At 47.4% G+C, this 70,831-nt stretch overlaps 1 protein-coding gene and 1 long non-coding RNA gene across 5 annotated transcripts; one reads left to right on the top strand and one right to left on the bottom strand.

Moving 5' to 3' along the window:
• Nucleotides 1-24,684: 24,684 nt before the first annotated feature.
• Tfap2a (transcription factor AP-2 alpha) lies at nucleotides 24,685-47,468 on the bottom strand. Of its 4 annotated transcripts, none has more exons than XM_028855631.2 (7): nucleotides 47,222-47,468; nucleotides 37,697-38,131; nucleotides 34,483-34,534; nucleotides 32,446-32,677; nucleotides 30,520-30,638; nucleotides 28,441-28,582; nucleotides 24,685-26,733 (listed from the first exon to the last, which is right to left on the bottom strand). In XM_028855631.2, exons 1-7 carry the CDS (start codon nucleotides 47,252-47,254, stop codon nucleotides 26,445-26,447), a joined length of 1,302 nt encoding a protein of 433 aa, XP_028711464.1. In that variant the 5' UTR covers nucleotides 47,255-47,468; the 3' UTR covers nucleotides 24,685-26,444. The 4 variants fall into 4 exon arrangements, with proteins under 4 accessions (XP_028711464.1, XP_028711463.1, XP_028711465.1 ...); XM_028855630.2 differs by lacking the exon at nucleotides 47,222-47,468 and adding an exon at nucleotides 42,821-43,177; XM_028855632.2 differs by lacking the exon at nucleotides 47,222-47,468 and adding an exon at nucleotides 39,394-40,373 and having other exon boundaries at nucleotides 25,047-26,733.
• On the top strand, nucleotides 42,311-43,813 carry LOC114681879. Its single transcript, XR_003732956.2, has 2 exons — nucleotides 42,311-42,931; nucleotides 43,162-43,813. It is a non-coding gene; the product is annotated as an uncharacterized LOC114681879 (long non-coding RNA).
• Nucleotides 47,469-70,831: the final 23,363 nt, after the last annotated feature.

Genomic DNA, 70,831 nt, shown 5'->3' with positions numbered 1-70,831 from the left:
AAATACTTGGTCCCCAGTTCATGGTGCTGTAGAGGAGGTTTGGGAGGTGCATCCTTGCTGGAGGAGGTATGTCACTGGAGGCAGGTTCTGAGAATTTAAAGACTCACACCATTTGGAGTTGATTGTATGTTTCACGCTTGTGGTTTAAGACATGAGCTCTCACCAGTCGTGGTGGAAGCTAGGGAGACAGAGGCATTAGTTTGAGGCCAGCCTGGTCTACATAGTGAGTTCCAGGCCAGTCTGGTCTACATAGTGAATTCCAGGCCAGTCTGGTCTACATAGTGAATTCTAGGCCAGCCTGATCTACACAGTGAGTTCCAGGCCAGTCTGGTCTACACAGTGAGTTCCAGGACAATCTGGTCTACATAGTGGATTCCAGGCCAGCTGGGGCTGTATAGAGAAACCCTGTCTAAATGAAATGAATAAATACACGCATACACACTTAAGAGGTGAGCTCTCAGCCTGTTGCTCCAGCTGCCAGGCCTTCCTGCTGCCTCCCTTCCCTGCCATAATGGTGGTGGGCTCGTTCCTCTGGAACTGTAAGCCCAAATAAACCCTTCCTTCTTTAAGTTGCCTTGGTCAGGGTGTTTTATGACAACAATAGAAAAGTAACTAAAACAAATGGGAAACAAAAGCACCAAGAGACTTTTGGTTGTGTATTGCTCTGTCAATGTTGACTCGTGAGCCACGGCAATGTTTTATATATTCAAAGTCAAGCACTGGCCTGGCAAGATGGCTCAGCAGGTGAAGGTGTCTGACATCAAGCCTCACGGCCTGAGTCTGATCCTGGGAACTGGCCCCTACAAGTTGTTCTCTGACCTTCACACATGGGCTATGCATGATGCCCACAGAGAGATATACAGACAGATAGACAGACAGACAGACAGACAGACACACACACACACACACACACACACACACACACACACACACAAACGAATATAATAAAATAATTAAAACAGAAAACAAAAGCCAAGCACATTGAATTTTAAGTTGTAATAAAGTATTGCTGTCATAAATATTAACCTTGATTACTGGAGACAGAGAACACAAAGATGCGAGGATGATAATCTAGTACCACAAACTGGGTCACTCAAAAGAACAATAATGTGTTGACTTACAGACCAAGGGTCTACCAATCCACAATTAAGGCATTAGCAGGGCGCTGACCCTGTTAAAGCCTCATGACTTGCGGCCAGCACTCCCTGAACTCTGAATACTGCTCTCTTCCCTGTCCCTGTCCTCTTGTGACATGTCGCCTGTCTTTCTGTGTCCAGATGCCTTTTTATGGAGGTTCCTGTTGCTTTAAGGGCCCCTTCTCACTAGTATGACCCCAGATTAAGAACCCACTTTTCACAGCAGATGGCAATATGAGGACTTCACTGCATTTTGGAGGACAGACATAGAACCCATCACAAACAGGGTGGGGAGAAATTTCTCAGAGTTTTAGTTTATACAGTTTAGTATATACATCTATCATGTGCCAAAAGAAGCACAGGACATTTAAAAGTTTAAAAGACTTTGATCACAAATGAATGGAAAGGGTCATTCTCCATTCTGGCTAAATTCTACAACCCTGCTGTGTAAGAATTCTCTGGAAAAGGAGTGGATCCGGTTGGGAGGGGAGATGGGGAGTGATTGGGAGGAGTAGAGGGAGCGTGTCTATTGTTAGTTAGGGTTTCTATTCCTGCGATGAAACACCACAACCAAAGCAACTTGAGGAGGAAAGGGTTTATTTGGCTTATGCTTCTACATCACAGTTCATCATCAAAGGAAGTCAGGACAGGAACTCAAACAAAGCAGGAACCTGGAGGCAGGAGCTGATGCAGAGGCCACGAAGGGGTGCTGCTTACTGGCTTACTATCTCATGGCTTGCTTGGCCTGCTGTTTTATAGAACCCAGAACCACCAGCCCAGGGATGGCATCACCCAAATGGACTGGGCCCTCGTCCATCAATCACTAATTAAGAAAATGCCCTAAGGGTTGCCTATGGCCCAATCTTGTGGAGGCATTTTCTTAACTGAGGCTCCCTTCTCTCTGATGACCCTAGCTGGTATCAGGTTGACAATAAAAAAAAAAAAAAATAGCCAGGACAGAGGGGAAACTCTAATCAGAATGTATGATATAAAAAAAAGAATTTTTTTCTTTCCTTTTCCTTTTAATTTTTCAAGGCAAGATTTCTCTGTGTAGTCCTGACTATCTTGGAACTCAGTCTGTAGACCAGGCTAGCATCGAAATCAGAGACCCACCTGACTCTGCCTTTTGGCGTGCTGGGATTAAAGGCATGGGCCGTCATGTCCAGCGAGAAAAGAATCAATTTTTCAATAAAAGAAGGGGGAAGAATTCTGTCCATATCTGCTTAATTTGGAGTGGGAAGGAATTTCTGTTTGTGCTTTTCTTTCCCAGCATACTAAAAGAAAAGTTTAAAATGTGTACACACACACACACACACACACACACACACACACACACACACACCCATATATCTCCACACCAGGGAAGTGCATGCATGCTTACACTGGCCTTCCGTGGTTCTGCTATTTCCATTACTCTGATGCAGTCACAGGAGAACCCACACCCCACCCCCTCCCAGAGTCCTTATCACATGATTGACCCAGAGCATCCTTCATTTTGGTTTTGTAGTCTTCTCTCACAAATATAGGAAAGGGGCCATAGAAGCATCACCTAGGATCCTTCCTTCTCAGCATTTATTAACTACCCAATAAAGCCTAATTGCTCCACCATTAATTCTGATGACACTCTTTTTTTCCTAGAAAGCCATGGGAAATTTCAGCAGCAAAAAGGCAGCCATCCGCACAGCCGCTGATACTTCAGTGGTGATATCCTGGAGGAATTTGTTTGTTACAATGAAAAAGCAGGGCTGGAGAGATGACTCAGCAGTTAAGAGCACTGGCCCCTCTTCCAGAGGACCCCGGTTCAATTCCCAGCACCCCCATGGCAGCTCATAACTCTCATAACTGCCTGTGACTCCAGTTTCAGGGCATCAGACACCTTCACACAGACATGTGTGCAGGCAAAACATGAATGCTCAAGAAATAAAAATAAATAAATAAATTACAAAGAAAAAGCAGTTAATCCAGGACCTTCAGCCCAGGGATGGCACCACCAACCATGGGCTGGGCGGGCCCCGGGCCCTCCCCCACTGATCACGAATTGAGAAAATGCCTTACAGTTGGATCTCAAGGAGACATTTCCTCAACTGAGGTTCCTTCCTCTGATGACTCTAGCTTGTGTCAACTTGACACACAAAGCCACCCAGTATACATTTGAAATATTTGGAAGTTTAAAATCCAGTGTCCCGGCACAGTGGTTAAGAGGACTTGCTGTCTTGCATGGGGTTGGGGGTTGGGAGTTCAGACCACAACTGCCTATAATTTCAGTTCCAGGGGATCAGACACCCTCTTCTGGCCTCTTTGAGGCGCCAGGTACGCACATGGTGCACATGCATGCATGCTAGCAAAACACTCATACACAGAAAATAAAAATAGTCTTTTTTAAATCCTGTGCCCCTTCTCTCCCCTCTGCCTTTCTCTCTGCCTTTCTCTCTGCCTCTCTCTCTCTCTCTCTCTCTCTCTCTCTCTCTCTCTCTCTCTCTCTCTCTCTCTGAGATCTAGAGTGAAGCAAATGTTAGCAGTCAACTTTTAAACTTTTGAAATGGTGTCATTAAAGGAGTAACAGCCACAATAACATGACTACAATAAAACAGTCAGTACTAATATGGCGTGAATGGGAAGAATTGTTTGTTACATGAGCTGAGGAATGTGGGTCAACCTTCTCATGCCTCCCTTACTGCCTGGTCTGCAGCGTTAACAAACGACTTTTGTGTCCCTGTCTGTGTGACCATGGTATGTAACTGGACAAGCAGTCGCTTCACACGAAGGGTTTCTCTGTCACACGAAGGGTTTCTCTGTCACGGTTTATATCTACCCATGGCCCCTCTGCAGCCCTCTGACCTGTGTGGACTCAAATGTGGGGTGGATACTTTTTTCAGCCTGTGGCCTTGGTTTGGGAAGCCGCTACCTCCCAGCAGGCTTGGCTTTGTACTTGGCTGGCAGGTTTTCTGCTCTCACAGCCTACCAGGTTCATGTCCTCCTTCAGCACTTCTTACAACGCTCAGGCTGCCTTTGTGGGTGGCAGGGCTTTTTATTTTTTCAACTTTAGTGAAGGGGAAACAGGAGTTGTTATCGTTCTTTGTAAATGGGGCCATTTCGGGTACAGTGATTTCTGAGACCACTTTTGCCCCCTCTCCCTCAGGCCACCCTTCTCCCATTACTCAGTAATTATCATTATTTCTGCTCTCTTGATTGTCAGAATCCAGCTTCTAGTACACTTTCCAAATTTGTCTTATGTTCCACCACTTAAGTCTTTATACGGTGAAAAATTCCTTCCAAGCTGTGTCGGAAACTCCCAAATCCTGAGCTCAGCAATTTCTTAGGTTAAGCTTTGGACAAGATGTAGGAAAGGTAATTACAGCTGGTCCAAAGGATAAGAACTCCAAACTAACAGCATAAATTACGGACAGCCCTGGGAGGATGTTTATTGCTGTCTCTGGATATTAAAATCTGATCTCTTAACCTCTGTGTGAATGGAGGGGAACATGGTTGCCAGTTGACCAGCCAGCTGTTTGTCAGTGGTAACAGGAGAATCCATTTGCACAGAGTCCCAACCATCTCCAAGTACCAGCGCTTTATCTAAAACTTTGTTTGCCAGTGGAGAAACTGAGGCCAGAAGTTGGCTACCCGTGCTTCCCCGGAGTTAACGTGTTTCTGAGGAAGCTCCAGGAATACTTGAGAATTGATTTAGCTATTTTATGAGATATTGGGCGGGGGAGGGGGGGAGTGGTCTCTACCAAGACATGGATCTGGACTATTTTTCAGAAGTGCCAGGGATCAAATCCAACACTTCCTAAGCTGATGCTAAGCATGCATTCTACCACTGCACTACAGCTCCTTATCTCCAGCCAGGGGTGGTTTCTTTTTGTTTGTTTGTTTTGTTTTGTTTATTTGTTTTTTTTTTTCGAGACAGGATTTCTCCAGATAGCCCTGGCCATCCTGGAACTCACTGTGTAGACAAGGCTGGCTTCGAACTCAGAGATCCTTCTGCCTCTGCCTCAGAGTGCTAAAATTAAAGGTGTGCACCACACAACATAGGGCGTTTTTTCATTAGTAAAATAATGACAGACTTTTGGAGATATCAGCCAGGCTGGACTAGAATTCATGAAGAACTGCCTGCCTCTGCCCCTTGCTGGGCAGGTGCTTGGATTAAAGGAGTACCCCACCATCCCTCATTCCCCCTCTTTTTTTAGATTTTTTTTTAAATTAAATATTGTGTATGAGTTTTCTCTGTGCATGTATGTGCACCACTTTCATGCCTGGTACCTAAGGAGGTCAAAAGAAGGCATAGGATCCCTTGGAACTGGAGTTGTGGGTGGTGGTTAAGCCACTCATGGGTGTTAGGAATGGAACCCAAGTATTCTATAAGAGTAGCAAATGCTCTTAATCACTGAGTCAGCTCTCCAGACCCACCACTGATGCTTTAAAAAATATGCCTTTTATTTTATGTGTACGAATGTTTTGCCTCCATGTATGTACATTACTGAATACATTTCTGAGCTGGTCAGAAGAGGAAACGGGAGTCTTTGGAGCTGGAGTCATAGATAGTTGTGAGTGGCCATGCAGATGCTGGGAATTGAACTTGGGTCCTCTGGAAGAACAATCCGTGCTCTTAACTGTTGAACAGACTCCCCACCCTCCATCTCCCACCCCATTGCTGCGTTTTAACCAATTGCTCATCTCTTTTTTCCCTTGGGTGCTGGGTTGAACTCATTGCCTCCTCCAAGTATTCCACCAGTGTGCTCTACCCACAGTACTGATAGCCTTAACAGAAGTAACCAGAATTCCTGAGTAAAATTCTTCCAGCTTGCCCAGTGGCCTACCGGCTCTTTATTTCATTATCAACTCCTCCAAGGAGAAGAAAACAAATTCAATTTAAAATTTAACAAGAGAAATTAAATCAGAAGGAATACAATGTTGTTGGGTAGGATTGAGCACGGAGGACCACAAACCATTGTACTAGATGAGATTATTTTGTTCCCCCAAGACAATTTTTGCCCCTTTGAGGGCAACATCATCCCAATTGGGAACACATTCCCTAGCCTAATTCCATATATCAAAATGACTGAGTCCCACTTGATATATATAGCATTACTGTTCTTTTGTTGTAGCCATCCACCAACACACACACACACACACACACACACACACACACACATACACACACACACACCAGCCTAGAAACTTCTAATAAGATTTTTTTTTAATTCCTAGCAATAGAATTCAAGTTTGAGTAAATCCATGAAGAGGTGAAAGAATGAAGTATGGAAACGAATGGTCGTAAACGGTAGATCCGCCTCTTCCTTGACTAAGGAGAATTTCAAACATTAAAGGAACCTCCAGGTGTTGCCCCAGACAAGTAACTAGTATGCAAAGACACTAAAGAGTTTCCAAACCCGCAGGTTTTGCCCGCTTTGTGAAGGCTGACAGGTGCAGGAGGCAGTCACAGAGACTCAGTGTTTGTTTGATGTCTTTGTGGCCATTCCTCTACTAGACACAATACGGTGTGGGAAGTAGTAATTATGTCGTCTCCAAGCAGCATTGCAAATTTCCGCACCAAAAAAAAAATGAACACTTAACCTTTCTCACTGTAATGCCTGGACCGATTGCTAAGAGCACAGGCAACAGCAGGGCTAATGGGCTGGGCAAGGCAGAACAGAGCACCCTGCAATTAAAAGGGAGGATAACCCCAAGGAAGACTGTGGAGGTGGGCAGTGGGCTCACCCACTCCTGCCAAGCCTAAGACCCCACAAGATGCAGCAAAAACTCACCTTATCCAAACAAATACTTCCTCCGTTCAGCCAGCACCTCTTTATACTTTCTTCTCATCAGGTCCTTTACCTCCTGCACCCCAAAGCAACATACCATTTCAGCTATGCTTCTGCAGAGTGGGTTTTGAGAAGTCCGAGCGACACAGAGAAGAAAGAACATGCAAGAATAAGCGTGTGGATTGCCACATATTCACAGAGGGGGTTAGTAGTTCCTAAGTGGACTCCATCTTGTCTTCACCACACTGTGAACACTACAGCTAGGAAAGCTAGGATATGCCTATGGCAGTGAACTTCTCCACACTTGTGTCACAGAGACCTGGGCTCCAAATGAGGCACTGCCAGTCACCCATGGGTGCCTAAGACACTGGGTTTGCCTTCTCTCATTAAGAAGGATAAAAGAAAAGTCGGGGGTGGGGGTAGTAGCTCTGTGGCAGAGCTTGGGTAGCCACAGAGGCATGTGGGACAGTAGAACTTCTCATCAAAGATGCTGAGAGTTTATGCTCTCGAGGCCCTGATTACAGTAACCAGCAAAAGATGATGGGCTGAAATATATGAGCAGAAAGAAGGGAACCGTGAGAGAGACTAGTGAAATACAAATATGTGGAAGTGGAAGGGAAGACTACTTGTGAGGAGAAAAGGAAAAAGAAAGATGGAAGACAGGACTAGTCAGGGAGAGGAGTAAGGAAGGGGCGTGAATAAGACCGAAGTATAATAGTGTGTATGTGTGTGTGTGAGAGAGAGAGAGAGAGAGACAGACAGACAGACAGACAGACAGAGACACACACACACACACACACACACACACAGAGAGAGAGAGAGAGAGAGAGAGAGAGAGAGAGAGAGAGAGAGAGAGAGAGAGAATGCCACAATGTGCTGGATGTAGTGATGCAGGTATTCAGCCTGCACTTAAGAGGCAGAGGCAGGTGGATCTCTGTGAGTTCCAGGCTAGCCTGAGCTACACAGCAAGTTTCAAACCAGATGAGGTCATAGAGTAAAACTGTGCTTGATATATTGTGCACCCCAATAAACTTATCTGGGGGTTAGAGAACAGAACAGCCACTGTATTAAACATAGGTTTAGGCAGTGGTAGCACATGCCTTTAATCCTAGCATTCCAGAGGCAAAGATCTGTCTGGATCTCTGTGAGTTCAAAGACACACTGGAAACAGCCAGGCATGGTGGCACACGCCTTTAATCCCAGGAGTGATGGCAGGAAACAGAAAGGTATATAAGGCGTGAGGACCAGGAACTAGAGTCTCATTAAGCTTTTAGCTTTTAGCAGCAGTTTAGCTGAGATCCATTCAGATGAAGACACAGAAGTTTGAGGAAAAAGGATCAGCTGAGGAATTGGCGAGGTGAGGTTAGTTGTGACTTGTTCTGTTTCTCTGATCTTTCAGGCTTCACCCCATTACCTGGCTCCGGGTTTGCTTTTATTAATAAGACCTTCTAACAATTTGTGCTACAAAAATTCTGTCTCAAAACAAGCAAACAAACAAACAAACAAACAAAAGCTGTAATGAAACCTACCACTTTGTAAGCTAACTTTAAAAGTAAATGAAAATTTAAAAGCCTGAGCAGGAGTTATCTGTGAGTTCAAGGCCAGTTGGGGATATATAGTCAGACCCTGTCTCAAAAATAGATACATACATACATACATACATACATACATACATACCATACAATTATTAGTATTAGTACTTGAATCTAGTTACAGAGAACATTAATATGACTTTTGATTTCTGTAGCTCTCAAAGAGAAAGGGAATCTGGGTGTGGTGAGGAAGACAGAGAGGACCTGCCATTCCAACATTCAGGAGGTAAAGTTAGGAAGATCAGGAGTCCAAGGCCAGTCTCACCTACATATCAAGTTTGGTGGGAGACGGTGTGGCAGGGGAGACCCTGTCTCAACCAAACACAACAGAGAAAGACGGAAGCAGACAGGCAGAGCATCAATGCACAGTTTGTTTATTGTAACCTTAGGACCAAACACATTTGTTGAATACTGAACATACAACGTGCTTAAGACTCACAGTCTCATTTTGGAATGTTGTCAAGATTTATTTAACCTCCTGCCATAGATCCTTTCAATCCTTCACTTTGTCTGCACACACCAAGGTAGGCATAAAAACGCCCAAATAAAGTCTGAGTGTAGACCAGTGGTAGAGCCCGTTCTTAGCATCCCATAGGCCCTGGGTTCAATCCCAGATAGAAAGGAAGGAAGGGAGGAGAGAGACAGGGAGGAGGGCAAGAGGAAGAGAAGAAACTCCCTTGCTCAGTCAGAGCTCACTCCCTTCTGGACCATGAGCTTGGCTGTCCTCTTCCTCTAAGCGGGGTGTCCTCTCCCTCTCCACACAGGGTCTGATGAATCTTGAGTCCATACCAAGCTTTCCATGTCAAAAAGTGTGGAAGCAAGGAGCACTTCCGGAGCTCTGCTTTCTTTCTGATCTGCCGTCTTCCGCATCTCTAGCTGTTGTTGTTGCCGCTGCTGCTGCTGTGCCTGCCAGGTAAGCTGCCTAGTTCCTGTCAAGTGAAGAAGAAGCCCGCCCGCCCGTGGCCAGCCTTGACGGGGTACAATGGGACAATGCTGCCCTGGGACTCAGCCACCTGGTCGGTGGCAACACCATCCTTGCAGCTGCTGGTTTAATTATGGGTGCATGTTAAGCATCACCTTCCTTCTTCTGCCTCCCTTCAGCGGCAATGATGTATGGTTACTTTTTGGTAACTGGATTTCATTAACATTTATGAACTCTCATAAAGTAGTAGAAAAAGCAATTTGTGTGGAAGAATTTTCCACCTCATTAAACAGTGTTCTTTGGTGGGGGGGGGGGGCAGGTCAAGCTGATATTTTGTTGTAATTTTTTTTTCTTTTTGTAGGTCCTTTGTCCTTCTCTTAGCCCCGGGGGAGGGGGGTTGGAAGGAAAGCTGCCCACATACAACTGGGTCTCTGGAACCCTATAGAGGGCATGCTAGAGGGAGGGTAGGAATCCCACACAAGCTGTGGGCTTTTGATACCCTCCAAAGCCTAGGGACATACCCTTTCCTCCTGGGCCTAATCGGACTCTTTTGTGGTAGGGCCTGGCTGAGGGCAGCATGCAGTTGCTATCTGTAGCTGGCTACTACACACACATCTGAGGCCTAAGAGGACTCAAGCTACCTGACCTTGAATAGGGCTCCAACATCTGGGAAGCCAGGCTTCCAGAAGGTGGAGGAGAGACCTTGGCTCTGTCTTTTCAGTATGGAGTTATATGATCCCGTAGTGCTTTGTGCCTACAAAATGCTCCAAATGGGGACAGCAGGTATATTTACTGGAATGTGGATGACACCTCCATTGTGACTGTACCCAAAATGCCTTACCCACTTGTAGGCCTGGGCCCTTATTAACAAGAGCACCAGTAAACCCTGGTCCTGGGGGGGGAGGGGGGCGGCTGAGGGTTTTTTTTTTTCCACTGCTGGTCCAAAGAAATTGGGGGCGTTGCCCAGACTGTGAGGAAACACAGAGACACTCTCCTCTCTAGGTTAGATCTGCCTCCAAATCCCCAGGAGGAAGGAAATATGGCTCAGCAGAACCCCAAGATGTCACTGCCTGAGGGCACTAAGGACTGGGGTGACAGGTGCTGGGAGAAATTAACATACAGAGACTCTAGTTCAGGTCTGTAGTCTAAATGTAAAACAGCAGTTCAAACCCAAGAATCTCTGAATTCCCCATGACAGTAAGCAAAAGCTCTCCCCATCCCACCAAAAAAAGAAGAAAAGGAAAAGAAAAATCGTTACTTGATCCGGGGAGCGTGCCATTCCGATGGACAGCCCTGAAATCAGGTGGTATTAATGGAACCTCTCAAGCCTGCAGGTGACCAGGACAGGCCCACAAGCATCTGCCATGCGTCCTGGGAAGAGGTCTGTATAGACCCCGACTCCAGGCTCTAGCGATCTGCTGAGTCAGCCGCGGGGCGCCCCGGGCTTAGCTGTTTCCAGCAGGGCGACTGTGCTTAGCTGACGGGTGTGTGGACTGGGTGGTGTAATGATTGTTTTGTTTTCTAATATGTAATTACTCTTTGTCGTCGCTATTATGAATCCACAGAGCTTGACTGGAACAGCAAGATGGAATCAAGTTTGGGGTTGGGATCCAATGCGTGGGAAACACCGGCTTCTCCCCATGCCCGGGACAACCTTGAGTCCTCCCAGCACCCCTAGAGCATCAAATAGGGGAGAGTGTGGGGCCACCTCATAGATAAGAGGCCATCAAACCTGATCCCATACCCCACACCCACTATCCCAAAATGACTGTAAGTAGGGAATTCCTATGGATCCTTCCTTCCTTCCTTTTTTTTTTTTTTTTTTTTTTTTTTTTTTTTTTTTTTTTTTTTTCCATTTTTGAGACAGGGTCCCATGTATCACAGACTGGCCCGGAACTTTGTATTAGCCTATGACAACCTTGAACTGGCAATCCTCCTATTCCCATCTCTGGAGTGCTGGGTTTACAGAAATACACCATCATAGTCAGTTTATGTGGCTCTAGGATTCGAACCCATAGTTTCCCGCATGTTGGGCAAGCACTCTAAATCATGCAACTGAGTTCATAACGGGTTCCTTTTCCTTTTCAAAATCTCTCCAGCGTGTTTATAGGGAACAAGGAAGTGGATAGGAAAGAGGGCAGGGAAAGGGAGCGCGGAGGGGGGGGGGCGGGCGATTGATTGAGATGTTCTCAGCTGAATCCTGGGAACTCCTGTTTCTACTTTCTTTAACGCGCCCTGCCTGAGTTAATCCCTAGAGATTGTACAGCTTCAGCAGCACCCGTTAGCCTGCCCTGTCAGCCTCGTTCTCTCCACCCATGGAGGTGAGACCCCTCCTGCCCCGCAAGGTTGCTTCACCCTTAGGTCAGGCAAACACGTGAACAAAGAACAGATTCCACTAGCTTGACTCCCAGGAACCCAGCACTGTAGGGGCCACACTAGCAGAGGCCCCAGGCCCCCAAGGACGACTAGCGCTCCGCTGAGCCTAGTAATACCTCTGGCTTGTGTTGCCTCCGGCCCATCCATGGGTGCCTGGCCGGGATGACCTAGCAGTCAGCCCAGAAGAAGAACTCGCCGACCCCCGGCCGGCCGGCCGGAAACGGGAGGTTCCCGGCCATAGAAAATGATCCATTTTCTCTACCCATTTGTCCCACAGCTCTCAGGGTAACGCTGTCTCCTTGGCGGCCCAGAGAAGGATGTGTTAAAAAAATTCTTCGCTGGGGAGTCTTCCCCGCCCCAAATACTTCATTCTAGGGCTTTCCCGACGCCAACTACTGGTCCCTAACCTCAGCCACCTTCTCTCGTTGAAATATGCACATCGCTCTTCAATAATTCAGATACCTGGGAGATTGGACAACTATAATTTTTTCCAAACACTCCAGCATCCGGGTTGTCATCCATCATGCTTCTGTTTTATTTGAGACTGGCTTTGTGTGCTTAGCTGCCCTTCTCTGTCCCATTTGCATGCGGCTATTTAATGGGCATTTATTTTAGCTTTGAAGATCCGCTTTAAAAACCTAAACCCAGAAAAGGGGGAACGTCGCTTCCCTTGTGGACCGAGTAGATTTGCCTTCGGGGCCCATTGCTTTGAGGAGAAGGGTCCTGCGGGTCCTGATTACGCATGAATTTTGATTCTGAGGAGAGGCACATCATAGAGATGGATCGGCTTCCTCAAGCTCAAGATTTCTTTTTAACCAACCGTGCTCCAGTCGGTATTCGGTGTAGGACACAAGTAATGTGTCCCAAATGCTTAAATAAATCACTGATGGGTGAAATCACTCGTGCTCACTTAAAGTGTAATGTGATTAAAAGATTATGAATTTGAAGCTAATATCTTGTCTCCCAGCTCCTGGACCCAAATCCTGACATCAGGAATTTATCAACAGCAACTGTCTTAAAAATGTCCAGATACAATAGGTTTCTATGGCCGGTGCATTAAAGGAAAGCTCTCAAAAATAAAAATGGTTATGTGTGCGAACATTCATTGTAGTAATCGTGGTTTCCTGAGAAAAGGATGGAAGAGACACGGAGGCTGTGGGGAGAGGGTGCTGCTAGCTTGTGGCATCTTTTATTTAAAAAAAAAAAAAAAAAAAAAAAAAAAAAAAAAAAAAAAAAGGACACGGGGAAGAGGAGGGGGCCCCCGCGGCGGGCGCTACGTCTGCGAGCTGATTACTGGGGCTCTGAAAGCCGCTCCATTCCCCGCACGGTGGGTAAGTCCTTTATCGGGGGAAGCCCCGGCCTCGCCCGCAGCCATCCGTCGCCCGGAGGCGCGCGCTGGGCCGGGGCGCGGGAGCTGCTCGGCGACTCCGTAATGACCCGGGTTCGCCGCAGCTGCGCCCTGACCCTTTGTGATGGCGCCGATAGCGCTCGGATGAAATTATGTCCTTCTCCGGGTGTGAAATTACCATGTTTATTAATTGAGCTAGACATTAGCTCTACCTTTTCTTTCTAAGCCGTGAAAATTTGTGATTCAGAGCAAATGGTTCTCCGACAGACGCGGTGCTCCATGTCCCTCCCCTCCCCTCCCCTCCCCTCCCCTCCCTCCCCTTCCATCCCCTCCCCTCCCCTCCCCTTCCCTCCTCTCCCCTCCCCTCCCCTCCTCTTCTCTGCTCCAGCTCCCTTCCCCCACGTCCCGGGCAGTTCGGGGGAGAGCTTTCTAGATGCGGATACCCATAACCCAAAGAGAGCAAGGCGACAGGCCTGCGAGCGCGTGTGCGTGGGCCGTGAGCACACGGGGACGTTTTCCTCTTCTGCGAGTGTTATCAAAAGTAACAACAACCCCAGAGTCTGAATTACAGCTTCGCCCTCGGAATTCCTGATCAGTAAAACCCAAATCGGCTTCAGGACAAAGAAACATCAATCAGCGACAAAGACAGATTTAGCGTATTAAATCTTTATTAAAGTGAAGTCATTCTTATTGGAATGATGTATTGGGTTGCAGAAAGATTGGATTTTTTCCCCCTGATGCTTGGGATGGAGACGTTGACGGTGGAAAGCCGCCAGCGTTGCGGCCGCCCGGGTTGTTCTGGGTTGCGATTGGGTGCCCGGGACTCTGCAGGGGAGGGGGGTGTCACTAGCCCTTCCCCCCCCACCCCCCCCGCAACAAGACTCTCTCCCCTAGGCTGATGCACCTCACCTCCTGCCAGCCAGCACCTTGATGGCCTGAGAATCAAGTATAGCCCTGCCCTCCCACCCACCTCTCTAGAAACTTTTCCCTTTGGTCTCTGAAATAGGGAAACTGAGGTCCTGAAGGCGTTAGGTTGTTCTTAAGTTTGAGAAATTGAAGTCTCCGGAGGCCTAGAAAAGAGAAAGAATATTCTGGTTTTCTGAAACAAGACCCTGCTCCGCACAACCCAAAGGAAGTCCCTGTGCCTGGAGTCAGCATGCTTGCTCCCAGCGGGCTCTAGGTCGGTCTCCACCATCTTTGCTTGCTTGAGGCAGGATTGGAGGCCAGAGCTGGCTGCCTTCACGCCTGAGGTGGACTCTCAATTAAATTGGCCAGACTGACCTCCTGCTCTGCAGTCTGTGAAAAGCCCAGCCAAGAGAAGGGTTCAGAGGGAAGTCCTCTGGCCGAGAGATGAGCCGCCCAGAGTTTTCTGCGCTGCCTGCTTGAATTCTTATCTCCCCAGGAGCAAACGGAGGGGCTGGGTCTCCAAAACTGCCTGCAGCTTTGCAGAATGGCAGCCTCAACTCCAACAAGATGTATTTGTGTCTCTCTCCACCTTCAGACACGCAGACCTCCACACCGACTGGAAGACTGAAAATGAACTGTTGGAATCAATTTCCTAGGAATACTCAACTTCTTTTTCTATCATATTTCAGCAACGGGCTGAACGTTCTAGCCACTTGATTCAATTTAGTATTTGCATAACCAACCGGAGAAGGTGGCAGACCCGATGAATGGATCTCTTGTTTGTTGTCAGTGTGTATGTGTTGTGGGGTTGGGTTTTTAAACATGGGGGGGGGCGGTCTAGGACTGTGCAGACTTCCCCCCACCCGTCAAGAACAGAGAAGCTGCTGATGACCTGAAGACAGACTATTGACCCCCCCCACCCCACTGTGCGGATTGCCCTTCCTCCCACGTGCCTGCAGAATCCTCCCCGATATTCACTAATAGGACCTTTCGTTCACTCACTTCACCTAGCCCCGATCTTAGGCTGCCTTGGCAAAATGTTTAAGATCACTTGGTGGCAAGTCAGGAGGACAATGCTGTCCCTTACTTTGCACATAGCAAAGAGACAAACAGGCTTTTCTAAAATTGAGGCCGTTTTAATAGGATTCCAGCCAGGGCACTAATTAAATATTTCACAGCTCCCCAACTTAATGTGCGAACACTGAGAATTTTTTCCACCAAATCATACAAATTGGCCTTCTCTAACGCCATCCCCCACCCCACCCACTCCTTCCATACTCCCCCACACACACACACACACACAGTACCACAAACTCCTACCAACCGGTTTTCTGAATGGCATTACAAAGAATTTTGTTAAAGAAAAGCCAGACTAATTGCTGCCAGAAGACTGGGCTCTTGGAGAAGTCTGGTTTCCATAAACCAGATTCAGCAAAGGCTGTGGTTAAACCGAAGCCTATGGAAGGCTCTTAAGGTTTCCTCAGCAAAGGAGGGGAATACAAAGAGACACTAAGTTCAGCCAAAATGCTCAGGGGAGGGGGAGGATGAGGGGGGGAGGCAAGTCAGAAGACTTATCTGAACTCTTGTTTCCTTATAAGTCCCTCCCCTCAGAAGAACACTCTCAAACTTTCTAACTCCATCTTTTTCCCCAAGCCACACCTCACAATGACTCACTGACTTGACTGTCACTCACTGTGACACTCTCTTAGCTAAGGGCTGAGACCTGAGCTAGAGGGTATATAGAAGAGCTACTATTTTTAAGACACCCCGGATTCCTAGTGGTACCTTTTGCCCAGTCAGCCCCTGTACACTACTTTGGGTTAGAACAGAAGGTCCCCTGAAAAACAAGCAGGTGGTGGTTCCCTCTTTTACTCAGACACTGGGAGGCACAGGAGTGCCTGGAGATTGTAAGGGAGGGCCACTCCTGGAATCCTTGCCTCTGGTCCTCCTGAACCCAATCAACAGGACTTGCCTTAAACTAGAGTTAGAAAATAGAAAATAGTATTGTGGGTGGGGGTCATTGAGGTCTTGACCTTTGAGCATTTAAGAAGGTAGAACTCCTCTTTAAAAAAAATGATCTTGTTATTGAGGGGCTGGTTTCATTTTAGCTGTTCCTGACCCAAATTTTCCTCTAGTCTTGTTCTTAAAGCTTTCACAGGTGTGGTCCCAGGGCTGGCTAGACACGCCCCCAAACGCACGGTTTCCTAATTATGGGTCCCCCGCCCAAGCCCACCTCATTCCAGTGAGGGCTTGATCCAAGAAGTTGGACCTACCTGATCATATGTCATGATGAAAAGGGGGAAGAAACTCAAACCAGGCCTGAAAGCAAAGGCCTGTGATCCCAGGACAGGCAGGGGCAGGCAAAGAGCAAGCTTTCAAGGTCATCTTCAGCCCCAGAGGGAGCCACCCTGGGGTGTGTGAGACCTCACCTCAACACCCCAAAAAGAGAAACGCATTCAGTTTCCATCCCATGAACATCAGGGAGCCTTCCAGCGCTGTTTGAACTTTGAAGAATGAGCTTCAGTTTTTTTTTGGGGGGGGCTGTTATCCCTCTGCTCCCTGGTATTTGGAGGAAACACTTTGCCTTTTCTGAAGCATTGTCCTGTTGAACATTTGCCTTCAACTGGCTGTGGAAGGGGAAATGAGAAAAAGGGAGACTCTGTCCTGTTTATTAAGTGTGCTGTCCCCCTCCTCACTGGGCATTCCTAGCCCTTGTCATCCTGACAGTTCATGCTGACCTCCTTCCCAAAATGCTTAGTGTTTCTTCTGAACTCACTGACCATGTAGGTGCAGGGACAAAAGAGGGCCAGGGAGCTAAGCAAATGAACACAAATTTTAAAATCATTCTCCAGACAGTCACCATGGTTGGGATGTCCAGAGAAATCATCCTTTCCTTGCTTGCAGTCACTGACAAAGTTAGTGCAGTCTAGCAAAGGCTAAGCCCCATTTTCTAGGTCCTGCAGGAATCAGCCTCTCCTCACCCACCACCCCCACCTTTCGCTTTCCATCCCAAAGCCTGAACAGTTTAGAGGCTTAAGGAAGCATGTGGAAATTGGCTTAAAACACCTAGGCACTGACTTGACTCAACTGTGCGATCTATTCAGGTGGCCCCAACAGTTTCTTCGGATTTAGGAAATGGGCGAGTGGGGTCGACATTGAATATCCAGGCAACTATGAAGACCTCACCAGAGCAAGTACTTCAGCCTAAGAGTGCCCAAGCAGGAGAACTGCCTGAGAGCTCCAGGGAATTTCCTGACTTAAAGACATGCTGAATTCTAGATCCGCAGGATGAGAGGTGTGCCCATAGAGGTGTGCCCATAGAGGTGTGCCCATAGAGGTGTGCCCATAGAGGTGTACCCATAGAGGTGTGCCCATTAGCACAGCCTCCTTCCTCTCGATTACCATGAAATAAATTGTTACAGAAAGAAACTACCCATGTCATGGAACTCGATGTGGGATGGTCTGGGGCTTGAGATCTGCTCTTTAGCCCACGCTCTCGCTCTCATTTTATATGCTAGCAGCAAAGCTTCCCCTAACAGAACTACAGTGGCTTCTGCCTGTGTATTTGCATAATAATTGCTACACAAAACCAAACCTCATGTTTCCTTTTATATATTTGCTTTTGTATTTTTTTTCTCCAGTATAAAAAATAATTTTTAATCTGCTTCTCGGGTTTTTCCTAGTGCTCTTTTCACTCCATCGCCCCCCACTTCTTTTCTCCAAAAGCTCAGAATACAGTTAAAACACTGAATAATAGAGGGTGCGCAGCGTTCACATTTTCCAAGAGGGTGGGATCATCAGGTAGAAATGGCCACATACAACTTTTATTGGCGCCTGTTACTGGCAACCGAAGAGATATGATATGTACATGGAAACCAGACCCCGGAATTTCTGTCTCAGCTTTCAGAGGCAGAGCCCACCAGGGATGTCCTTCAGGCAGGGCCTCTCCTTACACTCTGCTGGCTTCGCTGAGCTAGCTTCTGCCGGCCTTTTCATCTGGCTGGCCAAACAGTATGCAGAAGCAATTCATTTCTGAGATTTCAAGGGAAAAAATAAACAAATAACTGAGATGAAACACGTTTTCCGCTTTGAATGTGACCTTTGACCTTTTCTTTCCAGTACACCTGACTCCAGGGGCTTAGAAGAGTTCTGCTTTGGGTCTGGCCTGTGATTCTGATTCATTCTCTCTCTCTCTCTCTCTCTCTCTCTCTCTCTCTCTCTCTCTCTCTCTCTCTCTCTCTCCCTCCCTCCCTCCTTCCCTCTCTCCCTCCCTCCCTCCTTCCCTCTCTCCCTCCCTCCCTCCCTCCCTCCCTCCCACTGAACTCTGAAAAGTTGTTGCTATAAACGCAGCTCCCTGCTCAGGGCCAAGGGAGGCCGGCAGAACACTCAGGGTGTTTTGTTAAATGCTCCCGTCGTTCGCACGGGCTGGGACTTGATAAAAGGAGACAGTTTTCTGAAAAGATTTGATTGAAATGGCGTGTGCCAGGGCTGATGGGAGCCAGCGAGGGACAAAGCGCAGAGAATCCATGGACACTCGAGCAATTACGGCTCCACGCTGAAGGTGGATTAGCGCGCTGGAAAGAAGCATATGTTTGGCCCGGGGCGACACTTCCCCCCGGCTGAGCTTAGAGAATGGGAACGCGGAGAGCGGCTGGACCCGGAATATCAACTATCTGAGAAGCCCCCCTCCCCGGCACAGCCCAGCTTGCCTCCCCGCCCCCGTCCCCGAAAAGTCAGAGTGGGTTTTACAAAGAATAGAGAAAAGAGGAAAGAAGTAGGGGGAGAGATGGAGGAGGAGAGAGGAGGAAGGAGGGAGGGAGGGACGGACGGACGGACGGATGGAAGGCGAGGGGGAGGGAGCATCTCAGAGGTGCAAATGGGCCAAATACCGCCTAGGGGCACCACCCAAGCCTTTTTTCTAGGGTCATCCCACTGAGACACTCAGGCTTGGCTGTGGAGACCCAGACCAAGTCGGATGAATGGCATTTCCACACTATTAACTAGTTTAGGCTGGGGTGTTCTCTCACATCGGGATTGGGAGGTGAAATAAATTGTTAAAATAAAGCAGGAGATCTTGATGGCGGCCGCACAAGGCTACAGTATACAGCCAATGGGCTAGGGGCGCTGGACCGGCGGCCGGCGACGCTCTAGGTGTAGGCAAGAGAGGCCTAGGGAGAATTGTGGGGCAGAAATTGGTGCAATGGACGGAGGGCTGGCAGCTCCTAGAAGGCTGTGGGGGAGACAGGATTCCGCTCGGGGAGTGGGCCTGTGTACAGTCCTGGGCTAGGGGTGAGGGAACTTCCGTGCTGTCCAGGGTCTGGAGGAGCCAAAAAGTTTTCCACATCTTGCTGCAGTCATTAATTAGAGTCGATCCTGTGAAGGGGGCCCTTAAAACCCTAACTCCGAACCTTCCAGCTCTCGCTGAACCCCATCCCCGCCTCACCCACGCAGAGAAACCGTGGAGGTGGAGGAGTCGTGAAGGGGTTCCAGTCCGTTCTCAGACCTGCGCTTCCGTTTAGCTGACGCTAACCTGGACGCAGGTAGCAGGCGGCCTCCCAGCTGCACTCTCCTAATTCTAGCTGCCCTCGAAGCCCCAACCTAGCCCCTCCTTAGCCCCTGGGGCACCCCAGGTTGGGCTCGAACCTGCCACCCGCATTGCACCTTCACCTTCGGACCAACAAAATCGAGTTGTGAATTGTTCCCAGTACAAGGAGCTCTAAGCAGGGTGGATCGTGGGGGGGGGGGGATCGGGAGTGACTTTAGCAGGAGTGCTTCTCAATAGGCCTGTCCTGGGAAGGCTGGATAAAACCCCGCCAGGGGGTGCACAAGGCACCGCCCCCTCCCAGGACAATCCCCTTCTGGAGACAAAAAGCGCAGCCTAGACTTGGGGTTCCAAAAAAGACAAGGGGCATCCTGAAATAGGATTTGGTAGCTGACAAAGCAAACGGAAATTTGATCCTAGCATTAACTCAGTGCCTCAGGAAAAAAAAAAAATTATTTTAAGCTGTATTAGCTAAATTTAGTTTGACCGTGTGCGTGTGCGTGTGTGTGTGTGTGTGTGTGTGTGTGTGTGTGTGTGTGTGTATGTGTTCCATATCCCCAGGATATGTTGGAGTTTTAGAGAGTGACGATCTAGAGAGTACCCAGAGAATTATTCCTAGACAAAAACAGTGGCCCAGGCTGGTAAAGCTGAGAACCTGATTGACTGGGAACTTCAGCCCAATGGATGGGATCACTTAAGAGGGTTTGTATTTAAGATTGTTACTGGAACCCAAAAGATGGAGGTTGCCTTTGTCTGTTTTTGGTTCTGGAATGCGGCTGATGGACCTGCGGGCCTCCAGAGCTAGCAAAGTGCTCTACCACTGAGCTACCTCCTCAGCTGCCTAAGGCGACCTTTAGCACGGTTTGAGTCACTTTTAAAAAAAAGAAAAGAAAATCCTTCCTTGCAATTGAAAATATCCCTACTCCTAAGTTAACGTTAGTGTGGAAATGGAAAGTCAACCTGCAAAGCTCTCGTTTAGTAGACTTGCTCTTCCTGTGAAGGAGGGAGAGGGAGCAAGTCCTGCTCAGGGTATGGAAACCTCTTCTCCTCCCACCTTCTGGTCGTCCAGTTTACCCCAGTTTACCCCAGCACTGGCAACATTGCTGTTTTGTTCAGAAAGAAACGTGCTCTGTGAAACTAAGTTGTGGCTGCTCCCTTCCTGCCATGGAAGACAAAAGAAAAGTACAACCTTGCATACGAATAACACATAAGTTCTGGTTTGTTTGTTTTTTTGAGCCCCCCAACTCATCCTATAACCCCATTCCTTCCTCTTTTTATACACAGCAGACTTTTTGTCTTAAACATGGGAACTTTCCACATAGCTGAATTACAGTTTTCTGGCTCAGCATAGTCCTTTATCCCCACTGTATAGACAACTCTGCAGTCCAGTTATTTCTTTGGAGAGAGAATGGTTTGGTTGGGAATATATCTGGTCTATGTCCACACATCAATGTTTCATTTAATTGTACTGCTCACTCGTTTATAAGTTGTCTGTCTTGACTTAGCTCATCCCTACTTTCAGAGAGGCCGTTAACTCAATTTTGATCATTAATAACACCTTTACTTCTGACTCATGGCTAGCTTGGTCTTTGGGGTTATTAAAGATGAGCTTCTCCTAGAAGGAATACTCAAGAGGAATATACTTTCAGTTTCTAGTCTTGGGTGTGTTGAAGGGAGGACAGTGTCATTAAGAATAACAGGAAGCTGAGGTGACATATTTGTTCAGTTCAGCTGTTCAGCCAAGTTGAGTATAGAAAAGAATGGTTCATTGAAAGTTACAAGGACAGATATTCCAATGCATCCTAAGACAGGACGCAGAGGTGTGAGAGGTGCTGTCACTGCTCAGATTTTATTCTTCCAGGGTGGAGTGATTGACCTTTTCTGGGAGTTGACTTTTGTGTTCATGGATTTTCTCTTCTCTCTCCCTCCTTTCTTTTTCCCCTGCCTTGCTCTTCCCATCCAGCAGTTAGCAGTAAGGAAACATGGATCTGTTTCTTCAAGTCTCCACTTGGGATGATCAAATAAATAAGAGCAAATTTCAACCGTCTTGTCTTGGTCGCAGCCATCTCTGCACCTGTATGTAACTCAAGGGATGGAAATGCTGGTTATTTATGTTGTTACTTCTGCCTCTCGGATCTCTAGTGAGTTGACCTGGTTTTTATAGCCCTTTTACAAACCCGGCAATGAAGGTTCTTCCCCACTCAGCCTTCCCTCCACCCCATCACTGAGTGGCTTAAAAGATCTGTAACTGGGCTGAAGCAGCTGTTGGCTTCATGCCCTCTTCTAACTTGATTATTCTTTGGACACGTTAGGCAAGCATTAGTGATTGATAATGACGCTAATTAACCCCTTTCCTTTCCAAAGAGTAAACGGCTGCCAGCAGGATGCTGCAAACAATAAATATAAAACACTGCATACATCAATATCTGCTTAAAGCACAACTTCATCTGGGCACATGCAACTGGACTGCTTTGCTTAACAGTTCCTATTTATTCACGCATTTCTCAAAAGCCCGAGGGTGGGAGGCAGGGGAAGAGCTAGAGTTAAGAAGGTAGCCTGTGACTTTAAGACCACAAAATGTTGTGTACCTGTCCAGCAAAGTAAAACTCTAATAGGAACCATGCAGGTCATTTTTTTTTTTTAAATTTCAAGTCTATACTTTAAAAATGAAATAATTCAGCTTTGTTTTTAACCTATTTAAACTTAAAACATGGCTAATGACCACATGATTTTTTTTCCTTTATGAGGAAACTCTCCTGCCTTACATAGAATTACTGTGAACACCCTTTGGGTTGAAGGAACTGGGAAGCATTGTTTATTAGAGTAGATAAAATTTGAATTTTAAGCAGGATTTGAGGGAATCCAGGTAAATTGGATTTGATTGTGCAGTCTAACATAACCTGAGTTGTAAAGAAACGTACATTAAATTTGGAATTTTGATAAATGAATATTCCTAGCAAGTGAATAAAATGTATTCAATTAACTAAAACCCTGTGCACTTCTGAACTGAAGTGGAATCGACTGTAATTGATTTATCTGAAACCAGAGGTTAAGGACTGAATTAGCTAAGTACAACTGGGTATTTCAGCCACTGACTTCTCAAATGTCAAATCCCTTCTATTTTAAATATTATTTCAGCTGCGGGGCATTGCGGCCCTGATGGTAGTTCCATCAAGAACACAAATTGTATTAATATTCGATTTTGGGGAAAAGTGGGTTGGATTGTGATTTTTTTTAAGGGTGTTGAAGTATAGAGGGGGTGACTCTGACTAGTCACTTAGAAAGAGCATTGCGTTTCCATGAAAATTGGGTGTGGTAATTAGCATAGCCTGGCGAGCATCTTTTTAATTCAACTATGTATCCTGATCTGGTTTAATCCAAAGAGAATCTTTGTTGTTAGCATATAAACACCAGACCTGTCGAGCAATCCTCACATGTTTGGGAGGGTTCAGTTACAACAGAAAAAGCCAAAATTCACATAGCCCTTGGTTAGCTCTATTAAAAAAAATTTTTTTTTTGTAATCACCTCCTGTATCTCATTCCTCTTAAATGTACATAGCTTCTTTAAATTTTCTTGTTTAGAAACAGTGGCAACATCATGAGCCCAACTACAGAATAAAAATTACTGTTTCTCTGCATTTGAAAACCATTGTTTATTTTTACCTCACCCTGTTCCAGCCACCATTTCCTTTCTATCTTTCTTGGGATGCAAAGATTATATTGGGTTCAGGTTTTCCAACATAACAAGCATCTGTAAATCCAGATATGAATGAATGGTATTTAATAAGATTGTTTTCGTTTTAAAATGAGTATTTATGTGTCATTGGAGAAAGAGCAGCAAAGTACGGCTGTTTATGAATGCTATTGTGCCTGAGGTTAGGATCCCCCACACAATCTGAGATGCAGCCAAGAAAAACAGTCCTGATAGACAATGCTTCACTTCACCTGCTACGACGCTGTGTGCATTTCATTTCTGTCAACAGTATGTACAGTTAGGGTTCATTCGCCTCATTATTTTGTTACATCTACGTTACAGTTAACCAGTCTCTCTAGGAAATAATAAATAACCGCTTTAAAAAACAATTGCCGCGTTGCGTTCTGAGAATACACTTTCCATTTGAATTTTTTTTTTTTTTAAACCCACCATTGTTATGAATTCTCTGGCTTTGGAAAATGGAATTTAGACCCGACCAACTCTCGTTGGTTTGTGGAGATTGATTTTACACTGCCTTCCAAAGGAGATTAGGAGGAAAAGGTCGCAAAATGGACACTCCGGAAAGACCTTTGCCTTCCTAGTCTTCGGCGTGCCAAAACACAGAAGCACAAGTCATTTCTTCTCAGCGTGCCCATCTACACAGCTTCCCTCTAAGCCTTCCACCTAGCCAACCTCCGTATCTCTGTTAAAATATTTCTTTTTTGTACAACGCCGTAAGTCAAATAAAAATAAAAAGCCACCTCATTTCCAAGGCAAAGAATTACAAATTCCATTTACAAAAGCTCTGAATTCGCCATCTTCCTGTGTAAGAAGGTCCTTCCTTCCCCTAGAGCAGGCACACAGTCCTGTTATTGTGGAAGACAGACAGAAAAGCTTTGCAGGGCGGCCCTCCCCCACCTCCACCTATACCCCACTTCTGAAAGGTCCAAGGAGGAACCAGTCCAGATCAAAAGGGGTGTGCTTGCATTTGGGGAGGGGGTGATTAAAAATTCTAGGGATCCATCTACTTTGCCACTCCCCTCTACTGGCTCCAGTAGTGAATTCATCTCCAAATGAAATATTAAAGCAAATGGGGGCGACTGGCCTCTCTTTCTGTGTTCCACGTGTATTTCTGCCCCGTTCTCTCCTCCCAGAAAAATAGGGTTAGCTTAAGCCATGAAAGCCTACGCAAACAAGTGAAGGCTGAAATGGCCATCTCCCTTGTACTAATGAAGTAATCATTTCAATTTCAGTTTTCTTCTGAGACAGATTGGAACGCAGTTATGGGAGGAGAGGTCTTCTGTTCTTCCACTTATCACCAACTTCGTCATTCCTAATGTTTAGTTCTGAGAGTTTAAATATTTTGGCTTCCAAAATGCAAATGAAAACCTAAAGGATCAACATAAATAAAATAAAACTTTATTTTTAATAATAAAGTTAATGCTCCCAGTCAGGAAGCAATAGTATGTCATTCCTTTAGCAGTACAAACAATCTTTTATCCAAAAGAATACATTGGGTTTTATTGTGTCATTTGTCTGAATACAGACTCAGTGGAATATCTAAATGATACCCTGCTCTGAACTCCAAGTTGAAAGTAAGTTTTTATTATACTTGAGGGAAACAATGGGTTCAGCTGCTTATTGCAAAGAGCAATTGCCAAGGGAGAGTTAAACTCAATTACTGTAACCATACTGAATAAAAAATACTGCCAAGAACAAAAATACGCCTGGGTAAAGACAGCCACTGAATAAAAAAAAATCGACAGAAAGCGTATCAAATATTTATTTATCTGGGCAACAAAGGACTATGATACATTGACAGGCATGGAAACTACTGCCAGTGCGGCCCAACACAGTACATCTAGAAGTGCTTCCAATGTGGCCAGTGAAGACAGAGAATACCAGGTGGTCCCAAATGCTTGGAGGTGAACAAAAAGAGAGAGGGAGGGAGAGAGAGCACAGAGAAACCCCTAACCCTTGGTTTAAAGACAATATTCGTTTATTGCTCAGAGGACGCTTTTAGGGAGGACAGTGAACTCAAATAAACTTTATTTTTCTCCCCATGATACCACGGGAGGGTTATCAAACCGCTCCATTAAAAAAAAAAATCTTTCCAGTGTCCCAATGTCACTCGGTTCTCCTTTGAGTTCAATGAAAAGCTAAATGTAATACTAATTATATATAAAATTTTATTTTACTTTAAAAAAGTTTTGTTCAGCTGTTTCAATGTCATCATTAACATGCTACCAAGGGGCTAAATTCATGAATTCCAGAAGGGGGGGGGGATCACCCAAACCCTGGATTTCTAAGTAAGTAAAACCACATGAGGAACTAATAGGGAGGACCCAAAACCCACTAAACAGGAGGTAAACGAGATCACCAGATAAATAAAAAAAAAAAAGGTTTAAAACAGACTCACCATATTTACAAATCCCATTAAATTACACATAAATAAATATATACAGAGACGTGAACACTGATTCCCTTATAGAAGTGGATTGTGTCATCAGAGGAAGTTCAAGTGGGCACCTTGCAGAGACAACTCCTACAACTGAAGACAGGACATAGAACTTCTGTATTTGTGTTCAAGTTTATTCACAATACTGATAAAAATGTCATTATCCTCTTTGCCTTTTTTTTAAGTATGGCTACAATCTGAAGTATGCAAGGGAAGGCGATGAGTTAGTCCCATGAAGCTCGTATACTTTTTAAATTTTTTTAACGTTCTCTTTTTTTTTTTTTTTAGAAAAAAAAAGTTTTAATGTTTGTTGTTGATTTGATTTAAAAAAAAAAAAAAAGAGGTTCACAAACGCGACAGAACTTCTTCTCTTTGCTGGCTTCACGACCTGTTCTGTTCTCTTAGGCTCCAGATGAGGGTCAAGAAGGGGGTGTTGGTGCTGATGGGGAAGTTGAGGCAGGGCGCTGAGCAGGCAGCGGCAGCCTGCCTCCCTGGCAGTCGAGAGAGAGGAGAGCAGTCCGGAGGACTCCGGGGCCGAGGGGCGGCGCGGCGGCGGCGGCGGCGGCGCGGCGTAGCAGCAGCAGTAGGAGTGGCTGGTCCCGGAGCTGTCACCTGCCGGGCGGGGGAGGGGCGAGTGGGGGGGCGAGGGCCGGTGAGCCGGGCGGCAGGGCGGGCGCGGGGCGGGCGCGGGGCGGGCGCGGAGCCTCACTTTCTGTGTTTCTCTTCTTTGTCACTGCTTTTGGCGCTGTTGTCCGTGTGGCTGTTGGGGTTGTTGCTGAGGTACATTTTGTCCATGGCCTTGAGGGCCTCGGTGAGATAGTTCTGCAGGGCGGTGACCGCGGCGCACACCGCCGGGCTGCCGAAGCCATGGGAGATGAGGTTGAAGTGGGTCAAACAGCTCTGGATGCCAGGCTCCAGGATGGGGTTGGGCCGCGAGTTCCCCAGGGGAGATCGGTCCTGAGCCAGCAGGTCAGTGAACTCTTTGCAGATCTGTCTGCAGCGGGGGGAACAGAGAGCCAGGTGAAGCTCCCAGCCGGCCTTGGGGACAGCGAGAAAAAGCATCTCTCCCGGCGGTCACCTCTGCCACCTAGCTCCACCCCCACCCCCCTCGGGACCCAAGACCAGGCCCCGCAGAAGGATGGAGCCTGCTAAACTATCTCTCCTCCCTTAAATGAATAGCCTTCCTACCTCAACAAGACTTCCTCTTCTCTCCCCATCCCCCACCCCCCAGGCACAACAAACTTCTGCCTACATACTTCTCATTCAGAGCAAGCACCCTGAACGTAGGAGAGCATTCTACGGGGGCTGGATGTGGACAAAGAAAAGTTACACCGGAAGGGAGAAACACAAGTGTCCCTCTCCAGTACTGTAGAACCAACAGTTTTGCTTTTCAAAATATCGTCACAGCCCCCCACCCCCACCCCCACCCAAAGGAACCACAGTAAGAGTTGGTGGAATGGAGCCTCCTCTCATTCATCTTCTACAAAACAAATGAGGTTTGAATTTCGACAAAAAGGAAAACTTAGCTTTAAAAAACAAAAAACAAAAAAATCCCCAGCAGCAGGGCCAGGGAGAGAGCTCACTGGATAAAGGGCTAGACCACACAGATAAATAAGGAGCTGAGTTCGGATCCCCGGAACTCGTGTACAAGCCCAGCTTGAAGGTTTATAGCTTCAACTCCTGGATGACAGAGTGTCCCAGTGGTTTGCTGGGCAGCCAACCTAGTCCAAATGGTGAGCTCTGGGGTCAGTGACAGACTGTCTTCAAAGAAAAGTGTGGAGAGCCACAGAGAAAGACATCCTCTGCAAGGAAGCCTGTCTGGCCCTGGAAGCCAGCCCTAGCAGGGCCTTCCTGAGATGGCTACAGCCTGGAGGTGAAAGGGCAAGGAAGCAGTGTGGCCAGGCCACACTGTCCCACCCAAGGCCTCAGCCTCTCGATTCTCTGCTAAGGACTTCTAAGCAAGCCTTTGAAATTTCCAGAAAACATATCAAACCAGTCATTTTCTTTTCAGTCTGGAGAAGTCTATTCAGCCCAGGCACCTATGGGAACATAAACTTGGGCCATCTTGAAACCCATTTGACAGCTTGCCTGTGGGCTAAAGTTTAGAGTATGACTGTGACTCCATGTGTGTGTGTGTGTGTGTGTGTGTGTGTGAGAGAGAGAGAGAGAGAGAGAGAGAGAGAGAGAGAGAGAGAGAGAGAGAGAGAGAGAGAGAGAGACTTTTGAGAGCAGAAGAAATGGAATCCAGGATTAGAGGGAAAGTAGGGCAGATTCTGGATGGCACATTTTGCAGGTCCCAACTTAATCTTTGCCCTTGGAGAACATACCGATAAGAGAGAAAATGTGGGCCTTGGCAAGCCTGGTGGGTACCTCTGAGGACTTGAGTCTGATTTTTACGAAACAGCACTGTCACAAACACATCCTCTTTCAGGGAAATCCTCACTGCGCCCCACACACATTCCCATTACTTTAAAAGTTAGCAAATAAGAAAGAGAATGAAGTTCAGGAGAACACAGGAAGCACCCCGACAACCCCACTCTGTTTCCTCTTTGATACAGACTGTGCTGATTTACGTTTGTGCCCCACTTCAGAATTCACAGCAAAGCTGATCAGAAAGAATGGCAAAGAGAAGAAAACACAAGATAAGTTTTGTTTCTTTTGACAGTGAACAGCCTAGACCCCGCAGAGGTAAATGCCTTACTTTGTAGCCAGGAGCATGTTTTTTCTTGTCACTTGCTCATTGGGATCGGAATGTTGTCGGTTGAGAAATTCCGCTACTGCTTTGGCAGGAAATTCAGTTTCGCACACGTACCCAAAGTCCCTGGCTAGGTGGACGGCTTCTCCTGGCAAGAGGTAAAAGGAGGGAGGTGAGGGCCAGAGAACGAAGAAATTGGGATCAAAGTTTCCTCTCCACACCCAACACCCTTCCTTTTCTTCACTAAAAGCTGGAAGGAACAGAAAACCCCTTGTTTTCTTACTTTAGACGTTTCTTCTCTGTGAGACCAGGAGACCGTACTCATCAGCAGAAGTGCCAAGCTGGCTTACAAGGCCAAAATGGTTTGACAACGTTAAGCCCACCCGTCACCCCCTACCCATCCCCGACTGATGTTTCCCCAACTTGTGTTTGGAAATGGCTCCGCTGTTCCAGCCTCACACCTATCAACACATTCATCAATGATGTTTCATAATTACTCCTTGAGCTTTTCAGCAAGGAAACAAATGAGAGTTTACATTTTAACTTGATCACGTATAATTATCTGTTCATCCAAGCCGATTAACCGGGAGGATTTGAGGGCCACTCCACTGAGTCTGTCTGTGTTGTTGATTTTCGAATCTTTGGTTTTAATTTCCTGAACCAGTTGGTTTTTACTGCAGGGCTTCCTGCCATTAGCTCCAGCTCCGGAAGAACGCATGCGCCAATTAGAGCATCAAAGCCCTCTTGCGGAGCTTGTTTCCATAAAATGGAGCGGATCACAAACAATAACAGTTCTCCAGAAACTGCCTCTCCACTGCAGCCCTCAACCCCCAGGCCCAGACCGACTCTCACACTCCATCCTCAGCTGCCACCACCACTGTCAGGACGGAGAATTTAGGGGGAAGGCTACGAGAAGCAGATTTTCAACATGCTACCATTATTTTAATATAGTGTTACCGTGTTTGAATTTTTGTCCCTGAACAATGGCTTGTTTTTGAAAAGTTACATTATCATCATCTTCAACACCATTTAACACATGGAAATCATAGAATTCCTCCTTCAAAAACATTTGTTTCAGATGTTTTCTAGAAACTTCCAAAAAACTTGGAGCCAATGGCAATATCTCCCCTAACACACTATGCAAATAAGATAATCATGCCTCATTGAAATATAAATGCTAGTTTTAAATCTGCCTGGGAATAAATCACTATCTTTTTATTTTCCTATTAACATGAGATATAATAGGCCACAAAGAAATGCACAAGAAAGCTATATATTCACCCCAACCCTTAATCCCAACCTTAAACCAACTGAGTATCAGAAAAAGTTAGGGATCCAGGAGGCAGGAATGTAAATGGATTCTGGTGCCAGTTTTTGTCTAACTAGACAGGGATGCCATTTTGTCTTAAGAAATTTGGAAGGGTGTGTGTGTGTGCTAAAACCTGCGGTAAGAAACTCTTTTACAATGTGTCCACTGCTTTTGCTCTCTCTGTATCCAACAATCCAAACTCTAAAATTGCTCCCTTTCTTCCCATTCTGGAGAAAATGAACACAGTGAAGCAAGAAGTAAGGAAGGAGATGTTTGGAAAACATCAGCCTGCAATGGCTTTTAACCCCGAGCTTTCAGGACGGTCTTAAATCAGGATGCAGGTCAAAGATTCTCACATTAATTCAGGAAGTAATGGTCAAGCATTTCTCAAATGCAGATGTCAGAATAACTTAAGTGATTTACTGCTGAGTTCTTTAGAGGAGACAGGAACTTGGGGAATGTGCAGCTCTTAAGTTTAGCATTGTTTAGGTCAAATTTGTGTTGAGGACGAGGGAATTTTGTGGGAGAGAGGAAGAAGAACACATAGGCATGAGTGTATCTTAAATAGGCTCTGGATTGTTTTTTGTTTGTTTTATTTTGTTTTGTTTCTTGTTTTTCCTTGACATTTCAGAATTCTATTCATTCCAGTTACAGTTATAATCCATGGAAAGGTGAAACCACCAAAGTGTACAAGATTCCCTCAAACATCTAGCCACTAAATATTATTCATTTCCCCAGACAACAGCTCCTTTCTAGTTAGCAAGTGGATTGCTTACCTTCCACTAGTGATGTAAGCAGGGTGACGTTGGCAGCTTTGCGTCTCCCTGCTGGCAGATTTAATCCTATTTTGTCCAGTTTTTCTCTTAAAGATCTTCCTCCATTCTTAGACTTCGCTCTGTTTCATAAACACATGAAGACAGGGATTTAGAAAATATTGACTTGCTCTGTGTCACACTGAAGTCATTTTGAGTACTTTCTAAAATGTGTTCTTAAAAACCAAGAAGTATGGTCCCAAGCAGGGGAGGAGAACCTAAGGAACCATACAGAAAGGTCATAGGAGATAAAACTGTAAAGCACTCATTGTATTCAGTTATTGTTGAGACTACTGTAGCAGGTTGGAAGCTTCTTGTTTTTTTCAGTTCCCTGAAGAAGACACACACACACACACACACACACACACACACACACACACAGTTTTGAACTCTAGAGTTGGAGGTATTCTTGAGGTCAGTCGATGACTGTGTATTTTCCCTGTGGCTACAATAACACAAACCCCAGTGGGGTCTTTAAATTGTCTTCACAAGATCTGCTGGTAGGTTGCTCCCAGTAACCAAAGTTATCATCACGCTCACATTTCCTGCTCTGGCTTTGGTCCCAATGGGAAATGCATCTCGACAACTGTTTACATGCCACGTCAGGAGCAGAACTGGAAATGTCAAAAGGATGATGGCTGATACCAGCCTTCAAATTTTTCCCTGATTTCAGAGACGATGGAGGCACTACTAAATAGATGTCTAAATAGACTCCCATAATCAGAAAGTGGTTAAGATAAATTGTTTAAATAAAACAGCAAATTAATTAATTTCAGATTTTATTCCCTACTCAAGTGGTTCTTTAATTGTGTGGATTAGATTATACTCCCTTAGGTAAGCAGTCTCGGATACTGGTGATGGGGGAAGGGGAGGAAAAAGCAGGGGGCAGAGAAAGATCCGTGGCAGTAAAGGAACCAAGGAAAAACCAAGTGACTGAACGATGGTGAGAGTCACTGGTATCAACTCTGCAAAACCCTCTTAGAGGATGTAGGTGGGCTGTACCCACCAAGGCCCAACTCCGGGTCATTAAGATTCAGGAAGAAAGTTAGACAGTGAATTACGGGTCTTCTATGGAGAGGAGAGTAAGAGACATACTATTTGGCCAAAACTAACACTAGGCCGACAACTCACACCATTGGATAGAATCCTAGGATCGAGAAGCACACACAGCTGGCTCTGAGGAAAGAGACCCTCTGTCTCCCTGGCCCTTGTGAAATCTTACCTACTAAAGGGCCCACTTCACCTCAGAGAGGTGAGAATCCTGTGATAAGGGATGCAGTCCCTGAGAGCGACTGCGTATAATGAACGGAAACTGGAAACGTGCCCTGCACACTGCCTGTCACACTTCACAGTAAATCAAAATCGTCAAAAGCTAGTGCCTCGGGCACCCAGACTGGGCTTGGGGGTAGGGGGTGCCTTCTGGAGGGAGGTGCCAGCAACCAGGGGTGGGGAAGCCATGCAGCAAGCGGAAGTCATTCTCTTGCTTTACTTGAAAACCAGCCTCCACTCAAGGGCGGCCGGTTCCCATCAGAGACCCTCCAGTGTGGTGCGGCAAAGCAAGAAGCCCAGAAGTTTTCCTGAGCTTGTAACCTGCGCAGCATCCAGGGAAAAGGCAGCTGCACGGCGCCCCATGGCTGCCAAGGCCGGGACTGAGCCCGCAGCAGCCAGAGCTGCGCGTGCGTGCTGGAGCAAGCCGAGTCCCCGGAGTGCGCAGGCGCGCCGCCTCACCCCCGCCTCCGGCCCCGCCCACCAGGCTCCACGCTCTCTCCTCTCCGCCCCTTCCCCTGCCAGCGTGCGGGACCGCTACCGCCCCGGCGCAGGCGCACTGGGGCCGCGTCCGCGGGGCGGGGCGGGGCGGGGCGGGGCGGAGGGGGCGGGGCCTGGCCTCACCTCCGCAGGACTCCGCCCAGCAGCGACGCGTTGAGACACTCGGGCGGTGAGAGGCGCCGCTGTACTTCCGCCACCGTGACCTTGTACTTCGAGGTGGAGCTGAGGAGCGACAGGCGACCCGGAACTGAACAGAAGACTTCGTTGGGGTTCACCACGCCACCGAAGAGGTTGTCCTTGTTGATAGGGATGGCGGAGACGGCGTTGCTGTTGGACTTGGACAGGGACACAGGGCCTGCGGAGACAGACGCGGGCGCGTGTTGGGGGAGGGCGGGGGGCGGGCCGACCGCGCGCTGCTCAGCTCTGGGATCCCGCAGCGGCTTCCTGCCATCACCCTGGCCGCAAGCTGTCTAGAGATGGCTGGAGCTGTCCCTACCCCCTGGGCTCGCGGAGGGCTCCGGCGAGGTGCAGGAGATCGTGTTTGGGGAGACAGTGGGTGGGTTTTCCTGTGCAAACCTAGGGCAGGGTTGGTGGAGCCAGGGTTTTGCAGACGAAGGGCTCAGTGCGGAAAGAAATTGCTGCTAAAACCAGCGGATAGTTTGGATTGCTCCTGCAGCCGGTAAATGAGCATTTAGCTTGCAAGTGGTGGATTCTGTTGTCACACATTACACGAATACCCTTTTATCAATAGACCCTTATGTTCCATTTTAAAAGACACTCGAGTTTTGGAGATCATTCCAAGCCCAGTTTTGAACGGAACTCAAGAATAGGCCTACCACTTGAACACTAGGAATGCATCCTTTTGTTGAGCAAATACTAAATGAACCCTGTCTGCCTAAGCCCCTTCGAAGGGGTGGGGGGTAGGATATACAATCAGTTAAAACCATAAGCTCTTCATTGTTGGACCTACCATTGTTAGAAAACAAATTCAAGACCAGCAAAACCAGGGGTCCATTTCTTAACACCAATGTAATTCAGATGCATCCGCCACCATTTAAGTACAATGCATTTGTATCTTAAAATTCCACATGGGGACATATAATAATAATAATATGCACACAGTCTCATCACAGCGTTCCTGTTTTGTTTTGTTTTGTTTTTAATGGGGATATTCTAGTCGTATGGGGAGGTGAGGGGCTCTAGGTTTTGGATAGATCACTTGTGACATTAATAGCTCTGGGGAGGCTAATAGAGACAATAGGAGTTAAACGAACTCTTGAGAGATTACTAATAAAAGAGCCAATTATCATGTCGACTTGGAAAGAGCACCTCTTAAGATTTATCCCTTGCACATCTAATTTGACATGACAAAGACTTCACAGATGCAAAAATGAAACTTTAAACTAGCTAACAATACACTGATTGGGGTTAGAAATGGGAACAGTTTTATATAGCATCGTTCTCTGGTGGTGCCTAGAATCCTGAAATTATTGCCACCATAACAACAAAAATATACTGCTACTGCATTTAATACAAGAAACTTTATTTCTACTAAGCACAATGCAGATGATAAATTTAGCCAAATCATGTAACACCTTTTCAACAATTTCTAAATACATAGGTTAATAGTGGCATCTTCAAGATGCTAATTTTAACCAAGAGCTACCTTTTTGTTAACCTAATTCACCAAGTTTTAAAGCCCCGAGACTCAGTCAAGAGACTAGAAACTAAGAGAACATGAAAGTTTTCTTTCCTGATAGAGTGCTTTTTTTTTTCATTAATATTAAAGTATTTGTATTATTTCAGCTTGATACACTTTTTAACCCTCATGGCCTTTAACTCCACACAATGATTTAACTATGAAACCATTTCCAAATCAAAATGCCACTTCCAAATCAGGTCAACTATTGCACATTTCATCTTGTCCAAATATGATTAAACTAAATTCAGTGCTGAAATCATGATCTGAACAAAGCTAGCCTGTTGCCATTACCAAGATCCTGAAAGCCGGTTATTTAAGCACTGGTCTATGCCTATCTATTTGCTAATTCTGAGCCTTTAGGAAATCCTATTTGAAAAAAAAAATACAGTCCTGCAAGTTCTTTTAAATAGCACTCTGCCTGTAAGGACATGCTTGGAATGCAGAAGGAAATGGCTTACCTTTCTTAATTACAGTTTGATCTGGGATGTTAATACCCGGGTCTTCTACATGCTGCAACAAAAGGATACACATGAATGTAAGTGTATAATCAAAACAAAAGGAAATGAATATTCCCTGCAAGATGGGGGAGGGAAAGATGGAGGATGGGAGTCCCCCCTCCCTCATAATGACATTTATATATAAACATCTCATCTTGGCTTACTGAATTTGGAGCTTTAAAACTCAAGAGGTTTCACTGTACACCCACAGCCCATTTCTCCTCCCTCCACCCCCAGCAGATAATCCACACTGAAGAGGATGGGATGGGGAATAAAACTTTCTTTGAAAATTAAATGAAGTTTTGGAGTTCTTAATCTTTTTCACAGTCAGGTCAACCTTGGGAAAGGCACCTAGCTTCAGTGTGGCACCTCAGCAGCTTGGGAGCCTCAGGGATCCCAGTGTCCAGGCAGCCACAGCCAAGGAAACACAATAGAAATGACAGGAGCTTGAGTAACAGCAGAGTGTTGGAAACCCTGCAGGTAATGCAACAAAGCACACACACACACACACACACACACCCCTTCACTCAGGGAAAGCTAGAATTTTTTTTTTTTAAACCGCTGCCTACAGCAAATCTGGCAGGAATGTGGAATATCAGGGACGAAAATCCTTTGAGGCTGTTTTCCTGTTGTCCAGCAGCAGTGTGGGGTGCCCCCTTTCTTTCTTTCTTTCTTTCTTTCTTTCTTTCTTTCTTTCTTTCTTTCTTTCTTTCTTTCTTTCTCTTTACAGATGGATGGGTATACGTGTGTGTGTGTGTGTGTGTGTGTGTGTGTGTGTGTGTGTGTGTGCGCGTGTGTGCATGTGTGTGCTAGAATCAAAACGTGATTAGAAAGTAAAATGAAATCATGTTTTCTAATGCAGAAACTGACAGGCAATATAATGTCTGGCTGTGTTTACAAATTAGCACCAGGGTTGCTGAGAGAGAAGATTTCGCAATCGTTACCAAGCACAGGCATTGCCATTTAAAAAACTATTACTTCCTTCTCTAGTCTTTGTCCAACAATAATACTGATTCGAACATTTTCCATTCTGTCTTGGATTTATGCTCCTGTTAATTGTGCCTGATCGCAATGATTCCGGGTGGATGGTACTAAGTTGCTTTATTACAGGTTTTATTATACTCAATGCTCTCATTTGTAACTTGCCTAAAGTGCTTCTGGATTTAAGTATAATTAAATTGAGAAATGTTCAGAAATGACTACTGCTGCAGTTCTTGTGTTTTAACTATATGGGGAAATATGATCCCTTTATGCATGCACCCTAAACCCATAAAGTAAATGTAGTGTGGCATAATACTTTTATTTCTGTTATTTCTAGCTAGACCTTGTCCACACAGGGAAGACTGTTAAGTTTAAAACCCCACTGAGATATTAATGATTAAATAATTTTCACCATTGACTTGATTTTCTTAAATATTTAGCAGTCATTCTTATTAAAAGTTAACTGTGGCAGCAATGGGAAAATTGAAAACAACCCTTTTCCTGACCCAAATTCCTTCGAAAGATCTTTTTCCCCCTGGAAAGGTGGGGGAGGGTGAGAAGAGCAGCAACTGGGTTTCTTGGTTTTATATGATCATCTGGTTAATTTCTCCTACTGACCAATTTTATCACAAAGAGTGGCCACACAGGTACCAGAATTCCCATCAGCCACAGGATATTTTTGCAGAAGTAGATCTATTTCCAATACACAGTAGCTCCAAAAGCTTAAGATATTATTTTGCTGTTAGAGTGTTCCCAAAGAGCAGGCAAAGACAAGAATTCAGAGACTCTCTGAGAAAGAAAACTAAAATCACCATAACTTCTAATTCTGTTCAAAATTACCATTATAAATTATTGCCCCAAATTTACTAACCATTGTTTTCTAAAAACATATAAATATGAACACACACACACACACACACACACACACACACACACACACACACACACAAACAATGCTTACTAAAGCCTTGCATTGGATCAAGTACCTGCTTTCCTGTGTTCCATGCAAGGCTGTTAAGCATAACCAACAAATTTCAGTGATTAACTGGGCTAAATGAGAGAGGTAATAAATTTTCTATTTTCCTGTAGAACTTCAAGAACGTTTTAAATCTGCCAGGCAATCAGGTAAGTTCAGGTGGCCGTTTTCCTTACAATCTAATTCAGCAATCATTAAACTGTCAACAGACATACCACTGCTATATTTGATGCAGTAATTTGAAATAGCATTTAAGCAAAAATCACATCCAGATACATTTCCTTTCCAAAGAAAAGTACCTTTAACAGAAGTCTTTACAGCGTTAAAAAAAAAAAAAATTGGCTTGCTCTAATTCCATTTCAGGAAGATTGTGAGAAAACCATAAATTTATAGAGCTGAAGTTGAGGTGCTGGTTGCAATTTAATTTTTAAAAGTATTTTCAAATTATCAATAGTCTGAGTTATGCTGTAAATAGTACATGTACTGAGGCCGTCCTTATTTAGAAATCATTTTAACTGCATTTATTGATAACTGAATTAGAACTCAACGCAGCGCCCAATAGTCTCCAAACATTTAATTGAATATGCAGTGTAGCAGATTCTGATAGGCGTTGGGAACCTAGCTAATGATTTATGAGGTCACCACTTAGCACCCCCAGGAAGAGAAGAAAGCTTCATTTTAATGTCCGGGTGCTTGGATTTGCTACTTGCTTTCCTTTGATCAGGATAGGGGAGGTATAACTTCTGGATTTCACTAATGCTTTTAAAACCCGGCTCAGGGACCTTTTTCCCAGATCTCTCACACTTTCTTTTACTTTGTGAGCGCATTTGAGGGGCTTTCTAGGCTAAATTTAACCTCTTTCCTAGAACAGCGAGAAATCCTCCCAACATATTCCGCAGTGGAATTAAATCCTCCCCAGATCTACACAATTTACTGTCACGGAGAGGAGACGCTACAGTGAAGGGTGACAATCGCCTGATTTATTTCTGTGTTGGTTGGAAGTGGTGGACCCAGGCATTGTTGAGCGAGCTCCAGGAAGCATTGTTCTCAATTACTTTCTCATTTTTAAATTCAGTTGTTTAAGTGAGCCTCACTTCCACTCCCAACTATTATTGAGGAAAACCAAGGCCCTGCGGGCCTGGGCTCCACGAAGCTTCCGCGCGAGGGCAGGTGAGCCTAGGGCTGCGTTCCCTCCCCGCGGCCCGCGCCGCCTCTTACCGGGACGTCCTCGATGGCGTGAGGTAAGGAGTGGATCGGGAGGTCCCCGAGCCCGGAGCCGAGCCCGTGTGGGCCGTGCAGGAGGTCCTCGTGCCGCCGGTAGTCCCTGCGAGGGTCCAGGCCGGACAGCTGGTGGGGTAACCCCCGGTGCGTGTGCAAAAGCCCAGACTCCTGGCTCTGCCTCTGGCCGGGCCAGCCCGGGTGCTGCGGCTGCGGCTGGGCGTGCAAGGGGTTCAGGCTGTAGGGGTCGTTGACGTGGGAGTAAGGATCTTGCGACTGAGGGTAGATAGGCTGGTAGGGCGGGGGGAAGTAGGGAGGCTGGAAGTCGGCATTGGGGGTGTGGGACAGCGGCGGGGCACTGGTGTAGGGAGATTGACCTACAGTGCCCAGTTGGGGCAACCGTGCCGTCCCGTTGCTGGTGCCGTCGTGACGGTCCTGGAAGAAAGCAAGACGAAATGGGAAAGAGTAAGAAATGAGGCGCAGAGTTTTAGCTACCCCCCACTAAATCCATTCCGCAAGCTAGTGTGGGGGAAATCACCCATTCCCCTCCGCAGGACGCCGGGGTGGGGGTATCAACTCTACATTGTTCACATTGGAAAATACCCAAGAAGTGAAGCAGGCCTTTCCAAAAAACGCAAAGAAATCAGAATATGTAAATCCAGGGGCACAGCAGTCTCTCCTAGACATTCCTCTCAAAGGAGGGAAGGAGATGTGAAAGGGTGTCCTGCAGTCCAGCCCTGAACACCCGTAGTACCAAACCCCCCTTAAGCAAAATTCCAGCAGCCACTAAATATTAAACAGCAGAATCGGCCTTTGCTTTTCCCGGATTTGAACCTGTCTGCCACTGCGTTATTGTTTACTCTTCCATTAATCTGGAGGGGGAAAAATCATAAACCTTCAAAGACTATTACCATTTCATGACTATTTAAATAGAAACATGTTTCGCACAGGGGCCGTAAGAAAGCACACGTTTAAATTACCAGCTTAAAGGTTTTAACTGCATGGTTGAGGGGGGGGGAGGTCTGTCTTTTCCGCTTCCTCTGTTAGGCTTTTACACGATAGGGTTGTTTTATGATATGAATGGGGAGTAAGGGACGCCAAGCTGGGGTTTAAAATAGAAAGATTCTGCCTTACCCGGTTCTTTTAAAAGAAAGAGGAGCACCCCGGGGCGGAGGCCCCCGCCCCTTCCACCCCAGCCCCAAAGGGCAAACGAAGCCCCTCACTTTACGTTCCTCTATTGCAATCCTCTTGCAAAGCAAGCCAAGAGTGGGTTCCAGAGAACCAGAACCCTTCAAGGTCCAGCCTCAAGGCCCCGGGCTAGGGGGACACACTGGGGTGCGCCTCTCACCCCCCACAGATGGATTAAGCATCAGATGTGGAGAGTGGCTCTGGAGCAAGTGAAGACGCGAGGAAATAAAGACGAACCGGGCGAGATACTGGCCCAGGCAAAGAGCTGCCGGGTAGGTCTGCGTGCGCGGAGAGGTCCAGCAGAGACAGGGTAGTGGCGACTCGTTGGATTTGGGGATGGAAAAGAACCAGAGAAAGAAGGAAAGGGAAGATAGGAATGCAAATGGAAGGAGATGTCCACCGGGAACCCAGGCCGGGAAGCCCTGGACCTCAGAGAGTTTCTCGGCTGAGGGTTTGGGGAACAGAATTCCTAAGGAAACAGGGATGGGTGGGGGTGGGGTGGGACTCACCATAGCTGAAAAACTGTGAACTAACATCTGCGAAGAGTCTGGGGTAACCAGTCAGGGTGAAAAAGAAAAAGAAAAAGAAAAAAGAAAAAAGAAAAAAAAAGGCCAAAAACCACCACGCCTCGAGCACCCGGCTGCCCGGCGGCCCGAGAGAGCCCCACACAAAAGGCTCCGAGAGCCCCGCGCCACCCAGGACTCCAGTCACCGCGCGGACGCTCCCGCGAGCGCCGGAGCCCCGCTCGGATCCATCCGAACTTGTACCACCGAGTCGCGCGGCGCCTTCAGCTGGTCGAACCCACGATCTCTATCCTGCCGCGATCGGTTAGGATTCAAAGTTCTTTAAGAAAAACAAAAAACAAAAAACAAACCAACCAAACAAAAAATACCAAGAAAAAAAAAAGAGGAAAAAAGTGTGTGTGTGAAGTGTGTGTGTGAGTGTTCCTTAATCCGTGTCTCCCCCTCTTTTCTTAGCGGCGGCTCCACTTCAGCTTCTAATAACCGCGCTGGGCAGCGTTCCTGGAGCCTCCTAATAGCAGATATTCATGACTATTAATATTACACGAATACTTAATAAGGGAAGAATGCCTGGAAATCGAGCGTGAAGCGGAGAGGCAACTCGCGCCGGAGCCGGCTCTCAATGCAGTCATTGACGGGAGTCTCAGTGTAGCAAATCGGAGGTGGGGAGAGGGAGCGCGAGAGACAAAAAGCGGGCGACGGAGGGAGCGGGCGAGCGTGCGGGGGGCCGCGGCGCGGCGTCTGGCGAATCACAGCGAAGGGGCAACATTTTAAAAGGTTGCAGGGCCTGCAAAAGTGAAAGAGAAAGAAGGCGAGAGAGGGAGGCCGAGGGGCGAGAGCGCGAAGAGGGAGGATGTGTCTGCGTGCGTGTGCGAGAAAGAAAGTGTGGGCGACAAGAGGAGAGAGGAGTGGAGAGAGGGAGGGAGGGAGGAAGGAGGGAGCGCCGGGGAGGAGGAAGGGAGGGCAGGAGGGAGGGAGGGAGGAGGGGGAGGAGGGGGCCGAGCCGGAGCTGCGGAGGGGGAGCCCGCGGGGGAGGGGGAGGGGAGAGGAAGCGAGGGAGGACAATCGGACCTAAAAGGCTGGGGCAGACCTCGGGATGGAGCGGGGGTCGCGCGCCGCGGGCTGGAGCTCCGGGGACCCGCGCGCGGCTGCCCACCGGGTTCTGCGCCTGGGAGGTGCTTCCCGCCGCTCTCCGGCCGCGGGATTCTCTGCTGCGCAGCGGGGCCTGGGACTCGGGACTCGGCTGCCCGCTGCCGCGCTGTTCCTCCATGACCAGGCGTCCCGCCTGGAACCGGCCCGCCCGCTTCGCCAACCCTTGTCCTCCGCCTGGCCACGACGAGCTGCCTTTCCCTAGGACCTCGGGGCCGTGCGCTCCTCGGCTGCGGCTGTTCTGATCTCGGTTGGTCCCTGGACCGGGTTCCGGGAGCGGGAGCCCGGACGCGGCCCCGGGAGCGCACAGACGCGAAGCGGCCCAGCCTAGGCGCCTCTGGCAAGGGCTCCGGGCTCCCGACACAAACCCGTCCGACTGGCTGGGCCACTCCCGCCGACACCCCCTAGATGACAGGGCTAGCTCTCCCGCGCGTCGCCACTGCCAGTCTGCCCGCCCGGTTGTCGGAACAAGCGGCACCTCGCCTCTTGCGTGTCCCTGCAGAGCCTCAACCAAACCAGACAACTCCAAGCCCGCTCGGAAACCCGAAATCCCTGCTCCAGCGCTGGTTAGCCCGCCGCCACCAAAGTTGTTGAAATTGCCCAGACTTTTTTTTTTTCCTTCTCTCCTACTCCATTCTCATCATTCCCCCGCACTCCCCGCCCCGCTCTCACGCACCTCCAGAGCCTCTCTGGGGGTTCGAGTTCATCTCGCGCCCTACCCCTCGAGACCCCTTCGGTGTGTGGAGCCACGGGAAGGTTATCAACCCTCCCACTCAGGACGCTGGCACCCGGAACTGACTTTTAGGTTCCAAGAGAGTGAAAAATCACCTGGCTGGGGAGGGTACCCAGACCCCTAAGAAGCCAACTGCTCGATAGTGCCTAGGCCTGTCCGCAAAAGGCACCCATAGCCTCGCAAACCAAGTGCCTGGTCCTACGTGGGGTCCCACACCCCTCCTGACGCTCCACAGGAGCCCCTAGAGAAGCACCGGTACTGATGGGATGCCACCTGGTGTCCCATCCACCAGGTTGGGGGTGGGGAGGGGTAAAGGGGGAGCCAGAATGAAGAAAGACATAAAATAGTATTCAAAAGGAAAAGGGGAGGGAGTGGGTGACACTTCCTTCACACAAGCCCAGTTTCTGATTTCAAACAGAATTCTTGCCTCTGAGCCCGCGCAGACGCTGCTGCCGGAACCCCAGCTCCAAATGCCAAAGGGAAAAGAAATAAAGTAAAAGAAGAAGAGCAAATGGCAAGGCTGCTACATATTTATTTGGATAATCACGGGGCCTCCCACCCCTCCTTCGCCCCGTGCACTCATCAGCTCCTTTCAATGGGGTTTGTAAAAAGCAAGGTTGAGGCGGTTTCCTGCAAGCAGTTGGGTCTTTTTCCATGCCTCCCTGGCTGTCCCAAAAGTCATACTCTGGGGCCCTGGGTTTTTAAATGTGTTCCCAAGGGGAGCGCTCTGTGGTCCCAGCGGACTATCGAAAACCGAAGGTGATCGGCAGCTAAGCCAGGCTTCTCAGGGTCCCTCAGCTAAGCGCCGGCAGGCACAAGGGCGATTTTTTCCCCCGACTCAGAGAGGCCGGTAGAGCAACTGCACTCGGCCACCACCATGGGGTGTGTCCACCCCGTAGCTCAGTGGGAGAAACTGCTTAGAACTTCGAGGGATACAGAAGCTAAGGAGTGAGCCCAGAGGCTGACTTGAGGGCTTCCAAGCCGAACCCGCTTACAGGGAGGTGCGGCCCAGGTCAGGGAGAAGTGTGTGGGCCCTTCTCCAAATGCAAGAAGGGAACCTCTTTAGAAAGAAAGGAATGAATGAAAGAAAAAGGAATATTCATCTCAGAGAGGAGGTGAAAGGGGGAACATTTTTTCTTCTTCCTGCTACCGTAGGTGACCCCAGATTCTTGCTCCAGAGACACCGGAGTTCACTGGCACGTGCCCAGTTGCCAGCAATTGTTTAAAGGAAAAAAAAAAAAAGCTTGTCTCTTCGTTCCACACTCTCAGGCAAAGCCAAAAGTAAGCAGAAAAAACCGGGGGGAAGTGGGACACGGGCTTCAAAGGACAAAAGTGAAAGAAGCAGAATCCACGTCCACCCTCTCCGGCTTCTCCCCCGTGCTCTTCGGGCGAATTCGAGGGGCGGGCGCAGCACTGGCGAAAGTTTGTTCCACCCGCGTTCGCCGCTAGCTGCGTGGAGAGGAGGAGGAGGAGAGGGAGGGTCGATCTCCAAGCCTGTGGCTGCAAGGATGACTGAGCCGGCGCCGCGCTTACCTCACAGTCTTCGTACTTGATATTATCCGTCAGTTTCCAAAGCATTTTCATGGATCGGCGTGATCGGATTTGCCCCTTTGCGCCTCGCACCCCAGCGGAGCTACTCTCTAGGTTAGCGCAAAGTGCGGGCTGCGGGCGGTGAGCACAGGAGGAGGAGGAGGAGAGGAGGGCGAGGAGGAGGAGAAGGGTAGGAAGGAGGAGGAGGGGGAGGAGGAGGAGGAGGGCCAGGAGGAGAAGGGCGAGGAGGGAGGAGGAGAGAAGGGTTAGAGAGCTCCCGTGTGCGCTCGGAGATCTCCCTCTAATGGTAGAAACTTTTCCCTTTTCCTGCTCTTCACCAACAGCCTAATCGCCTCATTAGCATATCAACAATAGTCCAATTGCTCGCCAGTACCACAATCTGCCGCCGGCCGCTCCGACCCAGGTATAAAGGCCTCTTCTAGCCGCGAACTTGCTCCCAGAGCACACGCCTGCACGCCTGTCTGCTAGCCCAACAGCTCTGCCCAGAGCTCCACCACCCTCCCTTGCTCCGGCTGCCCCACCCCGGCCCAATTTCATCCCTTTCCCCTTTGCCTGTCTTCGGATCCTGCCAGCCAAAGATGCCTTGGATTAAGCTCGGTACTACGCAGGGTACCAGCGGCGGAGCCAAGGAACCAACTTTTAGTACCCCCTACCCCTGCTACTACAGCCGCCACTAACCGATCTGCCTTTCGTCCCCTTCCGATTTTATTAGAAATCATTATCCCTTTCGCAATGAATCGTAACCACCAAACCAGGACCAGCAAAGTCACTCCAGGATTTTTGCCCAACTGGAGATCGCCTCCGCTCACGGCTGTTACCCCCTCGGGCTGCAGCGCCCTGGGAGTTTTATTAGCTTTGCGCTTTCCCCCCAGGTTGGAGATTCTGCCAACCGGCTCCGGTGGCTCGGTTGGGGTTTGCGATCTCTTAATTGCTACGTGTAAAATAAAAGTTGTACCCTGAAGAGGTTACTCGACAGCTCCGGGGGTTAAATGATTTTCCTCCCGTTTGTGTGAAGCTGGAGCGGGGTGTTTGGGCTGGAAGGTTTCCCAGGTGCAACGTGGACAAGAACACAGAATTCGGATGGAGACGCAGAGCTGCTTCTGGAGTGAGCCGAAAAGCAGACCCATGAGCGCCTGGGACTCTCCATGCTGTGTCATACGTGCATCAAAATAAATCACTGGGAACCAACTCTTCCTGCGCTAATCGGCTCCAGTTTTCCCAAGATTCTCCTTTTTAATTAAAGAAGGACGCGATCCTTCATGATTTGATGTTACCAACGCCGGAGCGTTGGCGGCGCAGTGGCCGGCTGGTGAAGAAGCTGAAGGAGACACCCCCTTGCCAAGTTGACCACTCCCGGCCCTCCAGCTCCACTCAGGGGCTTGTTCACTCCACGGGGGATCCTTCCTCCCTTTCAGCAATTATTTTAAAGTAAGAAAAAAATTCAAAGACTTTAATGTGATAGTTTGATATACAGGGATTTCTCTGGCTGAATTTCCTCACTAACACTCTAAAAAATATTTTCATCTGTCTTTCTCCTGTTAATTGTGGAGACCCGCTCAGTAGCAGCAGATCTCCTCAGAGACCTCTGGCTCATCTGGTTCTTCTTTTTTTTTCTTTGTTTCTCCTCTCCTCACCCACCTCCAACCCCCCCCCCAAAAAAAAAACCTCTAGGCCTCCTGGATTTCCATAGTGAATCCATCATGGGAGTGAAGACTTCACCAAACCCAAGCGTTGAGTAACAGGTGGAAAAAAGACAAGAGAAGGGAAGAGCCCCCCACTCTCTCCACTCAAAGCCGAAGGGGAGCAATGCTTCCTTCTCAAGACCCTACCTGGCTAAGCTAGAGTGTCTCTCCCCGAAAAGCCAGAGGCAAGGCCAGAGGGGACAATCTCCCCTTCAAAGACCCAAGGCCCTGAGTACTCCCTGGAGATGACTCCTCACATTTAAGCAGTCATTTGGCTGATGGGTCTAGAAGCTTGGCACCCCACTCTGTCTCCAGAAAATGGTCAACATTCCATGCAAGACCCTGCAAGGTTTTCCCCAAGGCCTGCTGAGCAGCCAAAAGGGCTTGAAACCTGGAGCTCAGCTTCTGGGAGGGGCCAGTACCTCCACTTTCCCAGAGGCAGCCGCAGCCGGGTGCCCTATGACCTCTAGGCCAGCTCCTAGGCCTTCGAGCACGGGTTTCTACATCCTGCGGACTCGGACTTGCCAGGGTGCTTGAGGGAACTCTTTTAAGTTTCGCTTTCTTTTCCTTCAGTTGTGACCTGGGGAAAGGCGCTTAAGGGTTTATATCTTCTCCTACCCGACCCTCACCCACCTCCCCTCCTCGCTGCTCAGTGCCCTACAGATCTCAGGCTCTCAACCAGCTAAGGGCTACTTAAACTGTTGTCGTATTCCCGCCAGGGGCACCATTGACGTGCAGATTGGGGCCTGCCAGCTCCGTGCCGCCGCCGCCCCGCAGTGTGGGCGCTGATGAAAGGCTGGGGGGAGCAGTTGGGTAGCCCCTGAGCCAGACGAAGCTCACGCTGGCATGAGCTTCATAACCACAACTCTTCTCCCCGCGGCCAGTGCTGCGTCTGGGCAGGGGCCCGGGTTCCCTGGGACAGCAGCGCTAAGGTTGGAGTTAGGGCTGAGGATGTAGGCCTGACCTGAGAGAAAGAGACTGTGACACCCACCAGGAGAGACAAAGAAATACAAGGGCCAGAATGATCTTCTGTCTGAGCGTCAACATCGAGTGGGGGGGGGGGATGCTCAAGTGACTAAGCCTGGTGGATCTGGTCCCATGGGACTCAAAGCCACCAGCCCTCACCCCCAGATTCTGGCTCCAGCCACTTGCCAAACAGTAAGGCTCTCAGCTGCAGGCCCTGGGCTCCACCATTCCTTAGCAATCGGTGGCTTTCAAATCCTACTCTGCCTGGCTGGAGGCCTGGCCGCAGCCCCAGCCAACCCTGGGTGGTGGGCACCTTCTCACGCCCTGCAGAGTTCTTCAGTATTTAAGAATAACTGCCTCAGGTCTCAGCACCCCGAAAGAGAGTTAAGCCCACACGGTGCCGGCAGAGAAGTGGGTTCCAGCACTTGTGCTTAGAGTGGGGGTTTCCATCCTTAAATTAAGTCGGTCTAAGTTTGAGGAAGGAATATTATTTAGTATTTTTTAGCTAGAGAGGGAGTATAAAAAATCCACTCAACAAATAAAAGTAGAAAACGTAAGACGAAAACAAACGCAGAACTTTCTTTCTCCAACCCCTGGGAATGTAATGAAGAAGACACCTCTTCCCAACTTTATGGCTGAACTCTCAGGCAAAAGAAGGGAAAAAACAAAAACAACAACAAAAGAAGAAACTCCAGGGCCTTGTCCTGGGAGGAGCAGAGTTTCCAGCTCTGGTTTTTTCTTTGGGAAGGTCGAACGAAGCCTTTGGTTCAGATTGCCCCTTAGGCTTGTGGCTTACAGAATCTCTCTCTAACCAGGCCTCTGTTGGCTGGGGCAAAAACAGGGCCCCGCGGTTCCTATTATGAAATCCCCGACCGGGGAGAGGCAGCGTGGCTTTTTCAACCTGGCTAGAGCCGCCCTAGTTTCCCTGTAAGGAGAATGTGTGGAAGCCTGTTCCCGTGGCGGGGGCCGGGGTCTGTGGCTCAGGAAAGGCCAGACCCAGAGCCTATCCGCTTTGGGGTGTCTGCGGTCTAGCAGGGTTACCTTTGGCAGGCCCTAGTACCGAAAATTGCTATCTGTACTCACCACCCCACAGTTCTGTAGTCCAAGAACCGAAAACCCATCCTAGGAAGCCAATTGAGCGAATAGCTAAACTTTGAACTAACTTTAAAAAGTGTCTCTCAAAAAATGTGCTCCCGGCTATCTAGCCATCCGGACCACTTTTCATCCACTCCAAAGGTCCCCCAAATGTAGGGATACCAACCGGACAGGTGCACCAGAACCCCACCCGGACGCGCAACCCTGGGGTCTAAGGGCGGGGCAGGCACAGCCATCGGGGAACCCACACCTCCAGCCCTGCGTCCCTCCCCACTTCTTAATTAGTCATCCAGCTAAGTTTCTGTTCGGGTGAGGGTGGGAAAATGGCTGGAGATCAAACCACAAGTGACCCCAGGGGCCACCTGGCCACCTGTGGAACGTGCGCTGGACTTTTCCCGGACTCTGGCCCGGAGGGCGGCACGCTTGGCCCCCAGCGCCGGGGCTGTCGAGACGGTCGCCGCCTGCGCTGGTTCATCCGGTCTTCTCTCTCCTAGGAGCACTCTTGGGTGCTGCCAGGCGTGCCTCACCTAGGACTCCCCTGCCCTGGGCCACGGCGCTTCTTCTCCGCCTCCCCACTCCCGGCCCCCTCCTCCGCTCCACCCCCGCCCACCTCAGCCCCAGCCAAGGCAAACCCCCGTACCTGCCAGTCCCCCATTTTGGCAAGTATGGACATCGCGTCTCGGCGCTCCTGGCGACGGGTCCCCGCCGGGCATGGGCTGGAGGGCTCTGCCGGGCCCGCTCCCTGGAATCGCTTAGGCAAATCCTCCTTTTTTTTTTTTTTTTTTTTACTTGCTCACTAACATCTCACCTGGCCATAAAGAGCTGGGTTACTACCTGCAGACGCATGCGCGCTGGCCTAGGAATTCACTCCTCCAGCCCCAGTCCCAGCACCTCTCTGAGCTGACCTGGGAAGTGATGGATTTATAGCTACAGCAATCTCACCATCAGCTCCAGCTTTTCCCAACAGCCCTAACCCGCTTTCCCGGTCAGTCCCTGGCTAGTGAACCGAAGCCAGGGACCGGCTGCTGAAGGTTGCCGAGTCCCACGCGGGTGTGAGCGTGTGTGTGAGCAGTCGTGTGGTGGGGACATCTGCAAGCTCATTCCACCTTTCCCTAGCCCCCGGAACTTTTGGGTTAGAGGTGGGGGATGGGTTGGGGGATGGGCCAGACCTGGAGAAGGGCCTAGATCCCGAGTCCGGGCACACCTGGACGCTAGCAATGGGACAGGGTCCCCGCCCCCTCCTCCTCACCCGCCCACGAGCTTCAAGGCACTGCCTGCCTTAGCGGATCTGACTTCCACCCCCAGGGCGGCCTCCGCGGTGGATTCCAGATCAAATGTTGCTCAATAGGTGAAGATACTCGCAATTCTGCTTCATTTCTGTCTCCTAGATTTACTCTCCTCCGGTGGGCAGAGGGGTCGGGGGAGGACTACAAACACACTTGCTCTTTCACCCTGAACATTTTACCACTTAAGTATAAAGCCCACCAGCCCACGTCCACGGTTCCGGGTCCCATCCACACGCCCCATATGGCTTCTAGGCTCTTTCTCTTTTTTCACTAAAAACTTTTAAAAGCGAGAGTGGGGCGTTGGTGGCTCTGGGCTGGGCAGCTGAGGTTTAGGGTTGGGGTTTGCTTTCCCATGACAGATAAAATCGCTCAAGTGACTTCACTACTGCTTCTAATTAGAGGGGAGTTTAAAAGAAGCCACAGGATTTGGGGCTCCCATCTTGCTCATCTCGGCCAGCAATCACACCTGGCCAGGAACAAGGCAAGGAGATTCGCCCGAGGGTGGGCGCCCTGCTCCCACAGTGAACGATAGTAGCCCATTTCCCCGGGAACCATGAGATCTCGGGTTGTACTGAGCTCAGGCCTGGAGCACCTGGGACAGACTCAGTCATTTTCCTGTGGCTACCTACCATCTCGGGGACTTGGGGAGAAACAAAGAACTGGTCTCAAACCATTTCTCTGACATGTCAGCAAATATATGTAAAAGGTCAGCTCTGCAGAAAGGAGAAGACGTCTCCACCCCAAAACTACTCCTTCCCACCGTGGAGGGGAGGCCGGTCTAGATGGTGCACCCCACTTGAGTGTCAAGGGGAGGGGTGCTGTCCTTGGGGTCCCTTAATCTGCTGGCCTTTCATCTCAGTGCCGATTTTCTACTTGATCGGAAACTTTCTTGGACCCGTCTTAAAACCTTGCTCAACAAGTTTGGAGTTTATTTGTAGGTAGAGTTTTGGGGTTGTTTCCCCTTTATTTTGTTTTAGAGACAACAGTCAGGTGGTGTTTTAAACTCATGAATGTCCACACTGAACTCTCCGTGGTTATTTTGTTTTTTGCTTGTTTGTTTTTTACAGGCTGTTGAAGAGTGATGAAATCTGCTTTTAGTTTATTTATGTATTATCTATTTATGTATTTGTGTATCCAAGACGCATGTGGAGGCAGTGTGTGCCGCTCCTTGTGGTTCCCTTGGGGGGCGCTGTGCTCTTTTACGAGTGAGTAGTAGTTACAGATCCGGTCAGCCATGCCGTTGCCTAACATAAATGGAACCATCGCTCACCCCCCAGAGTGCGTGGCCCGGCCCTGAAACACCAAACAGGATTGTGCCGGGCCGGGGTGGAGCATGAGGAGCTCCATCTCCACCCTTTTTTTTTTTTTTTTTTTTTTTTTTGGCGGGCAAGGCGATGCATGCAGGAAGAGGCAAGCAAGGCCGTCGGTGTGGTGGTGTGTACAAAGTCAATCACTGCTCAGACAGGGCAGGGAAATTGGAAATTAAAGAGCCTGAACCTTGGGAAAGACAGTCTTGGGGATCCATTGTCAGAAGCTGGAGGGCGGAGAAAGAAAATGGAAAAAGAGAAAAGACCTGGAATGTGGCTTTCCAGTGGAACTTCAGAGTCCACAACACTCCCACCCTTTTACACTTGTTGATTGTGTGGTCTTGGGCAAGATTCTGAAGTTATCTGAAACTCGGTTTCCTCGGTTCAAAGTGAGTAGCTGGTGAGAACTCAGGAGGGGAAGCTGAGACAAATCCCTTTAGCAAGTCACATGACCTTCGATGAGCATGGAGAGGCAGCCTAGCTCCAAGAGGTGGTTCAGTCCTATCACTCCAAACACACCTTGGATTCATAGCCCCCAATATCTGTTCAACTCAAGATGAAGTCAGCTCCATTTTCCTCTCTGCTGACCCACCAAGGCTGAAATGTTCCTCTAGACCCCTCCCAGGATCCCCTCCTCAAAATCCTGTCCATCCAGACTTTTCCCAGCCTCACAGCCTCTCTATGCTGTGCCTCTTCTCATCTGTCTTCGCCCTTCTCAGAGGGACTCAAACATCCGCAGTGCTCAGGACAGGATGGAAGAGCGGACCTGAGTCGCCTCCGGACTTCCAGAACCTAGGCGGAGGGTAGCCCTCCAAGACAGGCAGCAGTGCCCAGCACTGGAGCCCGTAGGCTCCGCAACTAACAGGGCCTTATGACTTAACACCAGATTGCAAACTTTCTGTGCGCTTCCAGAACGCGCTCTCCGGGAAAGGCAGAGAAGATCGAGTGACAGATGGCACGCAACTCCAGCTGCAGGTAGAGCTGAGTTGGGGCTCTGCCAGGCCTGGAGTATCAGCTACACAGGAATCCATTTCTCTCTTTTAGCACCACCAGCCCCCAAACCGCAAAAGGAATCCACGGCTAAGATTACTCTCTGCACCTCATTTTCATTCACCCCGGGGCCACCATGACTCTTCCCATTTGTGTCTGGTGCAGTATTTCTAGCGCTGGCCCCTGAAGTTCCTTAAAAGTCCTTGCGAATCTGGACCCAAGTCTGAGGAGTGGGATAACTCTGAAGTGGCTGGTGTGGTGACCTGTGTGTGGTTCGCTTTTCCCTTTGGGGGATCAGGAATCAATGAGCAAGTCCTCAGCAACGCCCTCTTCCCCAGCAGTGGCTTACCTTCCTGGCTGCCCTTGGGCCAGAGAAAGTTCAACTCAACTTTGAATAGTAAACTAGTTCTTAGAGTCCAAGCCAGGAAGGGTGATTGAAAAGAAAGTGGGGGGGCGGGGGGCGGGCGGGGATGGTGGTGAGTGGCGTTTTCCCATTGTACCTGAGGCCTCCATTGGAAGCGATGTCTCCAGGGCCCCAAAGCCCTCTGGACTCTCCAGTAGGATTAAGGCAAAAGAAGAGGATTACCAGGAAACCACAGGAGAAGGAAGCCACGCCGCTTTGCAAAGGTGTCTAGGGAGAAGATGCTGAAACGAGGACTTGCGACCTTGGAGTGCGTCCAGGCTGCCCTATATTGACTCTCTCCCAGACGCCAATAGAGACAGCATCCTGTGCAAAAGGCCCTAGGTGTGCACCAGAGGGAAGGAAGGGCCCGTGACTGGGAATGTGCCCCGAAGGCTGGAAGAGCGCGCCACCACTCGGTGCAGACCTTTCGCGTCCAGCCTCCGGGCCCTCTCTGCCCTGGGCGACAGGTGCAGCGGTTGCCTCGGCCGACCGCTGTGCCAGGGCTGCTGGTGCACTGGTGCGGAACCACTATCGGAACGAGTTTGTGCTTCTGTTTACAAAGCAATCCTGCCATCAAAAGAGGAACAAAATCACCACTTATCACACCCTGTCATAAAGTGATCTTGCCTGGGAGCGAAACTCTGCAGAACCGCGTGGTGCTGTGGGTGGGGTGAGAGGGGACATGTAGAGTAAATCGTTTGGCCACAGCGAGTCCCACCGTGTCCTCTCCTGTCAGGCCGAAAAAGAACCAGAGTACCTGGGCTTTGGAGCCTAAGGGGGAGAGCTTAGCCGGCCCCTAGGACCGGGCCTGGCCAAGTGTGGAATCCCCTCTCCTGGCTCTTTGGAATGAGCCCACCCGCTGTTCCCTAATCCAATGCTAACTTTCCTCAAGTCTTCGGATGCCCTGAAGGCCCTTCAAAATAGATGGGTGTGTGTGAATTACTGGAAATGGTGGGTCCCTTTGTGTGTCCTTGGCTGCCGGGGTGCTCATGAAACTCACAACTGGTGCCAGTAGATTTTGCCTCCTGAACCTGAGGTGACTCTTCTGAATTTTTTCTAGAGGGGAAAAAAATTAAAGTAGAGCCCAGCAGTACCCACTAAATCTCAAGGCAAAACTGGAAAGGTGTCCTAAGAAACCCCAAGAGATCCTTGTTTTTACCCAGAAGCCTTGGAGTCTTCTAAGCCTTTCGAGGTCTAAAGCAGGGTGAGGGGAGCTTTGTGCAGCCAAGCTAACATACTGGGGTGACTGGGGGTTCCACCCAGGTGCCTCTGCCTGCCTCTCCATTGCAGACAAACAAACAAGTTAAGAGAAGGAGCTCTTCCCTTCAGATTGCCTTTTTGTTCTTGGTATCACTTTTCACATCTTACTCTAACCAACATTTGAGTTAGTATCTGAGCATCCAAAACTGCGCCCTAGCTCACCACCCCCACCCCTGGCCATTCCATCCCCCATCGAGAATTCTTGAAGGGCCAGCACCCATGAAGCACAGTGCATCCACATTTGGGAGTTTGTGCATGTAAACTGGCCTGAATTGGAGAGTCTCGGTCTCTGTCATCCCAGCCTGGAAAGTCTGTGGCCACTAACTAGCCTTTCAGAGATCACAGGGGTGGGAAGGTGGGTAGGGGGTGGGGAATGGGGATCATGTTGGCTTCTAAAAGACTAGCCTGAGCCCAGAGTGTAAAAAAAAGGAGTTAAATTTGCCCCAGATCTGGCAGGAAATATTTCCAGCATAGAAGTCTCATTTGCACTTGTTGAAGGCCTGGGAGAAACGGTGCCCCCCTTAACAACTCCCATATAGCTAGGTAGTGAGTCCTGGTGCAAGATCTCTGTCCGATGTGACAGTGTCCTTTCCAGGGGCTGTGGAATTCAGGCTGGAAGATCTTCAAAAGCCCAATGTGAGGTCACCCAGCCTCCTCTCCAGTTAAAAAGCTTTCTGGGGAGCAATGGATGGCTAAGAAGGCTTGGCTTTCAAGCTTTGCTCTCCAGCAAGGTCACCTGCGGAGCTCTCCAGTTTTGATGCCCAAGCAGCTTTCTGATGCAGTTACATAAGAATGTCTCCGAGCAGGAATGGAGCAAAGATATTTTAAGAGGATTTAACTCCATGACTGACCTAGCAGTGAGGCCTTGGGTTTGATTCCCCGGCACTGAAGAAGAAAAACAAAACAATATAACAACCTGCAAGCTTTTTTCCAGGGAAAAGTTCTATCAACTGGGAATTTGTAGGATTCTACAAGTCCTCAGATGGCACTTTAAGTAACTCCACTGAAAATGGTGGGAATTTGGCCTGGCAATTGGTATTTTAACCAGCTGCTTTCCTTGCCTTATCCATCAGATTGCTACTACACACTTGAAGCAGTTTTTTTTTTTGTTTGTTTGTTTGTTTTTTAAAAAAAAAAAGATTAAAAAATTTTTTTTAATGTGTGTTGTGTGAAGGTGACTGCAGAAGCCAGAAGAAGGTTTAGGATCTCTTGGAGCTAGAGTTACAGGGATATTGTGAGCAGCCCAATGAGGGTCCGTCCCCTCACCTGATCTGGAGTCCTTTGGAAGAGTAACAAGTGCTCCTTACCACTGTGCCCACAGAGGATGACTTTTAAAAATCTGCAGCCACTCTTCATTTTTGGCCCCTAAATTATGAGGGAAATTTCTTTCTGTTCCATCCCGTCTCCTAATTTTTCTAACTGACCACTGTCGCAGTTCCTTCTCTCGCACCTTCCCTCTCCTGAGACAATTTTTCTTCTCTTTTCCTTCCTTCCTTCCTTCCTTCCTTCCTTCCTTCCTTCCTTCCTTCCTTCCTTCCTTCCTTCTTCCTTCCTCCCTCCCTCCCTCCCTCCCTCCCCCTCCCTCCCTCCTTCCTTCTTTTCTTTCTTTCTTTTTTTTTGTACAAAAGTGGACTCCTGGACGCAGGAGCTCCGATGACTTTTCCTGCAGCCGCCTGGGGGTTCAGTGGCAGGCACAGTTTTACGAAACAACCCTAAGGCGGCTGCTCCCAGCCTGGGGGCTCTGCAAGCAGCTCTTGGCAGGAGGCGCTTGTCCCTCCGGCAGCTTAATCTGCAAGAGGATGCGTGCCTCCGTGGCTCGGCCGTGCCTCTGGTGGAGTCTGTCCACTAGTTTCGGTATCTTTGCCTGGATTGTACCATACGTGAGCAAACAGGTGGGCGTAGCCTGCTGGCGTCACCAAGGGGACACCAGGGGCTTCTGGCCATCTGTAAGTCCAGGCCCCCGCCCCAACAACTCTGTTCCTCCCAGCTCCGGGGGGAGCTAGGGTTGGTGGCTATAGAGTCCAGCCTGGGGGCGGCGCCGAGCACAGGGCGCCCCCTCGGGATGGACGGTCCCCGCTGCGCACTGCGGCGCCAAATCCTGCCGGGCCAGGGGGCGGGGAGCCGATCTGGCTCCTTCCCATTCAGAATTTAGAGGGTGGTGGAGACAGAGAGTCTCCTAAATTGAAGCAAGTCTCCTGGAAGTCTGGGAAGGAAGCCTCAAAACTTTCTGCCATGCAAAATCCGGGCTGTCGCCAGCGCTCTGTCCTGGGTCCCTTTATCCAGGTCCTTCCACTTATTTTCCTGCAGCGGCAAGGGATGTGGGGGAATCCGAGTCTCGCACAAGCGTGAATAAGATTGCATTTGCTTTCAGTTCATCTTAGATGACTGATGGAAGACTGGGCTGCAAGGCGTGGCCTGAGACTTTTTAAGTTGTTACTCTAATCTGGAAATACCCGGGAGGGCTTTGTTTTAAAAAGTGGAGACACTTGCTTTGCCTCTTCTGTCTCCTTAAAGGGTCCATCTGATACTGATAGTGCTAGTTCAGGGGATCCCCGGACCCCATAGTTCTCCCAGCACAAAACTCGGGTGCTATTAAAAGCAAAGTTCTATATTTTAGTTGACCTCCCCTCCCCAACGCCCCCGTTGTCTTCTCTTTTTCTTTTCTTTTCTAGACAGGGTCTCTCTCACTCTATAGCCCAGGCTGGCCCCAACCCATTGCAGTCCTCCTGTCTCAGCCCCCTCCCCCCCCCACTGGAATTACAGATGGGAGCCACCAGCTCTAGCACTAGTAATTTGTTGTTGTTTGGTTTTTGTTTTTTCTAGACAGAGTTTCTCTGTGTAGCCCCGGCTGTCCTGGAACTCCATTATGTAGACCAGGTTGTCCTCAAACTCAGAGATCAGGCACGATTAAAGGTGTGTGCCACCACCCACCAAGCTAATTTCTTTTCTTTCTTTCCTTCCTTCCTTCCTTCCTTCCTTCCTTCCTTCCTTCCTTCCTTCCTTCCTTCCTTTCTTCCTTCCTTCCTTTCTCCTTTCCTTTATCTATCTTTTTGCTGTTTTGTTTTTGGAGGCAGGGTCTCTCCCTGGCTGTACTGGATGGAACTCCCTGTGTAGACTCTTAGAGATTGGCCTGCCTCGGCCTCCCAAGTACTGTGATTAAGGGGGCCCCAAAGCCTTGCTGGGTAATTTCTTAATATCAGAGCCTTATTTATTTTTGAAAGTGTGACTATAAAGACAGCTCTCAGTGCCTGCAGGTGTGCTGGGCTTTATAAGACTATGGACTACCACAAAACGACCAGCCAGATACTTCTGGGTTTCAGACATAGCTGGATTTTCAGAGTCTGGGGAGGTACGTTGTAGGTTTTTTTAAAGTCATTCCAGCCCACCTCCAATAAAACAGCAGTTAACACTGCTCTGGCACCTAGGGAGGACGTCACATGACATTTTCCTCTATTTTAACATGGTAAGTTTTATTCAGATTTTAACAAAGCCAGATCAAATACATGCCACTGGAGTGGGAGGAGGCTGGGGGATTTTTCACAGACCCTCTGACATCATCTGCTGCCTAACATAAACCCTCTGGTACTGAAGCTCACAATGTAAATTGTGTAACCATTTTAATTAGATCATTTCTGTCACGGGGCTGGGAATGTGAGAATTTCACCATTTTCCTTTGAAGAGTGGTGCTTAGAAGAAGGGAAAGGTGATTCCCCCCTCCACCCATCCCCCTGAGTGATTGAAAACAAATACACAAACCTGACAATTTATACACACTTTCTGACTTTGAGAATTGCTATGTAAAATACACAAATTATAGGATACTAGGATAATTGTGGTCTTCAGCCTAAATAGTTTATTTCTAATTATGAAAAACTGGTTTTCATTTGCCTGGGGAACTTCTAAAGGCACAGTTGTGTGTGACACTTAGTTGAGCAAGGATTTTACAGCAGCACTTGGCTGTTTTTAGTTTCTAGTTTAATTTTTTGAAAAATTAAATTCGAATGAAACTCATATGTGTACTAAATAAAGGATATGTACTTAAAACTGTCTCCTGTTATTATTAGAATATTCAAGCAACTATTATGTAAGATGCAGGTTAAGTACAAGCATGTAAAGACACATACCCAGCTTAAGTATTCCTATTCCATTCAAATATTTAATAAGTAAAAAAAATCCTAGGATTTCAGCACTATTTTTAACACACATATATGTGCTTTTTAGTTTTACTACTAGAAAGAGAGGCTAAGAAATGGACATTCTAGGGCTTTGGCAAGTTCCGATGTGTTGAGATGCCAGCATGCAACAGGGAAAATTTGACTTGTGGTGTTTGAGGTTAAACAGTGGCTGGGCTCAGAGAGACAGCATTCAGTCCATTTTCCATCATTTTATCCCGAGGAAGAAGCCACCCCAATTAGACTTTGAGCACATTAGGGTTTTTATCATAATGTTCCTTGTAAAATTTTAAGTATGTATTTACTGAACTCTCTGCAAATGTATATACTGATCCCAGTTCACCCCTGTGTAATGATCCCAGAGGTACTTAGATTTTTTGACAGAAGCAGTCAGATCTAGATGCCCAGGCTAGTGGCCTTCTCTCTCTATACACATTTCCTAAAGAGTTAATGCACCAATGTGTATCTCCGATTTAAGACCTGATTAGAATACTTTTTTTGATTAATGAACGTTTGTAAACTTGGGGGAGGGGTGGAATGAACAATGATGTTAAGTATCCATTGCTCAATGTGGGCAGGAAGGTGTGCAGAATGGAGAGGCCTGATTCTGGACAAGGCTCACTGCAGTGTTGATCTCTCTCTCTCTCTCTCTCTCTCTCTCTCTCTCTCTCTCTCTCTCTCTCTCTCTCTCTCTCTCTCTTCTTGTGACTACTTTCTAGCAATGAAGCTCAACCTTCTTTGAAAAGAAAACCAGAGAATATGAATGTCACCTGATTATGCAGACCTGTGCCTGTGCCTGCCTGTGTTCTTAACATCCCTCCAAGAGTCTGGACACTGTGGAGCTGAAGCAGTGTCTTGGGGGTTAAGAGTACTTGATGCAGCCAGGGGCACACCTTTAATCCTATCATTCCTGAGGCAAAGGCAGGTGGATTTCTGAATTCTGGACCAGCCTGGTCTACAGAGTGAATTTCAGATAGCCAGGGCTACACAGAAAAACCCTGTCTCAAAAAAAAAAAAAAATAAAAACATTTAATACTTTCGCAGAAGACCAGGTTCAGTTCCCATCACTCAAATGGCAGTTTACAACCACCTGTAACTCCAGTTTCAGGGGATCTGATGCCCCCAACTGGCCTCCAAGGACACTAGGTGCCTCCAAAATGGTAGCACAGACACACAGGCAGGCAAGGGACTCATATACACACAAATAAATAGATGAATAAATAAATGCTTTTAAAAGATGAGTTCTTTAAAACAGAACTCATGTTTTGTGATTCTAAATTCCCAGTGTTCTCAGTATGTCCCGTGCCAGCCCCTCCGGTCCTTCCAGTCCCATCCCCCACCCTCACGGCCTTGCCTGCAAGCAATACTTCTTTCTATCTTAGTCTTCTGAGTAGCTAGAGCTACAGGAACATGCCACTGTGTCAGACCATTGTTCTGCCCTTCGGAATCAATAGGGAAGAGTAGAAAAGCAGTTGAAAATTCAACAGTCATGCTTTGATTGGGACTTATTAGGGATAGATAAGAAAAGATAATAAAAATGAAATCATTGCATAAAAAAGAACTTTAAAAATATATCTACCAAAGGAGGAAAAAAAAATCCATACAATCAAAGTGTGTTGGTATAGCAGCAAAAAGAAATCTCCACCAAGTTTCATGATTCTTTTTTTTCTTTTTTTGGTGAGGGGAGGGGTTCCAGACAGGGTTTCTCTGTGTAGCCCTGGCTGTCCTGGAACTCATTATAGACCAAGCTGGCCTCAGACTCACAGAGATCTCCTGCCTCTGCCCCCATCGTCAGTGCTGGGATTAAAGGCGTACACCACCACCTCCCCAGCAGTTTCTTGTCCGTCCGTGTGTCCGTGTGTCCTGTGTCCCGTGTCCCGTCCCGTCCCCTCCCGTCCCCCGTCCCCCATCCCTGGTGTCGTGCCCCGCCCCCCACGCCCAGGAACTGAAGACTGAATCCAGGGCCTACTGCTTGCTAGGCAAGCACTCTACCACTGAGTTAAATCCCCAACCCCTAGTTTCTTGATTCTTAATCTCGACCTCACAGTAAACCTCACAATTTCTGTAAGGATGTGACTCAAAATTAGCATTCAAAAGGAAACAGACTTCTGGCCTATAGCTTAACATTTCTTTATTTGTTTTTTGTTTGTTTGTTGTGTACATGTGCACGTTTGGAAAGGCCAGAGGACAACTCACAGAAGTCTATTCTCTCCTCCTACCTTGTGGGTCCCAGGGACTGAACTTAGGTCATCAGACTTGGTAGCAATCACCCTCTCCAGCTAATCCCGTTTACCAGCCTACACTTCCAACTTCTAAGGAGCGCTTTTCACTGTTTCTTAGCAGAAGTACATTTAGAAATAGATTGAACTATGGTGAAGGACACTTCTTCTGATGGCCCCAATCCCTTATTGAAGCGTACAAGTAACAAACAATCGGAGGGTTATCAAATAAACAAACCCAAGACAAAACATTTTCCGATTGTGTTGGCCAACAAACCAGACATTTTTCCTAAACCTTTGCTGCCCTCGTGTGTCCCTTTAGAAAACTGACGGTTAAATCTAAATCCTATTCATGTGGGGCTTTGCTGGGAACCAGTCCACAGTTTAGGTCCCCAGAAGCACAAGCAGAGACTCCTTGTAAGGAGTTAAAGATCACAGAAAGAACAAGCCCAGAAAGGATATGGAAATGAGGAGGGAGGGTCTGACCTTTGCCACCGACTTCTGGGACAATCTTGTCATTGCTCAATCCCTATGTCCCAAGCTCTTCAAACTTGAAACCAGGAGCAACTGGTGGCACATCTTTTCTGAGGTCCTACCTAGCTCTTAGATTCAGTTACTCTCCTGGAGGTTAATAAAAAAGAGACTTTGGGAAAACCCAGCTACCCGTTTCTAGCAAGCCATCAACTTAGAGGTCAGTGAGCCAAAAGCTTGTGAATGAGTTTCCTGTTTCGTCATCGGAATCCATGACCTCGGCTCTCTGTCATCTTGGAAAACCTGCTTCAGTGTCTGGATAGCTCTGACAAGAAAGAATTTGTTTCTGGAATGGCCAGCCATTGTGCTCTGTCCCACTGCGCCTTCAAAATGAAACTGACCTTCTGTGGTTCCAGGGGGGTCAGGAAGATGCTGCCTCTCCCCTTCCTCCCAGGGTCTGCTTTGTTATTAGGCAGCCAAGTGTCTAAAGAAAGGACGGGACTCTCCTTTGCCCAAAGGGATGAATCTTGACTTGAGTCACACATTTGGGCAAGCGAGATGACTCTTGGGATAAAGGCACTTGCAGCCAAAACCCGCAACAGGAGTTCAATCCCTGGGAGCCACACGGTGGAAGAGAACACACCCAGAAACCTGTCCTTGGAACTCCACACTCTGTGGAGATGTGGCCATCTGTGGCACAGCACATGTGGAGGTCAGAGGACAACTTTGTGGAATTTGTTCTCTCTTCCCACCATGTGAGTTCCAGAGATTGAACTCAGGTCACCGGGCATGGCAGTAAGCATCTTTACCCACTCCTGCCCCCCCGGCCCCAAATCACACACTTCCTGGTTCATATCCCTGTCTGGAGGGGCGGCTAGCTGATTAAGAGTACACACTGCTCTTGCAGAGGACCTGAGTTTGGATGCCAGCTCCCATGTCAGGTGCCTCATAACTGCTCCTACCTCCACCTCCGGGGATTCAATGCTTCTGGCCTCAGCAGGCACCAGCATTCAGGTGCATACAGAGCCCTCCATTTACATAATTAAAATAATAAAATAAATCCTTAAATAGAAAAACAATTACTAAGGCCAGAGGCACCTGCAATGATTCAAACTCAATTGATTTAGAATTTGACAGCTTTAGAAAACTCTAAGCATATGCAGGCTGGATCATAAATCAGGTTATGTACAAATTTGGGGAAGAGAGGGTGGAGAGGGAGGCAAAGTCTCATGTGACTCAGGCAGGTCTCACACTGGCTGTGAGGTTGAGGCTGACCTTGAGCTCCTCATCTCCGGGTTCCACATTTTAAGTGCTGCCTACACACATGCCACACTGCATCTGATTTAGACCAGCACCTACCACCCCATCTGGTTTATGTGGTGCCAGGAACTGAACTCACTGTTTCATGCATTCTAGACAAACATTTTATCAACTGAGCTCCATCTCCACCCAATATGTACAAGTCTTAAAGTTATTTGAACTTCCATCTTTTTCTATGTGATTATTATTAATTATTATTGTTATTATTACAGTTTTGTTGTTGTTGGTTTTGGTCTTTTTTTTTTCTAGACAAGGTTTCTCCGTGTGGCTTTGGAGCCTGTCCTGGATCTTGCTCTGTACACCAGGTTGGCCTTGAACCCACAGAGATCTACCTGCCTCTGCCTCTGCAGTGCTGGGATTGAAGGTGTACACCACCACCCGGCTATTGTAAGTTTTTTCCCCCTGTGGTAGGTAGGGTCTTGCTAAATAGCCCAGTCTGACCCAATCCCTGTGGTCCTCTTGCCTCAGCCTCCTGAGTGTGTGTGTTGGTGAGAGCCACCATGCCCAGATTCCATGTGATTATTGGTGATAAGAGCTGAATTACCATTTGGCTTGAATCTACAAGTCATTAAATTTTTACTAGCATATCAGCTCTTTCTGATTGATCTTAACACTTAACTTTAATCATTGATGTGTTTGGAGCTCCTTCATTCAAATCTAATCTTTTCTGTCTTTAGCCCCTTCCCACTCTCCTTATGCTTGCTTGTGTACGTGTGTTGGAGTGTGGGCACACAGTGCAAATGTGGACCTGAAAGAAGGACCTCGGTTGTGGGTCCTCAGTTTCTACCTTGTTGAGACAGGGTCTTTGTTCTTTGTGGTTGTAAGTACTTGAAATTCGCTGGCTGGCCAACCGCTCCAAAATGAGCTCCATAGTCAGGAGAGAAACCAAATTCATCATTCACTAATTCATCAACGTCAATTAGTGAATGATATGTCTCTGATTATAGGATTCCAAATCATGGTCATATTTAAGAAGCCTTCTTCATTTATCTTGCATCAGTAGCAGACAGAGCAGATATTAGCCTACTGTGCCTGACAAGGCAAGGTACCGAGAGATCACACCCTCAGTTGCATACAGAAACCTGAGTCTAGTTGTTGACATTTCCAGAACACCTGAGCTCATCAGCAAGATGTAGATCTTGCAATGCAAATCAGATGCACATACATCCAGACTTAAACCTGTGCTCCTAGCTGAGAGAGCTATTACTGATTAGCAGCCTAAACTTTAAGAGTTAAAAAATCCCAGCCCCAAAGGCAGGAAACAAAACATTTCAGATTAAACCAGCTAGATTTTGACTTTCTCCATTTCCAGGTAGCCTAACATTTAGCTGAATGGAAAACAGGTTTACAGAATAGAAAATGTCTGTGTGTCCTCATCTAAATAACAGACATGTTATTTGACGTCTTTCATCAGTGGCATTTGATGAACAGTGTTATTGTGCTGATATTTTATTTACTCAGAGGCTTCCAATCTGAGGAAACAAGATCAGCTGAGAAGTTGGCAAGGTGAGGTTGGATGTGGCTTGTTCTGTTTCTCTGATCTTTCAGCGTTCACCCCAATACCTGGCTCCTGGTTTGTTTTTATTAATAAGACATTTTAGTAATTCATCTACATGTTATCGATAATAATTGGAGATATCTGGTGTCAAGAATGTGTGGGAGGACCGTCATGAAGTCATTCTGAGGGTCACAGTTCAATCTGATGGGGAAGCAAGGTACTGGATCTGTTTGGGTCCTGTTCTCCATTCCCACAATTCTGCCACTCTGGCCATGATTCCTAAATTCCAAACCTCCTGTGTTCATACTTAGCAGTGTTTTCCCTAGCATCAGGCAACTGCAGTCAGAGGAGCCCCGATTCTAACGTCAGCTACCCACAAGCTGACTGGCTATCCTGAGCAAGTTCCCTCTTGTCCTGGAGTCTCATTTCCCAAGCAGGAATGCAAGTTGTCAGTCCTAGTGATTCCTGAGTCTTCTCCAGATGTACAAGCTCCTCAAGTCCCCCAGCAACTCAGACTAGAAACGATGGCCCAGTCGAAACATACAACTAACTGAGAAACCACAGCTGGGAGACTGGAAGAAACCAGGCAATGTCTTTGCCTGGAACAAGGGAAACAAGTCAGAACAAGGGAACAAGTCAGAACACAGGAGCATCGGTCCCATTTAGATTTGCCATTATTTGTATATGGTTCATGTCTCACTCTGTAAAATCCAAGTGACTTCTCTCTGGTACAGAAATAAGGTAAAAGCTACCTCATTGACTCATTATCTTCTGTGAAGAGAACTATATGAAAACAGGCCAAGAATATCCAGGAATGTCAAATGTAAAAATTAGGTGTGTCCTTAAGGGACACTGAATTATATCAGCCCTGAATGAATTCTGTATAATAATCTGTAGAATTGTTTATGTTATTTTTTAATTTAAAAATTGTGTTATTTGAAAAAGCACAATTAGCGTTGCAGTGTTATTTATCATTTATGTAAATAATCATGTTGCAGTTGCATATTTAAATGTACAAAAGTTGCCAGGCGGTGGTGATGCACTGCTTTAATCCCAGCACTCAGGAGGCAGAGGCAGGCAGGTCTCTCAGAGTTTGAGGCCAGCCCGGTCTACAGATCAAGTTCCAGGACAACCAGAGCTACACAAAGAAATCCTGTTTTGAAAAAAAAAAACAACCAAAACCAAGTACAAAAGTCATATAAAAAATACACTTATTTCAACCATAAGCACGTAAACCTGGAAAACATGAGAATTGCTCACCTTACCTTTACAGCAATTGTAAACACCACCAGCAAGTTAAAACTCTGTCCCACTTTCCTGTTCCTACAGTGGGCTGGCTGTTGCTCTTGGTAACATCCTTTGGTACTTACTGCTGCAGTTGCTTTTCTCGTGGCTGTGACCAAATACCTGATAGAAGCAATTGAGAGTTTTTTTCCTTTGGAGAATTCCACCAGGAGGCTGTGTGTGTGTAAGGGGGGGTGGGGGGTGATTGGGGTGCAGGAGTGAGGCTGTGAGGGGCTATCATGGGGCAGGAGTGAGGCTGTGAGGGGCTATCATGGGGCAGGAGTGAGGCTGTGAGGGGCTATCATGGGGCAGGAGTGAGGCTGTGAGGGGCTTTCTTGGGGGCAGGAGTGAGGCTGTGAGGGGCTTTCTTGGGGGCAGGAGTGAGGCTGTGAGGGGCTTTCTTGGGGGCAGGAGTGAGGCTGTGAGGGGCTGTTCCCTCACACCTGCAAATCAGGAAGCAGAGAAAGGGGAATGTGGGTGGCAATCTGGCTTCTTTTTATTCCGTCTGGTTCCCCAACACATGGGATGGTTCCACCAACGTTCAGGGTGAGTTTCCCTCCGGAATTCAGTCTGCTTTGGAAATACTCTCCCAGACACACCTAAAGGTGTGCCTCATCAAAGTGGTTTGACTCTGTAACATCCTCCATAGATAGGCTCATGTTTTGAACAACTTCTTGATCAGGTAATAGGCTGTGGTGTCTAGCTGATGGAATTTTCTAGGGGAGGGGCTTCAGGATGATACCCACCCCTTCCTTTTTCTCTCTCTGCTTCCTGGAATGTGACCTTGTGAATTGTCCCCAGGACAGCTCTTGCGCCAAGGATTGGCTACCCTGTTATGAAGGACCTTACTCCTTAGAAACCAGGAGCCCAGGTCAACCTTTTCTCCCTTGAATTGGCTCTGTCAGGTATTTTGGTCACAGGGACACAAAAATTAACTAATTCTCTAGTTGAGGTTGCCTGGGTGTGGTCACAGATGAAGAGGGAACAGACCCAGGACAGAGCCGTGGGTTCTCCCAGTTAGGGAGATGAAGGACATCTGCCAAGCACCCCCAAGAAGGGTGGGGCTAAGAGGGAAGAGGAAAATCACTGAGCATGACTCTTAGAAGCCAGACTTCCGGTGAGAGGAGGGAATGGCTGTGTCCATAGCTGTTGTGACTCCAAATGAAGCAGATCCTCAGCATGAATACAGGAAGTAGGCCACGGGCAGGAAGTCAGTGGGGGGCGGGCGGGGGAGGTAGAAAACCAAAGGGGCCTTGTAATCAGAGTGTCCCCCAGTCTTCACTAAATTCAACTCAGGCCACTCATTGCCCACGTGACCTTGTGCACACACTGGTACGACAGACAGGAGCACTAATTCCTGCCCAGGAGCTCCCGAGACAGGCTGCAGAGCCAATACTGCGCCATTCTGCTGGGGAACCCGAGACCCGGCAGCCCGAAGCTCCGACATTTGTTCTCTCACAGTTCTCGAGGCTGCAAGTCCAAGCTCCAGCGCTTCCAGGACTAGCTCCTGGTGCGGTCATTCTGTCTGGCTTGAAGGCAACTCTGTTCTTTTCACATTTTTTTTACTTTATATTTCATTTATTTATTTACATATATGGCTCTTACTATGTTGCTCACAACGGCCTCAAACTCGGGATCTTCTTAGCTCAGACTCCTGATCTCAGGTACATATGATTATGTGCAGATAGACAGTGACTCTCTGGTAGTGCCCTTCTGTGACAATCTACTTGCCTCCCCGCCCCCACTCTGTGAGACAGAGTTTCTTCTGCTCCTCCTTCCTCTTCCTTCCATCCTTCCGTTCTTTCTTCTTCCCTCCTCCTCTTTTTCTTCTTTTGGTGGTAACACCAGATCCCTCTCTTGCCAAGCTAAGGACCTTCTCGTCTCTGAGCTCCACCCCCGACCCTTCTTCCTCATCTTACAAGAGCCCTAGCCCTGGCTGATTAGGACCCCAAGCCCCAGACCTCATGCAGTTTTATCTCCCTAAGTCCCTGTGTCCAAATACAACCATACTTGAGTTCCTGTTTGGGCCTACGAATGTGTGAAGGAACAAAGCAACAAAGTCTCTGGAGCGCAAAGTCACCGCTACTCATTCCTTGTGACGCTGCTTTGCTGGGCTTTTATTGTTGTTGTCCCTTTGTGATTTTTATTATTTTACTATATATAGCACGACCCATAATCAAAACACACACAACTGTCATCCTGAAATTGAAAACTTATTCAACCAACTCTAATCAGCATCTTCAGGAAGTCACTGTTTAACAAAAGTTGGTCAACACTGCCATCTACTGGACTTTTGTTCAAAACATGTTTGTTGGATTTTTATCTTTTGTCAATACCGTAACTTACCTGCTGCTACCACTTTTTTTTCTTTTTCTAATTGGAGTAAAAGGTACCCTGGCTTTCAGCTTAATCTAATGAATATTCTAAGAAATACGCAAGGATCCTAACATCACAGGCATGGTCTTTCCTGTCTGCAGGACCCAGTCCAAATCTGTACCTGTAAAGTGTATGCCTGTAAAGCAGGCGGAAGATGAAGATAGGATGCTCTTTACTTCCGGAAACAACCCATACTCTCCTCAAAATTAGGTTGATTTTGTTTGTCCACTATAAAGTGTTTTATCTCCCAGCTCACTCAGTCATGAACAGACAGAAGGCTCCCTCAGAAGCCTGGTGGTAGGAAATGAGGGTTTATGACCCACACCTAACAAATATGCTACTGCTTGCATTGAGGACCAAGTTCAACATTACAGAGTTGGTTTCAAAGGCTTGCAGCACTCTGGGAATCAGTGTCTCCTCAGAAAGTGGAAACAGAGCTACCTTATGACCCTGTTAGAACACTGCTGACCATGTACCCAAAACACTACCAGCTACTGTACCACAGGGTTGCTTACACATCCCTGTTTATTGCAGAGCTGCTCACACTAGTCAAGATCTGGAACCAGCCTAGATGCCCATCAAGAAATATTTTGGAATACATAGAGATATATAACTGAGATTTTAAAAGTGTTCAATGTTGCAGAATATTTGTTTAGCTATGCAAAGATGAGCTGCATTTGTTTAGCCATGTAAAGATGTGATGCATTTGTCTAACAACGTGAAGATGTATTGCTGTTTTACCTTGCCTGCCTAAGGCACCTGGTCTAATAAAAAGCTGAATGCTAATAGCAAGGGTGGATGTATAGGCAGAACTTCTAGGCAGGGAGAATAAGTAGGAGGAGGAATTTAGACTCAAGGAAGAAAGAAAAAGAGATGACAGGAAGACACTAGGAGCCAGACAGACAGACACAAATGGAGAAGGAAAGTAGGACATATAGAGTGGAAGAAAGGTAAAATGAGGCCTAAGGCCAAACATGGATGAATAGAAACAGGTGAAATTAAAAGAGCTAGTGGGACAAGCCTAAGCTAAGGCTGAGCATTTATAATTAACAGTAAGTCTGTATGTCTTTATTTGGGAGCTTGGGAGCTGGTTGATGGCCCAAAGAAAATTCCAACTACAATTCAACATCTTTCATTTTCTTTCTTTCTCTCTTTTCTTGTTATTTATTTATTTGTGTATTTATGTATGTATTTATTTATTTCTCCCTTTCTTTCTTTCAGACAGGGTTTCTGTATGTAGCCTTGGCCATCCTGGAACTCATTCTGTAGACCAGGCTGGCCCTGAACTCAGAGATCTGCCTGCCTCTGCCTCCAGAGTGCTGGGATTAAAGGTGTGCGCCACTACTCCCTGGTTTCAACTTTTCTTTTCCAAGAGGTTTGACTTAGTTATATATTTGTGTATAATTATGTTATGTTTATGTATGTATTGTGTGAGTGTGAGCCTGCCTCAGCACACTTGTGGAAGTCAGAGGACAATTTGCAAGAGTTGATTCTCTCCTTCCACCACATGGGGCCTGGGGATTGGGCTCAGGGCATCAGGCTTGGTGACAAGTGCTCTTACCCACTGAGCCATTGCTCCATTCCCAGTCGGGTTTTTTGTTTGTTTGTTTGTTTGTTTGTTTTTTGTTTGTCTGGTTTTTTTTAGTTGTAAAGAAGAATAATATGACATTTGCAGAAAAGTGAGTCAAAGTGGAAATCATCCAGTGAAGTGAGGTAAGCCAGATTCACATTTTCTTTCATGTGAAGAATCCAGAGGAAAAACAGATACAGTAGAGGGGGAGATGAATGGGGTGAAGGAAGGGTATGGAGGAGAGTGATATTGGGGCTGTCATGGCTTGTGTGGCTGGATCCTGAAAACATGACTGAGGCGATAAAGGAGTAAAGAGAGGACAGACACACAGACACACGGGGATCAGGCCATGCACTCTGATGGAGACACACCAACAGCAACCCAGAAACTCACTCAGTGTGTTTGTTTTGCTCAGCACGAAGGAGGAGGAGGCAGTGACAGGTTCACTAATCTCAGTAGCAGATATCTCTAGGGGATATCTGTAGTCATCTGGGAGAAAGGAAATGTGGTTAATAGTTTCTGCACATATTGGTTGTAGCGAAAGGTCAGTCATCCATAGCATCTGTTCTTGAACGAGAGGAAGGCTTTGCCATGCCTCTGACACTGACCTAGGAAGGCCTTACCACCTCCATGGGGCTGAGGCAGTGGAGTCCTCGACATGGCCATGGTTATGTCAACAATACACAGTCACTCAGAACTTATCTACTCCCCATGAGTGCAAGGTTATTGTAATAAAAGCACATGCATGTATGGCAACGTTGCAATGAAATCTAAATGTTGTGATATATTTGATTACATGGTGTGAAAATATGTCACTGGGATTGGTTTAATAAAAAGCTGAATGGCCAATAGCTAGGCAGGAAAGGTTAGGAGGGACTTCTGGGGAGAGAGAGGAGCTTGGAATGAATCTAGGTGTGTGAGGGAGATGCCAGCATGACACTGAAGTGTAGCTAGAGTTTTCCTGCCTTGCCCACAGTCAGGACAAATCTTTGTCACACGCCAGTCCCACAGCCTCTCAGACCCAACCAAGTAAACACAGAGACTTATATTGCTTACAAACTGTATGGCCATGGCAGGATTCTTGCTAACTGTTCTTATATCTTAAATTAATCCATTTCCATAAATCTATACCTTGCCACGTGGCCTGTGGCTTACCGGCATCTTCACATGCTGCTTGTCCTGGCGGCGGCTGGCAGTGTCTCCCTCAGCCTTCCTGTTCTTTCTTTTCTCCTCTCTGTTAGTCCCACCTATACTTCCTCCTAGCCACTGGCCAATCAGTGTTTTATTTATTGACCAATCAGAGCAATTTGACATACAGAACATCCCACAGCACTGAAGAAGTCAGACATACGGTACAGAGGAGAGGTAACCGAGCCATGTGGCAGAACATAGATTAATAGAAATAGGTTAATTTAAGTTATAAGAGCTAGTTGGGGAAAAGCCTAAGCTAAGGCCAAGATTTTATAATTAATAAGTCTCTGTGAGTCAAAAGAAAATCCAACTACATCTGGTGTTCAATGCACCACACAAAAATCCACAGAGGGCCTGAGAAAGCTGAGAAAAAAGTTTTGAGAATGGAGTTGGATGCTGCTTCTAGGCAACCATGGTCTCTCAGGTAGGCTAGTAGGCTAGGAGCTCCAGGTTACAGAGGTGTGGCTCCTGCTGTTGCCTGCCACTGCCTGCAGGACCCGAAGCAGGTGGAGCTAGCCACCAGTGCAGTGTGCAAAGTGGAGCCACAGGCAGTTAAAGAAATGCTGCAGAGGTGGGGGAAAAGCAGCCAGGTCCAGGCTGAGAAAACCTCTGGACAGGTTGTACAGTGTGTCTGGAAATGTGTTTAGGTGCTGAAGAAAAAAAATGGGTATCAATAGTCATAAATAAATAATAAATAAATGTTTAAAAATAATAAAGTCTCAAGAAAAAAGTAATATAAAAATGTAAGTCAGCCGGGCGGTGGTGGCGCACGCCTTTAATCCCAGCACTCGGGAGGCAGAGCCAGGCGGATCTCTGTGAGTTCGAGGCCAGCCTGGGCTACCAAGTGAGCTCCAGGAAAGGCGCAAAGCTACACAGAGAAACCCTGTCTCGAAAAACCAAAAAAAAACCAAAAAAAAAAAATGTAAGTCATGTAAGGATGAGAAATACACAGGGAGACTGGATCCTATATGTTACTTTTTCGACTTTGAATTTTTTGAATGCTGGTGAGCAAAGGGCAAATGCTGCTGAGAGACAGTGGACTGTAGAAAAAAAACCTGCAAAATTAAACCAACCTATATATTTTAAGAATGTCTTAACTTCAGAATGAAGTCAGGAAATATGGTACATTGGGGGAGAAGTTATGCCTTTGTTTCCACAGGAAACAAAAAGCTGTGGATTTCTTCAAAATTAATAAAGATTAGATTTGATTGGAGGGGAACCCCTGAAAAAAATCTTGGCTGCAAACTAAGAAAAACTACAAGACAGGTGACATACATGCTGATCCCTCTACTATGGGAACAACTCTGAGACTGGATGAGACATGATAAATCTTGTTGGCTACAGAGTTCTCATGACTTATTATTACATGCCATCCTTTCATTTTGCATGGATGGAGATTTCTATTACAGTTTGGTTATACAGTCTGAACGGACTTAAAAAGTTGACAGGTGTCTTCTACCTGCTCAAACATAGAACAGAGAATCATGGTTAGCTGATTTGTGTATACCACACATTCCATACTTGTGTTTGTGCAGATATACATGTTACCTTTAAAAGTTTGTGTGTTTTCAGGAAAAAAAAAAAAAAGGACTAGACATCAATGAAGACAAGTAGCCAAGGTGATCCAGCCTCTCAAAATGCCATTGCCCCCAGACAACAGGAAGTAATTTTAAGAACACAACATCCACATTTCAAGAGGTGGAGTGGGTAGTTTTTGGTTGTTCAGTTGATTATGAATGTTTGTCATTATTTAGGGGGATTGGTTGCAAGTTGTTACTGGTCAGGGAAAAAACTATGCAAAGGAGGTTAGATTCAGGAATCTCTTTCTGAAAAAAAATAGGGGAGATATAGAAGTGATATGATAAAAGGGCAGATATTGAATCTATTTTTAAACTAAAAAGCAACTACTCATCTTAAATATTTTACATTGTATGGATTTTTGTATATTGATACAAATTTGAGGTAATTTTTGTTATACTGTATATATATTTCTACTCTTGTTTAAGGTATTGTACCTATGCAGCTCATTTAACAATGTACTGTAAATTTCTAGTCCTTGAAAGTTATTATTATAAACTATTTAGGATGATTAAGAAATACAGGTTAGGGCCGGGCGTTGGTGGCGCACACCTTTAATCCCAGCACTCGGGAGGCAAAGCCAGGTGAGTTCGAGGCCAGCCTGGGCTACCAAGTGAGCTCCAGGAAAGGCGCAAAGCTACACAGAGAAACTCTGTCTCGAAAAACCAAAAAAAAAAAAAAAAAAAAAAAAAAAAAAAAAAAAAAAAGAAATACAGGTTAGTAGTTAGTCATCTAACAACCAAATTTGTGGTCGTATTAGGTATGTTTTCAAGGTCAAACAGAGACATATTTTAGATAGACAAATGGTCTTGTCTTCAAACACTTCAGAGACCTATAGAATATAGTACTTAAGATGTTTTAATAACAAGGCTTTCCATGACAATGAAACACATTTACTCCTGACAGTACCAATTTACTTCAAAAAAGGATGACGGGCATCAGAGAATCTCCACACAGAGTTTGCTTTCATTGTAGCTAAGTTAGCCACTGGGCAAGAAACTGCCCTTGCCTCAACTGCTGACAGTATGGTTTCCAAATTGGACAAATAAGACACAAAAGAAGGCAACTGCTGAACTTTGCCAAGACAAGGTAGGACAATCCTTCAAAATTCCTGCTTCAGAAAAATATCTGTCAGATATTCTAGGCCTGCAGGCCAAAGATGGATGCCCCAATGTTGCAGAGGAACTTTGGGTGACTGTCCAGGCAGCCAGGTGTCTCTGTTGTTTCTATAGTTTTGGAAATTGTTGCTCTTGTTGAAGACTAGATAGTTATAGTTTTACAGTTTTTCTTGTTACCAAATTCAGAAAAGAAATTCACAAAAGATG

Source organism: Peromyscus leucopus, chromosome 5 (genome assembly GCF_004664715.2).
Source record: "Peromyscus leucopus breed LL Stock chromosome 5, UCI_PerLeu_2.1, whole genome shotgun sequence".
Classification (NCBI taxonomy): domain Eukaryota; kingdom Metazoa; phylum Chordata; class Mammalia; order Rodentia; family Cricetidae; genus Peromyscus; species Peromyscus leucopus.
Note: the sequence above shows the minus strand (reverse complement) of the source record. Positions and strands in the feature narration are given on the sequence as shown.

What these genes read in the sequence shown, in the direction of transcription:
- Tfap2a (XM_037205786.1), bottom strand. Translation starts at nt 40,675, where the DNA reads ATGGAGGAACAGCGCGGCAGCGGGCAGCCGAGTCCCGAGTCCCAGGCC. An exon ending in ACGCCATCGAGGACGTCCCG is followed by an intron (nt 34,535 to 37,696) that starts GTAAGAGGCGGC and finishes CTTTTGTTGCAG; the next exon opens with CATGTAGAAGACCCGGGTAT. An exon ending in CTGGGCGGAGTCCTGCGGAG is followed by an intron (nt 30,639 to 32,445) that starts GTGAGGCCAGGC and finishes TTTATGAAACAG; the next exon opens with AGCGAAGTCTAAGAATGGAG.